The 63842-nt window shown below is 50.2% G+C and overlaps 1 protein-coding gene across 2 annotated transcripts; it reads right to left on the reverse strand.

The window, feature by feature from the left end:
- Window positions 1-18706: 18706 nt before the first annotated feature.
- Window positions 18707-43255, reverse strand: SLC45A3 (solute carrier family 45 member 3). Of its 2 annotated transcripts, none has more exons than XM_033198745.1 (5): window positions 43035-43255; window positions 25333-25734; window positions 23664-24449; window positions 22697-22962; window positions 18707-20521 (listed from the first exon to the last, which is right to left on the reverse strand). In XM_033198745.1, the coding sequence occupies exons 2-5, from the start codon at window positions 25502-25504 to the stop codon at window positions 20084-20086; spliced, it is 1662 nt and encodes a 553-aa protein (XP_033054636.1). In that variant the 5' UTR covers window positions 25505-25734; window positions 43035-43255; the 3' UTR covers window positions 18707-20083. The 2 variants fall into 2 exon arrangements, with proteins under 2 accessions (XP_033054636.1, XP_033054637.1); XM_033198746.1 differs by lacking the exon at window positions 43035-43255 and adding an exon at window positions 31765-31856 and having other exon boundaries at window positions 20084-20521.
- Window positions 43256-63842: the final 20587 nt, after the last annotated feature.

Consider the following 63842-nt stretch of genomic DNA (forward strand, 5'->3'; position numbering starts at 1 on the left):
CAGTCATCTCTGTATATCCAGTGGGTCCTTGCCCAATGCCTGGCATAAAATAGGGACTTAGTAAATATTGAATGATTAATTCCCACTTCAAGGAAGACTCAGCTCTCAAATGTTATTTCTTCCCTGCTTCCCCTGACCACTGCCCACCTCTACCCTATGAGATGTGATTGTTCCTCCTGTGTGAATGTTCCTATTTATTTAACAAATATTTCATGAGTTCCTGCCATACACCAGGCACTGTGCTAAGAAAGGGCAATATAAGATGCTTTCAGGGCCAGGCACAATGGCTCACACAGGTAATCCCAGCACTTTGGGAGGCCGAGGTGGGCAGATCAGTTGAGCCCAGGAGTTCAAGACCAGCCTGGGCAACATGGCAAAACCCCATTTCTATAAAAAAATACAAAACTTAGTTGGGCATGGTGGCACGTGACTGTAGTCCCAGGTACTTGGGAGGCTGAGGTAAGAGTATGAAGATCACCTGAGCCCAGGAGGTGGAGGCTGCAGTGAGCTATGATAGCACCACTGCACTCCAGCTTTGGTGACAGAGCGAGACCCTGACTCAAAAAAAAAAAAAAAAAAAAAAGAACAAGACATTTTCAGTTAAGGGTAATAGACTGATAAGTAACCAATGATAGCACTGTATGAATTTGACTTCTCTAGGAACCTCATATAAGTGGAATCATTAGTATTTGTCTTTTTGTGACTAGTTCATTTCACTTGGCATAAATGTCCTCAAGGTCCATCCATGTTATAGCAGGTATCAGAATTTCCTGAATAATACTAGAGACTCACTTTTATAGCATACCCGTTTGTTCTAATTTTTTTTTTTAATGGAGTCTCACTCTGTCGTCCCAGCTGGTGTGCAGTGGCACGATCTCGGCTCACTGCAACCTCTGCCTCCTGGGCTCAAGCAATTCTTCTACCTCAGCCTCCCAAGTAGCTGGAATTACAGGTGCCCACCACCGTGCCCGGTTAATTTTTGTATTTTTAGTAGAGACGGGGTTTCACCATGTTGGCCAAGCTGGTCTTGAACTCCTGACCTCAGGTGATCCACCCTCCTCGGCCTCCCAAAGTGCTAGGATTACAGGCGTGAGCCACTGCACCCAGCCTGTTCTGCCTAAATTTTTTTAAACCGTGCATTAATGATGAAATAGTCACCTCTTACATGACAGCTTTCCTTGCTCTCCAAACTGTGTATTATTACCATCTCTTCTGTATCTAACAGAGGAGGAGGAGAGGTGTATATGCCTCTTTATAGCTTGTGTAACATTCTGTTTTGTATTATAGCCATGTGTGTACTAGAGATGGGGACCTTAGTGTCTCTTGCTGAACAGAGTGCTTTATACACAACAGACCAACCCGTTTGGTTGGATGAATGGTCATATTCAACCTCTTCAGATGCCACTATTCATAGCAATTTACCATTGTCCACAGCCTCAAATCAGAGAATCTCAAGGTTAGAAGGTAATTAAAAATACTGTAGCCCAAGCATCCCTTAATGCTTCAATCTCCTTCACAGCCCTGCACCAAGCACTTATCCAGCCCATGTTCCAAAACCTCCAAGGCAGTGCCCTTGACCCTTTGCCTACCAAAACCTGTATTCCTGTAACCTCTCCTGGCCCCATTCTGATCTCTGGAGAACAGAGAACAACTCCATCCCTTCCTCCTCAGAGCAGCCTTTTCAATAGCTGAAGACTGCTCTTGAGTCTCCTGAGGAATCTCTTTGCCAGGCTAAATATATCTCCATCCTCTAGTGGATTTCAAGAACCTTTACTATCTTGCCCATTGCCCTTGCTGTAAATAAGAGGTAAAATGACAATAATGGCCAGATTGGGCACAGCATGGGTTTTCTGTTGCAAGCTATTGACCCCAAATGAATAGTCATAAGCTTTATATAAGCAAAAAGAAAAACAAGTTTTACATCAGGTTTGAAAACAGGCTGCCGGCTGCCTCACTGCTCCAAACACCCTGCTGCCCACTTTGCCAGCAGCTACCAGGTGAGATTAGTGGGTTGTGCAGTGGGAAGAGCCTTCCTCGTTGGGCCTCAGTTTCCTCATCTGTAAACTGAGGGAGTGGTTTGATCCCCACTTCCATAACACAACCAAGAAAGGGGTGGCATGCCTAAAAATGCCATTGTAAAGAAGATGCGATGCAGTGCTACTGCTAGACTGTTTGCCGAAATCTTCTACCAGCTCACTGAAATTAAGCATTGGGTCAGCTCCAGGCATTCATCCCTCTGGATATGTACTGTTGATTTAGTTTCCCAGCGTAACATAGACTACGGTGGTCTGGGACAGCTCTCAACAGAGTAACAAGGAGGCAAGGTCTTTGGGCCTGGCCTGCCCATCCTGTACCCCGTCTCACTGTCCTGAATGCTCACTTCCAAGAACCAAACTATGCTCACTGTGGATAGTTTGCTTCTGTGCATCTTTGAAACTCATTGATCAGGGATCTCTGAGAGGATAGGGACTGTGTCTTTTCACCCTGTGCCCCTGCCTTCCCCCATTGCACCTTGCTCTTCCGAAAACAAAATTCATCCAATTGTTTATATTTTCATATGAATTTATTTCATATGAAAATTTTCCCATTTTAAGTCTTATTTCTTTTTTCTTTTTTTTTTTTTTTTTGAGGCGGAGTCTCGCTCTGTCGCCCGGACTGGAGTGCAGTGGCCAGATCTCAGCTCACTGCAAGCTCCGCCTCTCGGGTTCCCGCCATTCTCCTGCCTCAGCCTCCCGAGTAGCTGGGACTACAGGCGCCCGCCACCTCGCCCGGCTAGTTTTTTTGTATTTTTAGTAGAGACGGGGTTTCACCGTGTTAGCCAGGATGGTCTCGATCTCCTGACCTCGTGATCCGCCCGTCTCGGCCTCCCAAAGTGCTGGGATTACAGGCTTGAGCCACCGCGCCCGGCCTTAAGTCTTATTTCTAATTATGGTCTCCAATTAAGGGGATTCCATCCTCAGCTAACAGGTAAGATTAGTGGATTGTGCAGTGGGAAGAACCTTCCTCATTGGGCCTCAGTTTCCTCATCTGTAAACTCAGAGAGTGCTTTGCTCCCCAGCTCTGCTGTCTATGGATTGATGATTTATTTGATATTAGTAAATAAGCCTAGGGGCCCTCTGTGCATTCCCAAACCCCTGTGCCCCCATCACAACACTGTCACCTTGTATTAGGCAGAGTCTCCAGATAAATAGAACCAATTGTGTGTGTGTGTGTGTGTGTGTGTGTGTGTGTGTAAAGAGATTTATTACAGTGAATTGGCTCATGCTTATTGGAGGCTGACAAGTCCCAAGCCCCAAGATCTGCAGGGTAAATCAGCAAGCTAGAGACCCGGGAAAGCCCACGGTGTAGTTCCAGTCCAAAGGCTAGCAGTTACAGACCCAGGAAGAGACAATATTTTAAGTCCATAGGCAGGAAAAAGTCAATGTCACAGTTTAAATGCAGAGAGGCAAGAGGAATTCTCTCTTACTCGGAGCAAGGATCTGTTTTGTTCTGTTCAGGACTTTCCTGATTAGATGAGGCCCACCCACATTGTGGAAGGCAAACTGCTTTACTCAGTCAGCCGATTTAAATGTTCATCCCATCCAAAAACATCTGGAATAACGTTTGACCAAATATCTAAACATCCTGTGGCCCAGTCAAGTTGACACATAAAATTCATCATCATACCCTTAGAGGTAGGTAACAGCCACTCAAAAGGCCTAGCCCTGTCATGAACAAGAGAGACATCAGACAGGCAAATTCTTTGAACTCCTGAATATAAAGGTAAGGCCCATCCTTGATTTCCGACTCCACCTCTTCCCCCAACACCCCTGCCCACCATTCCTACAATTTCTTTCCACTGCCATTCACACCGTTTTTTTTTTTTTTTTTTTTTTTTGAGACGGAGTTTCACTCTTGTCGCCCAGGCTGGAGTGCAATGGTGCGACCTCGGCTCACTGCAACTTCCACCTCCCAGGTTCAAGCGATTCTCTTGCCTCAGTCTCCTGAGTAGCTGGGATAACAGGCACCTGCCACCACACCCAGCTAATTTTTGTATTTTTAGTAGAGACGGGGTTTCACCATTGTTGGCCAAGCTGGTCTCGAACTCCTGGCCTCAGGTGATCCAGCTGCCTCGGCCTCCCAAAGTACTAGGATTACAGGCATGAGCCACTGCGCCCAGATTTTTTTTTTTTTCTACATTAAGAAAATTTTAAGCGGCCGTGCGCGGTGGCTCAAGCCTGTAATCCCAGCACTTTGGGAGGCCGAGACGGGCGGATCACGAGGTCAGGAGATCGAGACCATCCTGGCTAACACGGTGAAACCTCGTCTCTACTAAAAATACAAAAACTAGCCGGGCGAGGTGGCCGACGCCTGTAGTCCCAGCTACTTGGGAGGCTGAGGCAGGAGAATGGCGTAAACCCGGGAGGCGGAGCTTGCAGTGAGCTGAGATCTGGCCACTGCACTCCAGTCCCGGTGACAGAGCGAGACTCCGCCTCAAAAAAAAAAAAAAAAAAAGAAAATTTTAAGCCAGGCGCGGTGGCTCACGCCTGTAATCCCAGCACTTTGGGAGGCCGAGGCAGGCAGATCACTTCAGGTCGGGAGTTTGAGACAATCCTGAACAACTTGGTGAAACCCCGTCTCTACTAAAAATACAAAAATTAGCTGGGCGTGGTGGTGCATGCCTGTAATCCCAGCTATTCGGGAGGCTGAGGCCGGAGAATGGCTTGAACCCAGGAGGCAGAGATTGCAGTGAGCCCAGATCACACCACTGCATTCCAGCCTGGGTGACAGAGTGAAAACTCTGTCTCAAAAAGAAGAAAAAAAAAAAGAAAATTTTAAAGGATGTTTAGGAAAATATCACTTATAAAATTTCTAGATATTCATAAATTAAATAAAATTATGCTTTTTATAGCACACGGAAACAAAAGCCACAAACTCATCTGACAAACTGTAAAACCACTCATCATTCATAGAGTATTACTAAACTGAATCTAAAGGTCAAAAAAAAGTGCTGCAGTAAACCACATGATATGCAAAAGTAAAACACAACTTTTATCTTAGGCACAGCCACCTGATATTAGAAGCCGGAGCATTAAGCTGAGGTTGTCCACTTGCTCAAAAGTAATACAGTTTTCATTTGCCCATTCATTTTGTTTGCCCAATAATTCATTTAACTAAACAAGCAAATGTAATGAGCACCTACTATGTGTAAATACAGAGCTAGACTGGGGGCAACACAACAATGAATAAGTTGCAGCTTTTCCCTGGAAGATCTTGGTGGAGGACCAGATTGCAAATTCTTGCCTGGGCTTCAGAAATCAATTTAGTATCATGGCTGGGCGTAGTGGCTCACACCTGTAATGCTAGCACTTCGGAAGGCTGAGGTGGGCAGATTACCTGAGGTCAGAAGTTTGAGATGAGTCTGGCCAACATGGTGAAACCCCATCTCTACTAAAAAAAATACAAAAATTAGCTGGGCGTGGCGGCACGTGCCTATAATTCCAGGTATTGGGAAGGCTGAGGCAGGAGAACTGTTTGAACCTGGGGTGGAGAGCTGAGGTTGCAGTGAGCTGACATCGAGTCACTTCACCTCAGCCTGAGTGAAAGAGCAAGACTCTGCCTTAAAAAAAAAAAAGCATCGTTTCTCCTGGGAAGCCCTCTTTGATCCCCCAGGGCCCCTCTGAGACTGGGCCCCTGCAGCCACTCCCCCAGGCCTGCACCCCCATCACAACACTGTCACACATTCTATAATTGCCTCTGCATATCTCCAACCCCCTCACTGCTTGGGGACATCCAAGAGACAGGGACTGCATCTGTCTCTTTACCCTGTTGCAGCCCTAGCATGTGGTAGTTGCTTAATAAATGTTTGTGGAAAGACTTAGCAGATGATGAAGTCAAATAAATTTCTGCCCAGTGAACGTGAGGACCACAGTAGCAGTATGCTATGGGGAGACTGAGGCGGGAGTGATTAACTTCAGAGGCTATAGAAGGAAATGTTTAAGCTGAGGGTTGGAGAATAAATACAAATTCAGTAGGCAGAGACCTCTCCATGAAGAGAATGCAGCCAACAGCAAAGGCACCGAGGCTCAAAAGAGCAAAGTTTGCTTGAATGGAGGGAAGCAGGTCATCATGGCTGAAGCAGACTTTGAGGGGCTGGGAGAGCTGGGGTGGTGGGCAAAGGAGATAAAGAGGTGTACAAAGCCACACGTGAAGGGGCTTGTTTGCCACATGCAGAAACGTGAGTTTCCTGAGGGTCCTCCGCCAGCCCAAGCATGATGTAGTCAGCTCAGTGCTCCGGCCAGATAACCCAGGCTGTAGTACAGGTGTGGACCCAGCGGAGGGACAGGTGGGACTGGAGAAAGGAAAAGGGATGGGTTCATATGTGAGCCCAGAAAGAGATGCTAAGGGCCCAACCATGACAGTAGCAGTGAGGATGGCAATGAGACAATCAATGTGAGGGATATGTAGGAGATAAAATAAATAAGACTTGGTGAGGTGTTTTTTTTTTAATGACTAATGCATGAAGACTAAGAAAATATAAGTACAATCAATTGAAGTGCTTATGTCTTTCAAAAGAGTTCATTATGTCAAAAACATTCTGCAGCTGTTTCATACAAGGAAATCTTTTTTTTTTTGAGATGGAGCCTTGCTCTGTCACCCAGGTTGAAGTGCAGTGGTGCCATCATAGCTCACTGCAACCTCCGCCTTCCGGGTTCAAGCCATTCTCCTGCCTCAGCCTCCTGAGTAGCTGGGATTACAGGTGCCCGCCACCACACCCAGCTAATTTTTTTTTTTTTTTTTTTTGTATTTTTAATAGAGACAGGGTTTCACCATGTTGGCCAGGCTGGTCTTGAACTCCTGACCCCAGGTGATCCACCTGCCTCAGCCTCCCAAAGTGCTGGGATTACAGGCATGAGCCACCACACCTGGCCAGGAAATCATGTTTATCCCTATTTTAAAAACAACCTTCTAGTGGTCATTTCTCTCCACTTCCCCCAACTTTGTACCTCAGTGTACTATTGGCACGTATCAGTCTTGTGCTGTTAGAAATAACTTTTCTGGCCAGGCTCGGTGGCTCATGCCTGTAATCCTAAAACCCTGGCAGGCCGAGGCCGGAGGATGACTTGAGGCCAGGAGTTTGAGACCAGCCTGGGCAACATAGTGAGACCACAGCTCTAATAAATAAAAGAAGAATAATCAGAAAATAAAAATTATAAAAAAAGAAAGGACTTTTCACTTGAACATGTGTTATTTTCCCACAGGGAAAACTGAGAACTCAAAGAGAGCAAGGCCAGCGTTTTAGACATCTTCATACCCACCCCATAGTTGTACGAACCGTGGTGCTTTATACCTACGAGGTATAAAGGGAGGTTCCCAGGGAGAAAGGATCAACCAGTAAGCAGCAGTGGCCGGTTGACTGGTTGGCTGGTGTGTATCAGAAGGTGATGAGATGGGTCAGAAGTCCTCCATTTAAAAAAAAATAACTGGCTGGGCGCGGTGGCTCAAGCCTGTAATCCCAGCACTTTGGGAGGCCGAGACGGGCGGATCACGAGGTCAGGAGATCGAGACCATCCTGGCTAACACGGTGAAACTCCGTCTCTACTAAAAATACAAAAAAAAAAAAAAAAAACTAGCCGGTGAGGTGGCGGGCGCCTGTAGTCCCAGCTACTCGGGAGGCTGAGGCAGGAGAATGGCGTAAACCCGGGAGGCGGAGCTTGCAGTGAGCTGAGATCCAGCCACTGCACTCCAGTCTGGGCGACAGAGCGAGACTCCGTCTCAAAAAAAAAAAAAAAAATAACCTGGGCCAGGCGTGGTGGCTCACACCTGTAATCCCAGCACTTTGGGAGGCTGAGGCGGGCGGATCACCTGAGGTCAGGAGTTCGAGACCAGCCTCAACATGGAGAAACCCCATCTCTACTAAAAATATAAAATTAGGCATGGTGGTGGCGCATGTCTGTAATCCCAGCTACTCAGGAAGCTGAGGCAGGAGAATTGCTTGAACCTGGGAGGCGGAGATTGCGGTGAGTCGAGATCGCGCCATTGCACTCCAGCCTGGGCAACAAGAGCAGAACTCCATCTCAAAAAAAAAAAAAAAAAATGAAACAACAACAACAAAAAAACACCTTTTTATTTTGGAATATTAGAGTTACAAGACAGCTGCAAAGATAATGCAAAGGCTTCCTATACAGCCTTACCTCCACCTTTGAAAACTGGTGATGGTAGAGGAAAACTAACCCTGAACCAGTGTGCCCTTGGGCAAGTCACATCACCTTAGCAGGCCCCAGTTTTGTCACTGAAAGCAAGATAGCAGGCCTGTCTTAGTCAACTTGAACTGCTATAACAAAATACCATAGCCGGGCATGGTGGCTCACACCTGTAATCCCAGCACTTTGGGAGGCTGAGGCAGGTGGATCACAAGGTTTGGAGATTGAGACCATCCTGGCTAACATGGTGAAACCCCGTCACTACTAAAAAAAAAAATACACACAAAAAATTAGCCGGGCGTGGTGGTGGGTGCCTGTAGTCGCAGCTACTTGGGAGGCTGAGGCAGGAGAACGGAGTGAACCCGGGAGGCGGAGCTTACAGTGAGCTGAGATAGAACCACTGTACTCCAGCCTGGGCGAGAGCGAGACTCCATCTCGGAAAAAAAAAAAAAAATTCCATAGACTAGGTGGCTTGTAAACAATGGGTATTTATTCCTTACAGTCCTGGGGCCTGGGAAGTCCAAGGTCAAGGCTCTGGCAGATTGAGTGTCTGGTGAGGGCCTGCTTCCTGGCTCATAGAGGCCATCTTCTCACTGTGTCTTCATATGGCAGAAGGGGTAAGGGAACTCTTTTAAAAGGGCACCAATCCTATTGATGAGGGCTTCTACCCTCATGACCTAATCGCCTCCCAAAGGCTCCACCTCCAATGCCATCACACTGCGGGTTAGGTTTCAGCATAATCTGGGGAGGAGCACACTCTGTAGCAGCCACCTGCAGACTATTCACCCATCACTGTAATAAAATCACTGAGAAGAGGCCAGCCAGTGCCGTGTTCTCTGGGTCTAGAGCCTCTCCAGGATCAGGTCTCTTGGCAGGCAGGCAGCTGCTTGCTCCCTGTCTGCCTCCTCAGAGCCGAATCTGGGCTGCCAGTGTGTCTTTCATTGCCACAGCCCCAGAACTAACATGAGGCTCAGCATACAGGAAGGTAGACAGATATTACTGGATGGAAAGAAGGACAGTGCATTAACTAGGGACTGTAAAATGCTAAACAGTCAATTGGGGGAGGGGAGTACAGAGTGAGGTCCTGGAATTCTAGAGTTGGGTCTCTAATCCCAGCACTTTGGGAGGCCGAGGTGGGCGGATCACGAGGTCAGGAGATAGAGACCATCCTGACTAACACAGTGAAACCCCGTCTCTATGAAAAATACAAAAAATTAACTGGGCATGGTGGCAGGCGCCTGTAGTCCCAGCTACTCGGGAGGCAGGAGAATGGCGTGAACCCAGGAGGTGGAGCTTGCAGTGAGCCAAGATTGTGCCACTGCACTCCAGCCTGGGTGACAGAACGAGACTCTGTCTCAAAAAATAAATAAATTAATTAAATACATAAAATAAAATAAAATGATCTGCTAACACCCTCACTTGTTCACACAGTAGTAGAGTAACTAACTGTCCAAGGTCATATGCTAGTCAGGGGCAGAACGGGGCCAAGTGCTTTTGTCACAGGGCAACAAGCTGCCTCTAATGTGCATGGAGATCTAGTGACAGTGTTGGGTGCCAGAAAGTCCCAGCTCTAAACAGCCCTTCTGCCAAGGGTGATAAAACCGTCAGGCTGCTGTAATCAAATCTGACCCTGGAAACCAAGGGCTTTTTCCCCAGCAACACCAGGAGTAACCTTAGATCCAAGCTCCCCAAGAGATGTTTCCCACCCCTACACTGGCTGCCCACTGCCCCATCTCTCTGTAACTGGTTCTGCAGGGAGGGATACCCCAGGCCAGAAGGGAAGACCCATGAAATGTGCAAAGGATGGGGCATTGCCCATCCAGTACCCCTCCAGCCCCGCTCTCTCCAATTCCCAGCCTCAAATGCAGGCCAGAACCCAGGGCTCCACCCCTCTGTGGGAGATGGGCAGGACCCAGCATGATGGGGCAGTGAGGGCTGCTCCCTCCTCCTCCCCACCAGGAGTAATCATGCACCTCCCTCCTCTAAAGTCTATTTGTGGCTCATGTTCTGCATTTTCTGCTTTCATCCTCCCTGACACATCTATGCACGTTTGACTCACACATGCTTTTTCCTTTGCACCTAAATTAAGTGGTCCTTAAGGGCCAGATTGCACTTGTCTTAGACCCCAGGTGGAGAGACCTCAGTAAATGTGACATTTCTGAGGCTACTTGCAGTTTCTAAAGTCTCTCTTCTTCCTGATTCTCTCCTCGCTTCTGTACTTCTTAGCAAGTTGATGTTTCTGTGAGGAATGTGATTTAAAATCAAGAAACTACCAACACAAGGCCCCAATTGCCTGTGAACTGGTTTAGCGGTCCCGGATATTTATTTCTTTTTTTGAGACAAGTTTCGCTCTGTCATCCAGGATGGAGTGTAGTGGCGTGATCCCGGCTCACTGCAACCCCCGCCTCCTGGGTTCAAGTGATTCTCCTGCCTCAGCCTCCCAAGTGGCTGGGACCACAGGTGCACACAACCAAGCCTGGATAATTTTTTTGTGGAGATGGGGTTTCGCCATGTTGCCCAGGCTGGTCTTGAACTCCTGAGCTCAAGCAATCTGCCCACCTTGGCCTCCGAAAAGTGCCGGGATTACAGGTGTGAACCACTGTGCTTGGCTTTGGTCTCAGTAGTTTAAAACGTGTGCTAGAAACGCTCCTCTGTGCCCCTGAGCTTCCTGTTCCTTAAGGACTTCCAGGCTCCTTTTGTGTGCCCTGTTGAGTGTCAGGACTGAAACCGTTCACACGTGAGGAGGACAGCTCCTGTTCCCAGGGAGAAAGGATGAACGCGTCTGTGGGCCAGGTTCTAGGTGTTGGTACCACAGAAAGGCTGACGCTGATGATTGACTGGTGGTTCTTCTTACTTCTCACATCACCCTTAACACCCACCTCCACACCAAAAGCCTCTGGGCCAGGCCTTTAACTCTGTTTCAATGGGGGAGAGATTAGAGAAGTTGCATGTATATAGAAGATACACAGTTCTGAACTTAGATTGGAAGTATCAATATAAACTCACAATGTAGTTACATTTTTCAGCCTTGCACTGTAGCTGGAGCCTGTAATCCCAGCACTTTGGGAGGCTGAAGTAGGAGGATCGCTTAAGCCCAAGATTTCGAGACCAGCCTGGGCAATATAGTGAGACCCCAACTCTATTTAAAAAAAAAAAAAAAAAAAGGCTGGGCTCGGTGGCTCAAGCCTGTAATCCCAGCACTTTGGGAGGCCGAGACGGGCGGATCACGAGGTCAGGAGATCGAGACCATCCTGGCTAACACGGTGAAACCCCGTCTCTACTAAAAAATATAAAAAACTAGCCAGGCAAGGTGGCGGGCGCCTGTAGTCCCAGCTACTCGGGAGGCTGAGGCAGGAGAATGGCGTAAACCCGGGAGGCGGAGCTTGCAGTGAGCCGAGATCCGGCCACTGCACTCCAGCCTGGGCGACAGAGCGAGACTCCGTCTCAAAAAAAAAAAAAAAAAACAGGAAAGAAAAAAGAAAATAAAAAACATTTCCTGGGCACATGTTCTCAGGGCCTCCTGAGCCTGTGTCACAGGCCATGATCCTTACACATAAAATCACACATTTCCTAGCTTTGTCAACAGAAAAAGCCTAAAACCAATGACCAACTCAGTAACAACAAACACTTCTGATGGTCATGATATTTATGGTCTCTAAATCCCATTTCCACAAGAAGCAACTAAAGACCCTTAAAAGAAATAGCTCATTCCAGGTCTGTGGCAGCAAAAATACAAGCTAATCCTGCACGTCCAGTCATGCTAGAAAGCAAAGAAGCTTTCAAAGACTACTTAGTCAAGACTGCAGTGAGCCATGAACGCACCACTGCACTCCAGTCTGGGCAACAGAGCAAGACTGACTTCAAAACACAACAAAACAAAGACCATTTAGGATTGTGTCAAAAGGACTCAAATCAACTTGAAGAGGCTCCCACCTGCCAGAGATGGGGACAATTTGAACATGAATAGGGATAACAACTGCAAAGGATTTAAACACAACAAATATGTTTAAATCCATGAATACATCATAAACTAAGGAAGAAAACTCTCCTATCATCAGGGGATGCTAGGGAATCAATTCATTATTTTGAAAACTGGTGAGTACAAGGAAGAAGGTAAGCACTTGTTGAAGAAATCATAGAATATCCTGTGGTAGATAGAAATGATAGAATATCCTATGATAGATGGAAATGATAGAATATCCTATGATAGAAATGATAGAGGCCGGGCGCGGTGGCTCAAGCCTGTAATCCCAGCACTTTGGGAGGCCGAGACGGGCGGATCACGAGGTCAGGAGATCGAGACCATCCTGGCTAATACGGTGAAACCCCGTCTCTACTAAAAATACAAAAACTAGCCGGGCGAGGTGGCGGGCGCCTGTAGTCCCAGCTACTCGGGAGGCTGAGGCAGGAGAATGGCGTAAACCCGGAGGCGGAGCTTGCAGTGAGCTGAGATCCGGCCACTGCACTCCAGTCCGGGCGACAGAGCGAGACTCCGCCTCAAAAAAAAAAAAAAAAAAAAAAAAAAAAAAAAGAAATGATAGAATATCCTACGATAGAAATGATAGAATATCCTATGATACATAGGAATGATAGAATATCCTGATAGAAATGACAGAATATCCTATGATAGATAGAAATGATAGAATATCCTATGATAGATAGAAATGATAGAATATCCTATGATTGATAGATAGAAATGATAGAATATCCTATGATAGATAGATAGAAATGATAGAAGGCGGAGGTTGCACTGAGCTGAGATCATGCCATTGCACTCCACCCTGGGCAACAAGAGCGAAACTCTGTTGCCAAGTGTGGTGGTGCACACCTGCAGTCCCACCTACTCAGAAGGGTGAAATGGGAGAATCACCTGAGCCCAGGAGGTCAGGCTGCAGTAAGCCATTACTCCAACCTAGGTGACAGAGCGAGACCCTGTCTCAATAAAAGAAAAAAAAAAAGCCAGACAGTATATGCTCCCTTATATAGAAGTACAAATATATTAAGTATTCTTGCAAAAACAAGCAAACCAAATCTGTTGTCTCTGACTTTAATTACTAGTTTACAGAAAATACAGGGGCAGTAAAAAAAAAAAAATTACCATGGCAATGCAGATGGTCTAACAGAAACTCCAAGTTTAACAAATACAGAAAAAATAATCAAAGACATACCTTTGGATTACAAGGTTACAAGAGAAACAGGCACTGTGGCTCACGTCTATAATCCCAGCACTTTGGGAGGCCGAGGTGGTCAGATCATGAGGTCAAGACCATCCTGGCCAACATAGTGAAACCCCGCCTCTACTAAAAATACAAAAAAATTAGCTGGGCATGCTGGCAGGCACCTGTAATCCCAGCTACTCGGGAGGCTGAGACAGGAGAATCGCTTGAACCCAGGAGACAGAGGTTGCAGTGACCGAGATCACGTCACTTCATTCCAGCCTGGGTGACAGAGTGAGACTCTTTCTCAAAACAAACAAACAAAGATTACAAGAGAATTTTAGAGACATATCAGCCCATTGCAATGTATGGAATTTATTTAGATTCCAATTTGAAAAAAACTATACCCCCAAACATTTATGAGGCCGGGAAATGTAAACAGTGACTGGATATTCACTTACCTTAAAGAATTACTACTCTTAGGTATGATAATGGTAGTGTGACTACTTAAAAAAGCAGTCCTGGCCCGGCACGGTGGCTCACGCCTGTAATTCCAGCACTTTGGGAGGCTGAGGTGGGCAGATCACCTGAGGTTAGGAATTCCAGACCAGCCTGGCCAACATGGTGAAACCCTATCTTTACTAAAAGTACAAAAATTAGTCAGGCATGGTTGCTCATGCCTGTAATCCCAGCTACTTGGGAGGCTGAGACAGGAAAATTGCTTGAACCCAGGAGGTATAGGTTGCAGTGAGCCAAGATCGTGCCATTGCACTCCAGCCTGGGTGACAAGAGCGAAACTATGTCTCAAAAAAAAAAAAAAAAAGAAAGAAAGAAAGAAAGAAAAAGCAAAAGCAAAAAAGTCCTTATCTTTTAGAGATATATTCTGAAATATTTCCTAATGAAATATGATAGCTGAGATTTGCTTCAGTGTTATGTAAGAGGAATGTATGCAAGTATTGATGGAACAATGTTGACCATGAACTGGTAATTGCTGAAGCTGAATGATGGGTACATTGGCATTCTTTATACTCTTCTCTCTGCTTTTGTAGGTATTTAACATCTTTAACATCTTCCATGATAAAAAGTTTAAAAAAGGCCGGGCATGGTGGCTCATGCCTGTAATCCCAGCACTTTGGGAGGCCAAGGCAGGCAGCTCACTTGAGGTCGGGAGTTCGAGACCAGCCTGGCCAACGTGGAAAAACCCCGTCTTTACTAAACCTCTACACCAGGTGTGGTGGCATGTGCCTGTAGTCCCAGCTACTCAAGAGGCTTAGGTGGGAAAATCGCTGGAACTCGGGAGGTGGAGGTTGCAGTGAGCTGAGATGGTGCCACTGCACTCCAGCCTGGGCAACAGAGCGAGACTCCATCTAGTGTTATTGTCAGCAATATATTCCTATTGTCACTTTGGAAACTTATGTAGACTGAATAATAAAGCATATAAGTAATTATGTTAATATGACTAGGAACCTAAAATTTCAAGACAATTGATACAAATGAAATAAATACAAACCCTGCAAAAAATATATATATGCATTTTTTTGAGATGGAGTCTCCCACTGTCACCAGGCTGGAGTGCAGTGGCACAATCTTGGCTCACTGCAACCTCCGCCTCCCAGGTTCAAGCGATTCTCCTGCCTCAGCCCCCCGAGTAGCTGGGACTAGAGGTGCACGCCACCATGCCCGGCTAATTTTTGTATTTTTAATAGAGACGGGGTTTCTCCATGTTGGCCAGGATGGTCTTGACCTCGTGATCTGTCCGCCTCGGCCTCCCAAAGTGCTGGGATTATAGACGTGAGCCACAGCGCCTGGCCCCTGCAAAATATATATATTTTTGAGATGCAGTTTAGCTCTTGTCGCCCAGGCTGGAGTCCATTGACACGATCTCGGCTCACTGCAACCTCTGCCTCCGGGTTCAAGCAATTCTCCTGCCTCAGCCTCCCAAGTAGCCTGGATTACAGGCATGTGCCGCCACACCCAGCTAATTTTGTATTTTTAGTAGAGATGGGGTTTCTCCGTGTTGGTCAGTCTGGTCTTGAACTCCAGACCTCAGGTGATCCACCTGCCTCAGCCTCCCAAAGTGCTGGGATCACAGGTGTGAGCCACCATGCCCAGCCACCCTGCAATATTTAATTTGACTTGGAACATCAGTATTAACTTACTTTTTGTTGTTTCTGAAAGATAAACATCTCCTGACTATGCCCACTGAAAAAGACCTTAAAAAAAAAAAAAAAAAAAAAAAAACTAGTAGCAATCCTAGGACTCAGAATGTGGTCTCTGACATGCACCAGAGACTGAGAAATGGCCGAGTCCATGTCTAGGGCAGGAAATGGACAAGTTGAACTTGAGCTATCTTGTGCCTAAAATCAAGGAAACATCAAAGGCTACTGGAGTGGTCGAAAGAACACAGGAAACATCCACAAGGAGGTCCCAGATGGACAGCTTGAGCCTCAACAATACCAACTGCAATGGATTGAAACACAAATGCGTGAAATCCACAAGTTTGTAATGATAATTAATTTAAAACAATAACCTCATTGATCACCTTTGGTAGCTGTTAGAGCATCATCTGATTATTCCAAAAATTGGTAAGTGATGGGAAAGTATCAAGCGTTTATCATACTTTTCCCATACAAACCATATTTTAGCATAATCAAATAATGAATAAGGAAAACATTTTATTTATGGAAGACTCATACCCAATTAAGTAATTAAGGAGTGATAGAACTAGAAAATCATAACTTTGCAATATCTAATGCAATAGAATCTAGGCAATGATCATCAATGGTTTAGGAGAAAGATTAATGAGAAACTTTATAATGGCCAACGTGGGCAACATCTCTACAAAGATAAAAACTAGCTGGTGTGGTGGTACGCACTGTAGTCCTAGCTACTTGGGAGGCTAAGGCAGGAGTATTGCTTGAGCTCAGGAGGTGGAGGCTGCCGTGAACTATGATTGCACCACTGCACTCAGCCTGGGTGACAGAGTGAGACCCTGTCTCCAAATAAACCAACAAACTGTATAATAGATAGATCAGTCTGATATCACCTGAACCCACTGAAAGTGGAACAGCAAGGCATTATGTGCCACATGAGATGATGCCGGCTCCACTTATGAAATAGTCCTGTCAAAAAATAAATAAACATCTGGCTGGGTGCGGTGGCTCATGACTGTAATCCCAGCAGTTTGGGAGGCCAAGGCAGGTGATCACCTAAGGTCAGGAATTTGAGACCAACATGGTGGAACCCTGTCTGCACCAAAAAATACAAAAAAATTAGTCGGGCATAGTGGTGCATGCCTATAGTCCCAGCTATTTGGGAGGATGAGGCACAAGAATTTGCTTGAACCTGGGAGGCAGAGGTTACAGTGAGCTGACATCACGCCACCACACTCCAGCCTGGGCAACAGAGCAAGACTCCGTCTCAAAAATAAATAAATAAATAAATCTAAATTTATTCAACCTCCTAGCTCTTATTATCTTACAGAAAAAAAAAAAAAAGAGGACAAAGAGGAGTATCTTTTTATTTTTTGCACAGATGGGGTTTCACCATGTTGCCCAGGCTGGTCTCAAACCCTTGGGCTCGAGTTATCTGCCTGCCTCGGCCTCCCACAGTGCTGGGACCACAGACGTGAGGAATCAGTGCCTGGCTCAAGAGGAGCATCTTAGACACCACTCTGAGGATACAGTTAGCCAAATACAGAATGGGGGCCATTCTGTAGGAAAAATTATTGTTCATCAATAAGTAGCATTGAAAGAATAAAAGAGCTGTTAGAGATTAAGAGAAACCTGAAAGACACAGCAACTAAATACAATTTGTTTATCTCAGTTGATTCCTGATTCAAACCAACCAAAGAATTTTTGAGGCAATTGGAGAAAACTGTCCATGGACTGGATAATTGATAAGGAATTACTGCATACTTTGTGGGATACCATGGTATTGTGATAAAGTTGTTAAAAATTTAGTCCTATTTCTTAGAGACACATACAAAGTATATACAGGTGAAACTAAATTGTCTGGCACACGCTTTAAAAATACCCTAGGGGGCCGGGCGCGGTGGCTCAAGCCTGTAATCCCAGCACTTTGGGAGGCCGAGGCGGGCGGATCACGAGGTCAGGAGATTGGGACCATCCTGGCTAACATGGTGAAACCCCGTCTCTACTAAAAAATACAAAAAAAAAAAAAACTAGCCGGGCGAGGTGGCGGGCGCCTGTAGTCCCAGCTACCCGGGAGGCTGAGGCAGGAGAACGGTGTGAACCCGGGAGGCGGAGCTTGCAGTGAGCTGAGATCCGGCCACTGCACTCCAACCTGGGCGACAGAGCGAGACTCCGTCTCAAAAAAAAAAAAAAATACCCTAGGGGATGGGGGAAAGGCAGATAGATGAAACAAAGGGGCAGAATGTTAGTAACTGTTGCGGCTTGGTTCTTTATATTCGGGCTCCCTACTTGTGTACGCTTGAAATTCGCCATAACAAAAAAGTTAAATGTAGAACCTTTTAAAAAAATAAGCAAAACAAGCCCTTGCACAGGTGTTCACGGAATTGAACTCTTGGGAATTTAAGGAACTGGAAAGCCAGTCAAGGGTGGAGGTGTTGGGGAGATGGCAGGGCAGGGAAGACTCTGAGTTTGACCTGGGCCCGGCATGACAGTGGAGGAGAGGGGAACGGGCATGAACCAAGGCACAGAAGGGTCAAAAGCCTCATCGTGCACATGCCAAGTGCATTCCCTATTCCCATGCTGTGGGTGATGGGCGCTTGTTCCATCTCCTGGCCACACTATGGAGCCTTTTTTTTTTTTCTTTTCTTTTTTTGAGACAGAGTTTCGCTCTTGTTTCCGAGGCTGGAGTGCAATGGCACGATCTAGGCTCACTGCAACCTCCACCTCCTGGGTTCAAGCGATTCTCGTGTCTCAGCCGCCCGAGTAGCTGGGATCACAGGCACACACCACCACACCTGGCTAATTTTTTATATTTTCAGTAGAGACGGGGTTTCATCATGTTGGCCAGGCTGGTCTCGAACTCCTGACCTCAAGTGATCCACCTGCCTCAGCCTCCCAAAGTGCTGGGATTACAGGCGTGAGTGAGTCATCATACCCAGCCCTACTCTGGGGTCTTTTAGATGGAAAATGCCACCATTGTCCCACACTTCAGACTCTTCCAGACCCCCTCTCCCCAACTCCTAAACCCCCCAGTCCAAGGTGCAGCACAGCCCCACCCAATTGGCAATTGACACAAAGAATGCTGGTCTATGCCTCCACCTGCTGGTGGCTACTGGGAAGTGAACCTGCCAAAAGCCAAAGGGCCCCCTGAACAGGGAGTTAAGAATGTTGTAGAAAGATCTGGTCTTCCCCTCATAAAAGAAACACATGCCAATAAACATATAAGAAAGCCTTTAATTTCATCACCATAAACATTATACTCTGATTGCTCACTTACAGTATAAAATATTTGCCCCGCTAAATAAATAAGACATTATTGCAAACGGCACTTAAACCCCCCTGAGAGATAAGACCTCCTTAGCTCAGGCAGGGGGTGCTCCTGAGTTTCTGTGTGAGATTCCCCAAGCACAGATACACTCTGGGGGACTGAGATGGACAAAGGCCTGGGAAACCACACTTTGTGCTTCTGGTCCTGCAACAGCTCCAAACGGGGTTGTGGAGCCAGTGGGGAAAGTTGGGGGTGAGGGAAATTTCAGGCAGTGCCTTCATCAGCCCAGTCCTAGAGACAGTAGAGGGGAGTAGAAGTGGGGGGAACCAGGCTGGGCCGAGAGAAAAGGGGTGGTTGGGGAAGCTGTTGAGACCTGAAGCCCCACCCTCCACCTTCCTTCAACCCCCTAACCTTGGGTAACAGCATTTGGAATTATCAGTCGGGATGAGTAAAATTTCCAAGGTCCTGGGTTAGGCATTTTGAGGAGCCAGACCCCAGGAGAAGAAGATTCTGGCAATGATCAGCCCAATGACCAGCGATCTCAGTGGACATGATTGTTGGGGATCCCACCCTACCCAAATCTTAGACATCAACACAGAAAAGCTAGCAATGGATTCCCTTCTACTTTGTTAAATAAATAAGTTAAATATTTAAATGCCTGTGTCCCTATGATGGCAACAAAGGGACCAATAGACCACGTCCTGATAAAAGGTAAGAGTCGGGGGATCAGCAAAAAGGCAGTGCTGTGGGCCGAGGGGACCTGGTTCTTGTGTGTTGCCCCTCAGGACTCTTCCCCTACAAATAACTTTCATACGTTCAAATCCCACGGAGGAGTGTTTCATCCTAGAAACTCCCATGCAAGAGCTACATTAAACGAAGCTGCAGGTTAAGGGGGCTTAGAGGTGGGAAACCAGGTGACTGAGTTTATTCAGCTCCCAAAACCCCTTCTCTAGGTATGTCTCAGCCAGGAGGCTAGCTGTTAACCCTGAGCCTGGGTAATCCACCTGCAGAGTCCCCACATTCCAGTGCATGCAGCGAATCAAATGCCCTGCCCTTCTGGCTTCCCTGTAGGAGTCCAGACTGAAACCACCTTGGAAGGCTTCCAGTCAGGCAGCCCTAGAGACTAGGGAGAAGGGAGAGGGATGCCCCAGCCCCCAGCTGTGCAGCTACGCACCTCAGCAGCACAGGGTGGCAGCAGAGAGCCACATTACTTTGGCAGCAACAGAAACTGGCGGCCAGCCCGGCAGCCCCATGGGGCTAACAAAGAATGGGGAGCTGGGACCCAGTGAGGCAGGCCCTCCACCCCAATGTGCTGGAAGTTTTCTACACCGAGTACTTGGCCAAGTCGCTCTTGTCAAATACTACCTGTGTAGCAAAGTAAATGGCAACCAGACCCAGGCCTGCAGCAGACACCATATAGGCAGTGACAGACTGGCTGAGCTGGACAATGGAGCCCATCAACAGGGACGGGGCCACCTGGGACAGCAGGAAGGCACTATCCAGGATGGCGAGGTCCAGGCAGATGCCCCGGCCCGGAACCACCCTGGCCTCGGTGGGCTCACCCACCACCACACGTACGGAGACATCGCAGGCAGAGGCCCCGCAGAGCGCGGGTGGAGGCGGAAGCAGGCCACTGCCTCCAGCACCCACGTGTCCATTAGGGAAGGGAGCTCCAGGCTTAGGGCCTGGCAGGAAGCTGGTCATCAGGCTGTCCTCACTGCTAGTGCCTCCAGCGTCCCCTCGGTATTTGGGCAGGAACACCTAAGGCGGAGGGGTGAAGAAAAGGGGAAGAGGACAGGTGTGTACCCAGCACTGGGACCCCACGCCCCCTAGCTGTGAGAACAGGCCCTCACCTCCACCCCAGGGGCCGGAAAAACACAGGCAATGGGGCTTCATGAGAATCAGGAGCAGGAGAGAAGATGAAGACCCTACTTGGTGCAGGTCTAACCAGGACCCTTCCTCAGGAGTTGGAGAAGGGTAATGGGTGGGGCGGGGACAAAATGTGAACCCCAAAGTCTAGGTCTCCTCTAGCCTCTTAGAACAGGTAAGAGGCAGACAAACTCAATACCACAAGTCAGAGAGAGAACAGAGCTCCAAGGTAAGGGAAAGACACAGGGGGAATGAAGATGGAGGAGACGCACAGAATAGAAGAACAAAAGCCAAGGCAGGGCCCCTGATAGCCCAAACCCCACGCGGCTCGCCTAACCTTCCTGCCTGCCTGCCCTCCGCTTTGACATCTGGAAATCCTCATTGCCCTGTGCATAGAAGCTCTGCCTCTCTGGCGTCCCAGATGCCACTAGGGTAGCTGCCCTGCCATGAGCTCCCTTGTCCCCAGCCTTGGGGCAGGGAGAATCCAGTAGACCTTGAGCAGGAGGAGTGCCCTTCTTCCCACCTCCTCCAGCCCCAGCTGTGCTAATGTTGAAGGCTTCCCACTTCCTTCCTGTCTGACTTAGATCAGAGTGACTGGTCGACCAGCATCCCCCCAACCCCTGCCCTTGATGACCCAGAGCCTCCTATTTAAGGACAAGGCCAGGTCTTATCCAACATTGTCCCCATGCCAGAAGAGTTGAGTTGGCTGCATTTGCGAGCTAGGAGCCATGGCAAAGCTCAAACCTAACACCAGGGAAGCCCACGGCTCACCATGCAGCTCAACAAGTGGGTAAAGGAACAGGCAGACAGCGTGCAGTGCCAAGTCTGCCATCAGCTGCTGTTAGGAAGGGGCCTCCCAGGACTTCTCCTCCCTGCCTGCCACCCCAGGAATGTCTGCTAAGGCTGGAGTCTGGAGTGGTCCGAGGATAGACATGCTGCTGCATCTGGAAAAGGTGGCTAGCCCCAGAATGTTCCCTGGCACGATGGCACACACTCAGGCCTGGATGCTGATGCCAGCCCCCTGCCCCCAGCCCAGGCAAGCAGAAGAGTGAAGGCTGAAGGTTATCAGTGGGCTAACAGGGGTCTCGGGGACCAGGCTCCCCCAACCAAAACCTTAGTCCCTCCCCTCCATACCTCTCACCCCTGCAGCTACCTACTCAGTTAACCAGCCTCTCAGCTACAAACTTACCTACTCCTCAAGTGCTGTGAGAGGCAAGGACAGGTCTTCCCTACAGTCTGAGAGCTCTCTGAGAGCAGGCCTGCATCTCCTCCTCCCTTGGGACACCCCAACTTCATGCCCCTCAAGGCAGAGTCCAGCACCCAAGGTTGTAGCTCAGTGAGGTCAGTGGAAGGGACAGGGTGACCACACTGCCTGGGTTAGGTGGCTTCCCAAGGAAGGGGGCCCCTGGAGGGCTGGTTAGTGTAGGGCTGACCAAGCAGGAGGTCCCCACAACTCACACAGTGCCCAAGTGAGTGGGTCAGGTGTCAAGCTCAGATATCTGCCACGGGGGAAGGGGAAGGCGAAAGGGAAGGAGGCAAAGGAGGGAGGCAGGAAAAGAAAAGGGAATTAGAAAAGCCAGAAAGGAAGTGGGTAGGAAGGAGCCTGCCCTATCTTGAGACCACAGTAGGACACAGGCTAGGTCAGGTTGCTGCTCCCTGAAGAAAGAGGTGTTGCTAAGGCAGGACCATTCCCACTCCCATCTGCTGAGGCTGACTGGCCCAGGGGTCATCTGATCTAGCAGCCTGCCTCTTCATAGAACAACCAGCCTAGAAACCTAGGGCTCCTGCTGGCCTGACTCTTCGGGATTCCCACTAATGGTTTTACATTTCCTGCAATCATCCATTCAAGTGCTACACAGTCCTGACCCCAGGAAGTCATTCCCAGAATCTAATCTACACTCTTCTGTAGACCAAGCCTCTGGCCCTGAGGCTAGGATGAGCTTCCTCTCTGATTCAAAGAAGCCTTCTCCAAAGTTCCTTGCCAGATATCAGGTTCTGGGCTAGTGGGCCTCCCAAAAACCCAGACCACCCCTCCCACCCTGACTCCACCCACCAGCCAATGAGTACCTGCCTCTCCCGGTGGTAGAGGGAGGCCAGTGTGTAGGGCAGGATCTGCAGGGCTGAGAAGGTGAACCCGGTGAGGGCGGCTGAAGCCGTCACCACGGCCACGCTGTGGGACAGGCACGTGGCACCGGCAGCCACAGGGAAAGCTGCCACACTGGCCAGATAGACTGCTCGAGTGCCGAATCGCTGCACCAGCCGGTCCATGACCAGAGAGAAGACCAGGGAGATGGCGCACTGCAGGAACAGCCCCAGACTGCCCATCCGAACGCCTGCAGAGGGAGAGAGGCCATCAGACAGGGCCTGGGAGGGAAGGGTACGCGCAGTCTTGAGGAGATGAGAAGGCGGGACCACAGGCACCTGCTGCACAAGACCTGCTGTGGACCAGCCCTGCTCCCCAGCACCCTTCCCCTTTCTACCTGTAGCAGTGGGAGTCCAGGTTCTTCCCCTGACCCTCAGAGAATGTGGGCAAAGCCCCTCGCTGAAGGCAGAGGAAGGTGGTCTGAAGGTTTCCTGGGAGTCTCAGCTGTGGGGACAGGAGGGTGAGAGGCAACACAAAGACAGCTGGCCATAGGCTTCAAGACGCTTCTAGGACGCCTGAGCTGGAAGGCACTGGTGAGATTATTTGGAAAGTCGTCGGGGGAGCAGAGGCAACACTGCGGCTGGAACCAGGCAGGTCTAAAATCCAGCCTTGACTCTTCCACTCCCTCAAGACTTTGAATAAGCTCCACCTTTCCTTCTGTCAAACTGGGGCAATGACTCTGATCAAACTCCTAGAGCAGCCAGAGGCCCTCCTGAAACTGCAGGCAGAGATGTTCCACACCCATGAGGAGCTGTGTGTGCAGACTGGGTCCATCCCCACTTTCCTGACAGAGAAGGGCCAGGATGGAGAGGCACCAGCCCAGACACAGCCCCAAGTGTCATCTCTGGTGGGCGGCTCCCACACCAGCCTCTGCTGGCTGCCGAGCCTTACCTTCATCATAGTGTCTCCGGGCCTCGGTGCCCAGCTCAGCTCTGGGCACGCCCTGGTACAGCCCCTCACCCACGAAATCCGTGTAAAACAGCGTGAAGGTCATGAGTGCCATCCAGCTGCACAGCTCAGCCACGAAGAGCCGGCGCAGGGTGCGGGGCATGCGGCAGCACAGCTGGTGTAGCCGGGGAAGCAGGGCGCCCAGGTTCCGGAAAGCCAGGCGGGCCCAGCATGGACAGCAGTGGGACGGCAGGGAGGGGGCAGACAGCCCTTCCGCTGGCTCGGCGGGGCCCAGTGCTGCCTCCTCAGCCACCAGCAGTGTGGCTGCTACGCAGGTGAGGAAGATGAGGGTGAGCAGGCCAAAGAGGCACTCCTCCTGGGTGCCCAGGTAGGGGGCCAGGGCACTGGTGTCCCAGTCAATGGCAGGCAGGAGGTAGCCCAGGCAGCCCCCAAGACTGATCATGAAGGCATAGACGGAGTAGGCCTGGCGACAGTGGTCCGGGTCCCGGAAGAGGTCAGAGAGCAGGGCCTCCAGTGGAGTGAAGCACACCTGGCCACAGAAGTCCAGCAGCCCCACGCCCAGGATGAGCAGTGCCAGCTCCAGGGGCCTGGGATCCGGGCACAGCAGCCCTGCCAGCCAGCCGGCCCTTGGGATGAGAAAGAGGCTCAGCAGGATGCCCAAGGACAGCGCCCAGATGAAGGGCCGCCGGCGGCCATAGCGTCCGCGCCAGTGGTCACTGGCTGAGCCTAGGAGCGGGACAGAGACCAGGCCCAGCACTGGACCGATGCCTGCAAGAAGGGAAGTAGTATGAGTCCACGGCTGGGACAAGTAAAGGGCAAAGGGAAGGGGACCCAAGCTCTGTGAGAAGGATGGAGATAACATTCCGTACTCGACACTGTGCTACGTCTTCACAGGGATGCTGTAATTTACTCCTCATAACACAGGCATTACAGATGCCCCCATTTTCAGATGGACAAACTGAGGTGTGGAGCAACTAAGAAGTGATACTTATTCAAAGGTGCAGACCTAGGGAGGGTAAGAGGCAGTGTTTCAACAAGCAGTGTGACTCCAGAGCCTGCAATCCTCAGAGGGACACCTCTCCCTGGGGGTGAGGGGTTGTCACACAATGGTGACTACTTGCCTTCTGTGGCTTTTGCAGAATTTATCTGCAGAGTCAGAAGTTTGCCCCTTGTCCTAGGGGTAGGAGCAAGCCCCAGCTGGGAGACCTTGATGGAGTCCCAGCTCTACTGTTCAGCTGCTATTTGGCTTCGGCTATGGCTTACCTAACCTCTTAAAAGCCTCTGCTTCCTTCTCTGCAAAATGGATCACCTCAAATGGTAGTTGTAAACATTGAATGATTGTAAACATTGAATGAGATAATCGCTGTAAATTATAAACGGGCTAGCCAAAGGTTAGGAGCCTTTCTCCAGTGTCTCCTATGAGCCAGGCACTGTGCAGGACCAGGGATCCAGAGGTGACTAGGCTATGTCCTTGATATTCTCTTCTTTCTCTTGGTGTGCCCCCTCAGCCCAGGGTCACCCTCCTGCCCAGCAGTGCCTTCCCAGCAGATCACCTCTCCCTCCAAGCAGCTCCCAGGGCAGAGGTACTCCTGCCCCACATCCCAGGTGGCACATATCTGGAACAGGAAGGAAGGAGGATGTTGTGACTCACCCAGCACCATGGTCATGAACTTCTCTTCTACCCCGACTTCCAGCAGCAGAGGCGGCACATAGGTGATGCCTGCAGCCAAACACACCTCCAGGCCAAAGGTTAGCAGGTTGATCAGCAAGAGCTGGGCTTTCCGGTGCCGCAGCAGGCGGCTCATCCACAGCCTCTGGACCATAGTGGGCCAGGCGGGTAGGGCTCAGGGGGCCGTTTAAGCACTCCAGAACTGCTTCGTCTCTGCTCTGCTCCAGAAGCCACGGCCTCTCCTCCTTGCTGCTGCCAACTGCCTAGGAATCAGCCAGGCGCCCATTTCCGCCAGCCTTTTGGTGCCGGTCCAGCTTCTCAGCCCATGCTCAACACCTGCTGCTGTGGGGCACCTCAGTGGGGACACATCTCATCACTCAGATCCTAAAAGCGCGGGGCAATCACAAGCACACGGAGTGTTAAGTTCTGAGAGCCAGGTCTCCAGGATTTGCTCTAAATCGTCTGGATCCTGATCATTCACAGGCTGGCGATTGGCCCAGCCACCAAGGTGCCACCCCCTGCTGCCCAGTCAGGAAATGCATGTTAATATTAGCCTAAGGCTGACATAATTAATAAGGTAAATATGATTTTTTAAACCTCGCACTCTCCAGAGCCAAACAGATGTTGGTTGTTCCCTGTTTTGAAAAATCTACAATTGCCCTTCCCTGTTAGTACTGGGGAGGGGAAGGGGAAGCAATCAAACCAGCTAGCAAGGTGCCCCCAGAGACCCTCTGCCAGGCCTGGTTTGTTTGCTTTTCCCTTTCTACTCCCCAAACCTGGGGTGTTCAATTCCCATTTGTTAAGAGTAACACTTCCTATTCCACATTGCTTGGCCATGAGCCACACTGCACCACAACCCCTAACCAAAGACCAGGATGAAGGGGAAAGGGAGGAGAGGCTGTTTTGTTAGGTTGGGTTTTAACTTAGAGAAGGCTCCCTGGGATGAGCCTAGGCCTGAAAATCTCTACCTTGAGTTCCTCCCTGAGGTCAGTGTTTAAGGGGAAGAAACAATCCCACACGTGGCTGTCCAACTGTCATGGGAGAATGGAACCGTCCCCAGGTTCTAGCTCACAGGGGCATGAAACCACACCACCTGGCAACACCTGTAATGATACCAGGGACTCCCCCAAGCTGGCATGATGCCCAGCCACTTCCAGGGCAGCCCTTCTGTGCTCCTTAAATGGCAGAGAAAGGAATTTTTCTGTGCTCCTTTCAATTTTCAGCAGAGAAGTCCCACACCCCTTCCTGCTGTACCTGCCTCCTGTGCAAAGAGAACCATCCTGTATCTCCCCCGTCAAGCAAGTGGCCTCCAAGTCTTGCTCCCTGACAATACACCCATTGCAGTCACCTCTGCTTAGAAGTGACTATGAAAAGCCAGGTGTGGTGGCACACGCCTGTAATCCTAGCACTTTGGGAGGCCGAAGCAGGCGGATCATTTGAGGTCAGGAGTTAAGACCAGCCTTGCCAACATGGTGAAACCCTGTCTCTGCTAAAAATACAAAAATTAGCCGGGCCTGGTGGCAGGTGCCTGTAATCTCAGCTAATCGGGAAGCAGAGGCAGAACTGCTTGAACCCGGGGGGTGGAGGTTGCAATGAGCCACTGCACTATAGTCTGGGCAACAGAGCAAGACTCCCGTCTCAAAAAAAATAAACTTTGGGAGGCCAAGGTGGGCAGATCACTTGAGGTCGAGAGTTTGCGACCAGCCTGACCAACATGGTGAAACCCCGTCTCTACTAAAAATACAAAATCAGCCAGGCGTGGTGGCTCATGCCTGTAATCCCAGCTACTTGGGAGGTTGAGGCAGGAGAATCGCTTGAACCTGGGAGGCAGAGGTTGCGGTGAGCCGAGATCACGCATTTGCACTCCAGCCTGGGCAACGAGAGCAAAACTCCATCTCAAAAAAAAAGAAAAAGTGACTACAAAAGAGGGAACCAAGTCACGCATCAAGAGTAGATACTACAGAGGGTGAGCCTTGGTGAGGAAAGGCAGGAGGCTCCTTATCTGTCATCCATCCCAAAACAGAGGAAGGGGACAGAGCTTCCTGGTACTCATGGCTGGAGCACCTTCCTTCTGCTCCCTAATTCAATCCCATAAATGCTACTGAAGGGCACCTACTCTGGTGCAAGGACCACAGTGGCTGAGGGCTTGGCTCCAGTCTCTTCCACCAGAGACCACCCCCAGACCCCACTCATGCCCTCTGCCAATCTCAGCACTTCATAATAAAAGGCACTTCAACTTCTCCTCTTTTCACATAATACTAAGCCCCATGGGGCCTTGCATGTTACAAAGTGTGTTTTGGGTGCTCTGACCTGTGCCACAGAGAAATCAGGACCAAGTGTGGTGGCTCACGCCTGTAATCTCAGAACTTCAAGAGGCCAAGGCAGGAGGATCACTTGAGCCCAGGAGTTTAAGACCAGCCTGGGCAACACAGCGAGATCCTCCTTTCTACAAAAAATTTTAAAATTAGCCAGGCGTGGTAGTATGCACCTGTGGTCCCAGCTACTTAAGAGGCTGAGATGGGAGGATTGCTTGAGTCTGGGAGGTCAAGGGTGTAGTGTGCAGTGTGCAGTGATCAGAACACTGCCTCCAGTCTGGGAGACAGAGGGAGACACTGCCTAAAAAAAAAAAAAAAAAAAAAAAGATGGCTATCAGTCCTGGGTACGGTCTGTTCACTCCACCACCACCTTCAAGGGCTTTGCAGCTGGCAGATCATGAAGGAAGGGAATTGAGATAAGGCTGGGCAACCAGCAGCCTCCTCCCCTAAATCCTGGTCAGACTCACCCTTTGGGATGGGGCACAGGGCCTCCTACGGAGGTGGCATGAGAAGGTGTGTAAAATACTGACCCATACTGTCTTCAAAAAGAAGGTGAAGGCCAGACGTCAGTCTTAGCTGAGCTGTCATAGGTTCAACTTGAGCCCCTCATTGCTGCATTTCCACAGTGCCCCCAAGAAGGAAAGCAGGAGACAGCACAGAGACCAAGAGGCAGTGCCATCCAGCCTAAGAGGAGGGATTCCGCGGCCAAAGGCTTCCAGCCCACTCCACTCCCCACCCTTGTTCTGGGAGGGCCCTGAATGCTAACCTGCTCTGGGTTTTCAGGAGACCAGGTCCTCCCTGAGCAAACAGAGACTTTGTTAGACCCAGCCTCGCCCATAACCTGCACCCATTCTCTAAGTCCTGGTTGCTCCCTATTGTTAAAATAATTTGCAGGCCAGACACAGTGGCTCACATGTGTAATCTCAGCACTTTGGGAGGCTGGAGTGGGAGGATGGCTTGAGGACAGGAGCTTAAGAACAGCCGGGGCAACATAGCAAGACCCTGTTTCTACAAAAATGAAAATAAAATAGGCAGGGCACAGTGGCTCATGCCTATAATCCCAGCACTTTGAGAGGCCAAAGCAGGCAAATTACCTGAGGTCAGGAGGTTCAAGACCAGCCTGGCCAACATAGTAAAACCCCATCTCTACTAAAAATACAAAAATTAGCTGGGCATGGTGGCGTGCGCCTACAATCCCAGCTACTTGGGAGGCTGAAGGAGGAGAATCACTTAACCTGGGAGGTGGAGGTTGCAGTGAGCCAATATCATGCCACTGTACTCCACTCTGGGTGACACAGCAAGATTCTGTCTCGAAAAATAAATACAATAGCTGGGCATGGTGGTTCACGCCTATAATCCCAGCACTTTGGGAGGCGGAGGCAGGCGGATCACCAGGTCAGGAGTTCCAGACCAGCCTGGCCAACATAGCGAAACTCCATCTCTACTAAAAATACAAAAATAGCTGGGGGTGGTGGCGGGCACCTGTAATCCTAGCTACTCAAGAGGCTCTGGCAGGAGAATCGCTTGAACCCGGGAGGCAGAGGTTGCAGTGAGCCAGGACTGTGCCACTGCACCCCAGCCCCTACAACAGTGCAAGACTCCATCTCAAATAAAACAAAAAATAGGCTGGGCACGGTGGCTCACGTCTGTAATCCCAGCACTTTGGGAGGCCGAGGCGGGTGGATCACGAGGTCAGGAGATCGAAACCATCCTGGCGAACACGGTGAAACCCCATCTCGACTAAAAATACAAAAAAATTAGCCGGGTGTGGTGGCAGGCGCCTGTAGTCCCAGCTTCTCGGGAGGCTGAGGCAGGAGAATGGCGTGAACCCAGGAAGCAGCAGAGCTTGCAGTGAGCCGAGATCGCGCCACTGCACTCCAGCCTGCGTTTGAGACAGCGAGACTCCGTCTCAAAGATAAATAATAATAATAAAATAAAATAAATAATAAATAAAATAAAAAATAAAAATTAGCTGGGCATGGTGGCATGCACCTATAATCCCAGCTACTCAGGAGGCTGAGGTGGGAGGATCTCCTGAGTCCAGGAGTTCGAGGCTGCAAGTGAGCTATGATCGTGTCACTGTTCTCCAGCCTGGGCAACAGAGTGAGACTTGATCTCTAAAAAACAAATAAATAAAAATAAACCACAGCTGTCCAGCAACCATTAATCACCCCACCTGCTTTGCCCCTCCCTTAATCCAGTTCCCAGGCCCCCCAGGAATTAGCAGGATCCTTCTTAGCCCACATGGGAAAAAGACAAAAAGAAAGGGATAAAGAGAAGAGTGCCCCCCACCATCCTCCTACAGCCCAGATAGCTCATTAGTAGCTTCCCACTTCCTGGGTTGCCTTTCTCCAATGCCCCCAACCCCATCCAGAGATTTTTTACCTGATAACTAGGGGTTGGGCCAGGTGGGGAAAGGATTTGACTAGGAAGGGGGCAGGCTTCAAGCACCCCTGTATTTGGTCGCAGAGTCCGTCCTCCCTTGTTTGAGTTCTACTCTGCCCAGGGGTCCAGAGTCCTCTCGACACCCCCAGACTTTACTCTTCCCAGCTCAGAACTGCCTGAGGAGTTTCAAGCCCATAAGCACACTCTGCCCTCCAAAGCCCCCTTTTCTTATCCTTGCATCCTTTCCAGTGCCTCGGTCCCTGTCATTTCATCCCTACTCCAGGGTCCTCAGGCTAAGGAGACCACAGAGGACTCCTGAGCACTAAGTAGAGCGGCTCGCCATCCCCCTTCCAGGGCCGCCTTCCCTGAAGCACAAATGGAAGAGCCCAGCCTTTCTCAGTTCTCAGGCTCAGGGAGGTCAGAGAACAAGAAGTCTTTCAGTACCACTTTCCTGGCCACCACTCCCATCAGCAGCCCCAGGGCAAGCTTCTTGCCAAAGCTTGCAAGTGACAGATCAGTGTTGGAACCCCGCCTCCTGCCCCAAGTCTGCAGAACTCCCCCGTCCTCCTGGGGACAGGGTCCAATTCTCCCCTACACCCTCCAGTCTTGGAGATGCTTCTAAAATCCTCCTGCCCCACTACTCCTGGAACACTTTGTCTGGCAAAGACAAGATCAATCAGAAGAGCCAGCCTCACAGTGTTCACCTGGCAAGGAGTGGGCAGGAAGAGGAAGGAAGTGGAGGGGCTGACCTCTCAGAAAGGCAAGGAACAGGCAGCCTTCTAGGACAAGTCCCTCTCGAGTTCCAACCATCTCCCCTCCTCTCTGGGCCCAGCAATGGCAAGACAGCAAGAAAGCTGGAGGAAACCCAGGGCCTCTGGGAACGTTTCTGGAGCTCTGCCCCAGGTCATCCTTCCTCATCCTTGGGGGAACAGAATCAAAACCCAGAGAGACTGAGGGCCCTGGGCAAGGTCAGTGAACCTGGATCCTCACTGCTCCCCTCCAGGTACTGGGAGATACATGCCCCTATGCACCCCAATATGTGACACCCCCAGGGCTGGCTCCTGCCCCAGCAAGAAAAGGGACCTAATGAATGAATGGCTAAGAGCAAGGGGTGGCAGTAGAAGCAAGGGTGAGGGCTTAAGTCCTCCTCCTCCCACATGCTCCCCACACACTGAGGACTTTCCAGGCCCAACTCCAGAGGGAGCAACTCCTATGGGCTCAAAGGTGGTGAGAGGTTCAGATAAACCCTCCTGGATTGGAAAGCCCCCACTTCAGACCAGACCCTGAGCAGGGAGTTTTGGGGGAAATGAAACTGAGCAACAGGAACAAACTTGGCCTGAACTTTGTCCAAAATACAGAAGACATAGTGGCAGAGGAGGAGGAAAGCCGACCCGAGCCCACTCCCTGGTAGCTCCCTAAGGGAAGGGAGGGTCAGAGGGGGATGTATAAAGAGGCCTTTGAGGGCTTTCAAAGGGGATCCTGCCACCCCGCACGGCTGAGGTGGAGCCGGGGGAGCAGATTCCCTCTGCTGACAGACAGAGGCCAGTGGAAGCCCAGGCTGGGGGCAGCCCCCGCCCCGGGCCTGTGTCAGGCAGCAATTCTAAGGCTTCTTTATGTAGGCCAGCATCAAACCCCACCCAGGCACATCAAACGGCTGCAGCCCCCACCCTGACCCCGCAGGCTCGGCGACCCTGCGTGTTCCCTGCGCACTCACAAAGACTCGCTGCTTTCTCCCAGGCTCCTCAGAAGCGGCTCCTCTCCCCTTCACAGCCACCCCGCAGCCCTCCCCACAGAAGGGGAAACCGGGGGCTGGCGAGGCACGAGGAATAATGACTCAGCTGAGGAAAGCGGGTGGGGTCACCCTGGGCCAACCTCCTGGACACACACCCCACCAAGGCTGCCCTGCCCCAAGTCGGTGAGATGGCAGAAAAGGGAGACCCCAGCACCTTGCTCCAAACTGAGCTCTCCAGGGTCCTCTAGGTTGGGGACAGGGAGCGGACCTCTCAGGTCTGGGGGTTCCCCAGCCCTCATCCCCATTACCCACCCCCAACTCGCCCCAGTCCCAGGGCACCAATGCTGTCAGTTTACCTAATGAAACCTGGTACACTGCACTCCCCACATGAGCCCCACCCTCACTGCAGCTCCACAGGAGCCTTGGGGACACCCGAGAAACAGCCTGTACCAGCCAGACCTGGAAATGAGCATTCTTGTGAGACAATGAGCTCCCCATGACGGATCCCTTGTGAGGGGTGCTGTGTGCTTGGGCTGCCAGGGAAATGGAGGGAGGGACACGGCATGAGACAACCACGGCTTTAGTGACTCCCAACCCACTCAGTCTTTCCTTCTCTGGGGCCAAACATTTCCAAAGCAGTGAGGGTCTCTGCTTTCCCCAGGCCTGCCCTAGAGAAAACAGTGATTTGCAGAAAGAGCGGAGGCTCACAACCTCACAGGGCTTCCGGGGTACCTAAGGACCCCACTCAGAATGAAGCCCCCCAACCTCAGGGACTCCTAAGAAAGAATAAGGGCCAGCAGTGGGACGGGGGAGCCCAGCCCCACCCAGGACTTGCTCCCTGGTGCCTGCCTCCCCCAGGGCCCGGAGGCCAGGGATTTAGAGTTCGCCCTGCTGAGCTGCCTTTTCTTCACCGGGACTGGAAGCCTTCTGCTTAGCAGCTTGTCAGAGAGGGTGAGGGGGCTGCAGGCCGGGACACAAAGGGGGATTAGGGAGAAACCTCTCGGCCTGCAGAGTAATCCATCAAACTCTCTCCGGCTGCCAGCGCCAGCCCCTTCCCACTCAATTCCCCTTCCAGCTGCTGCTGGCCCCCACCCCCTCCGGCTCCTGAGCCCATCACATCGGGCAGCAAAGAGAATCCCAGGCCCTAGGGGGGCAGAGGGGGCACACCACAGACACTGGGAAAAGGGCAACGGCTCCCTCCCCCCACTCACCCCCAATGTGTGAAAACCCAACAGGTGGCAGTGGCGTGGTGGAGAGTGGCTTTTGTTGCCCTGTCTGAGAGCCCCAGTCCAGCTTTGGAAAGGAAACAAATGCCAGAGGAGATTGGGGGAAGGGGAGGGGAAGGGACAGGGGGCAGTCCCTAGAGCCAGCACTGCCCTCCCCTCCCCTCTCCTACCCAGTGACAGGGATTCTGGGGCTGGCCTGACCCTCACCTTGGCCAGAGTCAGTCCTGGACAGACTAAGCTGGGGCTGAAGCATGGGTACTCTCCCAAGGGTCACCTGGCAATCCCGTGGTGACAGTCAATATAGACACAGTCTGACTCCAGGCACCTGGGCCTCCCAATCACACTTCGTTTCTGAGAACAGCTGCAGCCCAAGGTCACACTGGACATGCCCTCCAAACCAGGACCAGCAGGGCTCTTCAACCTGGAGCTCTCTTCCACCCGAGGGACGACAACCCTCTGAATCCTGACATCCCCAAACCCTGGCAGACTCTGCAGGTTGACCTGGGTTTGCGAGTCTGCCCGACCTGGGTTTGCATGCCAGCTCCACCACTTATTAGAATTGCATGAGCCTGTAACTTCATCTCCGGTGCCTCAGTTTCCTCATCCACAATGAATAATAGCAGGCCGGGCACAGTGGCTCATGCCTGTAATCCCAGCACTCCAGGAGGCCGAGGCAGGCGGATTACCTGAGGTCAAGAAGTTCTAAATCAGCCTGGCCAAAATGGTGAAACCTCGTCTCTACTAAAAATACATAAATTGGCCGGGCTGGTGGCTCAAGCCTGTAATCCCAGCACTTTGGGAGGCCGAGACGGGCGGATCACGAGGTCAGGAGATCGAGACCATCCTGGCTAACACGGTGAAACCCCGTCTCTACTAAAAAAAAATACAAAAAATTAGCCGGGCGAGATGGCGGGCGCCTGTAGTCCCAGCTACTCGGGAGGCTGAGGCGAGAGAATGGCGTAAACCCGGGAGGCAGAGCTTGCAGTGAGCTGAGATCCGGCCACTGCACTCCCGCCTGGGCGACAGAGCGAGACTCCGTCTCAAAAAAAAAAAAAAAAAAAAAAAAACATAAATTAGCCAGGCCCAGGCATAGTGGCACACACCTGTAATCCCAGCTACTCAGGAGGCTGAGGCATGAGAATTGCTTGAAACCTGGAGGTCAAGGTTGCAGTGAACCAAGATTGTGCCACACTGCACTCCAGCCTGGGTAACAGGGTGACTCTGTCTCAAACAAACAAACCACAAACACACAAAACAGAAAAGAAAACGCACAATAGCAGCCAACATTGAGGTTGTAATACATGCCAGGCACTCTGCCATGCGTCTTTGTCTTCCAACCATCTGATGAGGTGGGTATAATTAGTATACCCATTTTACAGGCACGGAAACTTAGATTAACACCACCAACTTTATAGATGTGGAGTGTGTTTGAGATACAGGATATGAAAGTTCCTGGCAGCCACTTCTTCGGTTGCCTCCTCAATGGAGGAAGGGCTTTCTCATTCCCAAACAGGAGCAGCCGTGGTTAGGGGAAACCAACTACATTTTCTTCTCGGTTTCCATTCCCCTCTCACCCATGTGCCTCCCTCACCACACCAGTGCCTCTTCCAGCCCCTAGCAGCAAGAGGAATGCCAAGAATGCAACTGCCTCCCCAGGTGCTGGCCCCAACAGGTGAGGAGAGGTCACTGCAGCAGACCTGCCTGCTGGAGGAAGGCTGAGAAGGGAGGTGGAAGGTGGGACAAAGATCCCGTAGTTATGAGACAGCACGATTTCCATCCACAGGGAAAATGAATACAGTGGCCGACCCCTACTAACTGCCTCAGAGGCGTCTAGTGTGTGCTAGGTACTTGATATATTGCACCTTCTCTCCAATAACATATAATTCATACACTCCAAATCCAAGGTATTTAATATTCATATTCAAGGATGAACAGCTCAGTCTCAGAACGTAACATGCCTAAGGTTGCACAAATAAACAGTGGTTGAGCAGAAAATTCGAACCATTTGAAAATGCTGGAAGGTGCTCTGAACTGGTAGCCAGGAGACAGCAGTCCTGTTTCAGTCACTTTTTTTTTTTAAGAGTTGTGTACCTTAGACAGGCCATCTCACCTCTCTGGGACTCAGTTTCTACACCCGTAAAATGAGAGCTAATCTGGATAATGCCGAAGGTTCTTTACATCTGTGCAGCCAGCTGATCTCCCACGCACCCCCTACCCCCCGTAGGTGATTTTTCACCAGCAGGTACCCCCTAAGGGCTCACTGACGAGGCTACATGGCATTCAGGAAGGCATTCATGTTCATCCTTGTGAAATAGGAATATAAAATCCCTACTTTGTATTTGGACTTTCATGACCTCCTACCAATGAGTCAAGGGGAATGAGGTGGAGAAGGATGCCCAGCTGCACTTACCCCTCCTTTACCTGCCCACATACTCTCAGGCACCAACAGAGTGCCAAGGGTCAGCGGTCACCTGAAAGTAAGCCGAGTAACCAGGACATCTGGGGGCAGAACTGGCCTCTTCCCTAGTCCTTCCCAGAGTTGGACTCTGTTCCTGGCAGAAATTAGTAACTGAATTCTCTCCTTGGGCCACAATAAATGCTTCCCTACAAGGCGGGGCAGCAGTACCAAGAAATTCCTTGGTCCAAGGTAGGGGAATAGGAACATGGGAGGGGATGAGGGAGCTTGGCACAGCGTCCAAGCCACTTTGAAGTTCCTTCCCCGCAATCCTGCCTTTTCATACAGCCCCTGAAAAGAGAAGCCTGAAAGGCCTTCCTCCTACTGAACTTGACCCCTGCCAGTCAGCCAGGCTAGACAGCTCTCCCTATCCATGTACAGCCAATCCTACTCTTCTCTTTAGCCTGGCCTCCCTTAGGAGGTGAGGTATACAGGAAAGAGGCCAGAAGACTAAGGATCTGTGCAAACCTACAGATGGGCAGCGCCCTGGACCAAGAGTCAGACCACGGTGCTGGTTCCACTTCTGCCATGTCCCACCTCTAGGGTTTCAAACGCAGTGGCCTGTAAGGCTTTATTAGATCTGAGTCCTAGAGTCTGTGATCAGTCCCATTTATAAACAGAGGGCTCCAAGTCAGACTCAGTACTCAGAAAGCGTGTTCTCAAAAATAGTCACTCAGTGGTGAGCAAGGAAAGAGTGGGCCCCCAAAGAAACTCATTTTCTGATTTCAAGATCCCAAGCTTACTGACCCTTGGAAGTATACCTCAGTGCACGCAACCTAACCTCCCCTACAGGAATGTCAAACAGCACTGAAACCCACCCACGCACCCACCATCACAGAGCCTCAGTTGTGCGTAAGCTCGCTGTGAAGGTGCTGGGGACACAGAAACAACTGATCACAGCTCCCTTTGGCAAAAGGGATAAAATGCAATCGGTGTGCAATGAGGTGGCACAAGTGTGAAGACACAAATCCATGGGGGGGACCCAATGTTGGGGGCACATGCAGTTCTTCCAGGGCTTCCTAGTGGGAATGGCCATGTTGCTTAGCCTTGGGGATAAGCAGGTAGGTACTATGCAATATAGGGGTGGGGGTGGGGGAGATCCCTTTTTCCTCCCCATCATAAAGGTCAGAACTGACACTTCTATAACGAAAGATATGGTAACAAGAGAAAAGCATTAACAGGCTGGGCACAGTGGCTCACGCTTGTAATCCCAGCACTTTGGGAGGCCAAGGCAGGAGAATGACTTGAGGTCAGGAGTTTGGGACCAGCCTGGGCAACATGGTAAAACCTTGTCTCTACTAAAAATACAAAAATTAGCTGGGTGTGATGGCACATGCCTATAATCCCAGCTACTCAGGAGGTTGAGGCATGAGAATCACTTGAACCCGGGAGGCGGAGGTTGCAGTGAGCCGAGATCGCGCAGGGTAACAGAGTGAGAGATGCCATCTCAAAATCGACACTGTTTACAAAAAAAAAAAAGAGAGAGAGAGAGAAAAGCATACAAATGTATTTGATCATAGTTTTACATGACACAAGAGCCTTTAGAAATGAAAACCCAAGGCTGGGTGCGGTGGCTCAAGCCTATAATCCCAGCACTCTGGGAGGCTGAGACGGGCGGATCACGAGGTCAGGAGATCAAGACCATCCTGGCTAACATGGTGAAACCCCGTCTCTACGAAAAAATACAAAAAACTAGCCGGGCGAGGTGGCGGGTGCCTGTAGTCCCAGCTACTCCGGAGGCTGAGGCAGGAGAATGGCATAAACCTGGGAGGCGGAGCTTGCAGTGAGCTGAGATCCGGCCACTGCACTCCAGCCTAGGCGACAGAGTGAGACTCTGTCTCAAAAAAAAGAAAAAGAAATGAAAACCCAAAAACCCAGGGTGAAGTATCTTTTTTTTTTTTTTTTGAGACTAGCTCTCATTCTGTTGCCCAGGCTGGTGTGCAGTGGCACGATCTCAGCTCACTGCAACCTTCACCTCCTGGATTTGAGCAATTGTCCTGCCTCCGCCTCCCGAGTAGCTGGGACTACAGGCGTGCGTCACGCCCGGCTAATTTTTGTATTTTTAGTAGAGGTGGGGTTTCACCCTGTTGGGCAGGCTGGTCTCGAACTCCTGACCTCAGGTGATCCACCCAACTCAGCCTCCCAAAGTGCTGGGATTACAGGCATGAGCCACCGCGCCCGGCCCAAGTATCCACTTTTATGCTTAGGTTTGAGGAAGCACACATAGGATGCAGAAATGTGATCGGACAAAAATGGTATGAGCTAATGCTAATAGACTGAATGGTGAAGCCCAGCAAGACCTGTCCAGATTGCTCTCGGCCTCTCTGTTGCAGGATCTCTTCCTCCCAGGAATGGGGTGGGACCCCTCTGCAATGAGGGCCTTACTACCTACTATCAAACAAGGTAGCTCAGATCATTTCTTTATCGCCGGTTCTTACCCAGAAAGTCAGGAGAAAGAGTAATATTTTTAAGTCATATGGCTGGCTTTGGGGAGAAGGGTTCTAGTTTCTATGACCTGCCTTGGAAAAGAGGGATTCACTTTGGCCTGCCTCAGGAGAGAATGAGGGGTGAGAGACAGGAGGTCAGAAAGAAATTTTGCCCCTGAGGCCTTCACTTTGGGGTATTGTTTTCTGAGCCCCAACAGCAGAAAAGGGTGTATGTCTGTAAACCAAGGCCCTTGGAGCCTGGGACTTCTAATCACTCCCACCCCTCCTTTTAGCCTTTCTCCAGTGAGGTGTGCTGGAAACAATACCGGACTCAAAATCATGAGACTGGGTTTTGATCTCAGATCTGGGCTGGCTATCTGTGTGTCACTAGATGATTCAGCATACCTCCATGGGCCCCCAAATAAGAGAATTCATTAGCACTGGGCTTGTTTTTGCTTCCAATGTGGTCACCAGGCTCTGGTTTCTTCCCCTTCCTGGACCGCCTCTCTCTTCCACCTGAGCCCTGCCCAGCTCAAATCTCACACCTCCTCCACAGCCCCTTGGAAACCAAGCAGTCAAGTATCCCCTCTCCCCGCTAAATCTCAACTGCTCTAACCAGGCAGTCTCCAGGGTTGGAGGCTGCCCACAGTCCTCAGGGTCTTGGATTTGCAGTCCTTCCCCCACTGCCGTCCTCCCGACTAGTGCTTCAGCTCCTGGAAAGTAGGAAGCACAGGCCCTGAGAAAAGTAGGTGCCCAACAGAAGGCCTATGGGTAAGGCTGAATCAGGATTCCCGTCGGATGTGATTTTACCAGTGTGCCTGGGATCCAGGCAGGGCCACGTTCAAGCTACCTGGGTGCTCCGCTCACTAAGGACAGGAGCCAGGAGTGGGAACTAAATTGCCACATCCCTAGGGATGGGCCAGGCACTCCTAGCTTGAACGCTATTTGCCAACTCAAAGTACACTTGAGATTAGCAAGGCCAGGGGGCAGGGGGGCACACAGCGACCACAGGGGAAAGACAAGAACTGCTGTTGTGGGCTGGCTACTCCTGAGGGTATCCTCTCTGGCTGGGCATCCTGTCTATCCTGGATATGGTGACTGGGGATTGTAGACTACAGCGCCAGGAGGTGGCCTCCAAACCCCTTCTTGCTGGCTGGTCCCCGCTCCCCAAAAAGTGATCTCCAGAAGCAACAAAGAAGAGGAAAGGAACAAACATCTATGGAACACCTGGCATGTGCAGGCGCTTGGCTGAATATGCACATCACATTTAATCCTCACCGTAACCATGCAAGGTGAATCTTATCTCCATTTTACAGGCAATGAAGTCAAGGCTAATAGGGGAAGCAGGCCCATGTCCAGCATCAGAAGCAAGAGATTCCACAAGTCAGTCAGGGCCGGTGGCAAAACTGTGGATTTCTTCCCGTGGAGGGGAAAACACAGACCATGTAGTAGAAAAAAGGATTCAACAGGAAGTTCTGGCCAGGGATCAGGAGCATCCCATGACGGCTCTGTCACCAGCTGCCCCCCTCCCTAGCCCAAGCAGGGACACTTAATACACTGGACAAAGCTCAACACTCCAGCTCTACTGCTGGGAGTCGAGTGGCATCAGTGTTCAAGACACTGGGCCTGGTACCAGCTGGTCCAGTCTCCACCCCTGCTGCCCAGCAAACAGGGCCACTAACTGTTCAGAGAAAGCTAGGCTGGGTTTTTTTTTCTGGACACCAAAGAACAGTGCAAAAGATCCTAAGGGTTGGGGAGGGAGGACAGAGCAGAATCCCAATTTCAGGGCACCCTCCCTATGCAGTTTTCCTAAAAATAACAACAAATAACTGTTTGCATAGAAGGTTCTTAACTTCTCATGATATACATTCATGTTCATGGTACCCTTTTCCAGCCTGAGGGGTATACTCTGGGAAGGTAGGCTGGGTAGGGGTTTCTGCACTAATTAAATACAAGTCACACAGTAGCAGAGTAGTAGACGAGAGACATGGACATCCAATCTTGGTGTGATCTTTGCACAGGACCACAAGTTCAACTGCAGATGTGTCCTTCGTAGCTTACATACAGTTATCTATGGGCTAATTCCCTTGCTAAGAAACTCTGGTTTCTAAGTGTAAACCACAATGATTGGCTCCATTGTCACCAAATAACAGCAGCTGACATTTATCAAGCTCTTTTTACAAGCAGCTGCTGTGCTCAGAGCTTTACCTACATCAGCTTATTTAATCCTGGAAATACTGTGAGGTAGGTACTATTATCCTCATTTTACAGAGGAGGAAGTTGAAACAGTTTAAATAACTTGCACAAGAGGAAATCAGATTCAAATCATTTTGCCAAAGCTCAGTCTCTCAACGGACTCCCCAAAGTCCAGGAGACCTTGCTACCCAAGAAATAAGGTCTAGAGCAGAGTTTCGTTTTGTTTTTTAAGAGCAAGGCCCAAGAAGAGAGTCCCAGGCTAGGCACTGCTGTCCATTCAGTCCCAAATGACCGATATAATATATAGTTGGTACTAACATTTATTGAGCACTTATTATGTGTCAGACACACAGTTTAGTACTCTATATATAACAGTGAATAAAGCTGTAATTTTTAGACTTTATATATTACGTAATTATATGTTTATAAATTTTATGTCTGTTATAATCTACTTTACAAAGCTATACAGTAAGTATTATCCCCATTTTGCAGCCAGGGATACTGAGGCTTGGACGAGGTTAAGTAACTTGCCAAGCTGGTGGCGCTCACCTAGCGAAGCAGCCAATATAGTAACTGTCTTTCAGGCGGGGCACGGTGGCTCATGCCTGTAATCCCAGCACTTTGGGAGGCTGAGGCGGGCGGATCACGAGGTCAGGAGATTGAGACCATCCTGGTTAACACGGTGAAACCCTGTCTCTGCTAAAAACACAAAAAATGAGCCAGGCGTGGTGGTGGTGGGTGCCTGTAATCCCAGCTACTTGGGAGGCTAAGGGATGAGAATCGCTTGAACCCAGGAGGGGAGGCTGCAGGGAGCTGAGATCGTGCCATTGCACTCCAGCCTGGGCAACAAGAGTGAAACTCCATCTCAAAAAAAAAAAAAAAAAGACAAGAGAGAAACTATCTGATAGTCTGGGTTTTTATCCATAATGTTGACTTATCAGGCTGTGACGTCCAGATGACAGTGCTTAAACTCTTCAAGTTAACTTTACTTTGAGTCTTCAGACCAGCCCTGCCCAGGCTGAGAGCTCCAGTTTGGGTAAGGGGAGAGCGGGAGGGAGGCCTCCATTATCCCTCCACCACCCAGTGGCCTGGAAGGCGCTCAGGAGACCACCAGGGATCACTGTCTACTCCTCCTCCTCCTTCAAGGTTATTCAGGGAGCCAGGAGGGACGGGGAAGTTCACCACACACTCCATGAATAATAGGAAAACTCCCCCTAACACACACCCACTAAATTGGGGCCTATCTGTCCACAGCTGTACATTCATCCACAGCTGTATTTTTATCTTCAAACTCATTCTGCTGACTCAAGCTCCATTTTCTGAGCACTTTCAGAATAACAGAGTCCTGGCTCCACGACAGGCCTGGTGGGAGGAGATAAGGGAGGAATGAGGGAATGGGACTGATTCAACAGAATGGCCTGCGACCTCAAATTACGTCCCACTTACCCCTACAATATGCTGCTCTATGGGTTTCCTCAGGCTTCCAGTCTAGCCTCCCGGGCCCTTCCCACTCCCAGCCCATAGGCCAGCCTGTTCCCCAGCCCTCGGGCATGTGAGTCCACACCAAGGTGGTCTCTGCTCTGAAAGGAGATCTGCTAAGTGCATCAGGAAAGGTAGTCCGAAGCCCCTAAGACCTCAACCCCACCCCTGAGCAAAGTTCCAGGACCCCAGCAAGGGTCACTCTGGGCCCTGGTCAACTGGCAATGCCCGGCTGCAGACTCCAGGGCAGCAAGACAGCAGCTGGGCTATTCTTAGTCTCTGCTCCACTGGGATGGGGTCTGTGTAACAGCTGAAGGGCGAGTCCTCACCAGGTACCCACCATGCCAAACCCCTCCCTACCCCCAACTCTGGCCCCTTGGAAAAAGAGGAAGCATAGGGAACACGCCCTGGGGTGGGGAAAAGCTGAACAGGTCAAGAGTGTCAGGAAGATGGAGGCTGATTCAGAGGTCAAGGGCAAGAGCAACTCACAGGACTGCAGTGCCTAGGGGGAGCGAAAGACTACAGGAAGGCCTGACCCGCACTCCGGAGAAAACCTGCAGGTCCCTGGGGCTTTTCCAGCAAGCCTGCTTAGGCCCACAGCTCTGAGAAGCTGCACGGGATGCCCAGGTACCACCACATCACACCTGTTTGCCGTTTGCAGAACTCTCTCCTTCCCCACCTGAGACCAGGGAGGCGAGGAAAAAACAGCGGCCTTTCTCTCCCCACAGAGGGGGCAACTGAGGCTGAAAAAGGGACACAGTAACACACACACACACACACACACACACACACACACAGACACACACGGTCCAGCCCCAACTCTGTACCCAGAGCTCTCCCCAGGTCTAAAGTCCAAGAGGGCTCCGTCCCCTTTCCCTCTCTTAATAACTCTCACTCTTCCTCAAGAAAGCCGAACCCGGCCTGAGCACCCCGAGCGCCGCGGCAGTCGGGCCCCGTCCCGAATCCCCCAAGTCCCGGACTGTGCGCGCCACAGTGACTCATCCTGCCCCTTTCCGGTGAAGCCCAGACAAGAGAAGAAAATAAACGCAACTTTCCAAAGAAAAGTCTGACGCGGGAGGCTGCAACAGGAGCGAGCGGCCGGTCAGCCAGCCGTCGGCCCGGCCCGACCCGGCAGGGGCTCCGGGGAGGGGCCGCTCCCCGCCCACACCGCCCCCCGGCCTGGGACAGCGCGGGCACCTCCTGCCTGCCCGCCCTCCGCGGAAGAAAGCACAGCTCAGCGGGGACCAGTGCAGGCGCCGGGCACTCGGCACCCGCCCCGGCAGAGCGCGTGGGACGCGCCCTTCTCTGGGATTCGCGCGGGGCTCGGCGCGCAGCGCCCCGGACGGCCACGGCGCGGCCCCATCCCGCGGGGCGCAAAACACGCGACACCGCGGAGCTCGGCTGCGCACTGCTGCTCCCTTTCCCGCGCCGGGACCCTCACCCCTGGGAGAGGAGGGGCCGCGCTCCTACCTGGCCTAGGCGCGCGGCTGTCACCCGGAGCCAGCGCGCGCACACTGGTTTCCCCCCTCTTTTCCTTCCCCCCCACGCGCGCCAGCCGGCTGCTTTTAAATCTCCAGGTTACTCCGCGGGGGGAGAGAGCATGCGCGCTGGGACTGCCAGGAGGGGGGCGGGGCGAGGCGGGACGGAGGTGGGGGGTGCGGCGAGAGGGGATAGAGGGGTGGGGCTGGTACCCAGGGGAAGAAAGCGAGAGGTCTCTAAGCTGGCTTTGTAGCCGCGCCGCGACGGGCAGCCCCCGCGTGGCTCCCAGACTGCCCTATCATTACCTAGGGCAGGGCACCGCCCCCTCTGTCGCTTGCCACCAAACATTTAGGTGAAAGCTACCCGGCTTCGCGGGGCACCTCTTCTCCCCTCCTGGGAGCCAGTCTGCTGCGGCCATTACCCAGGCGTGCCATTCTGGCCACCCGATCTCCAGGCAGAGCTGCACCCTGTCTGTCCAGGACCATCCCTTCAAAGGAGAGGTCACGTTCTCCCCGAATTACCCTTCTGCTCTTTGCTATTCTCCAACGCAGATAGAGCTAACTCAATCCCTGTTTTCTGCGCTAAAAACCAAATTCCATTTTTTTTCTCCTTAAGAGTGTGTATGGGGAAGAATGGATGATAAATTGCCAATGAAATGTTCTCTTTGTCAGCTGTTGAGCAAGGTCCTAACAGATACCTGTTCCAGAATGCCTTTGATAGAAACGTGCAGGTAAAGGCAGAGAAGTGGAGTCCCAGGCTGGCCCTGGGGGTGGGGGTGGGGGGCAGTTTTGTCTTTTTTCCTCCATGGAGTTTTATTGGGTGGAGAGAAATACAATTTAGATGGATCGTTGACTTGAATACTACAAAGTTCCAGGAAGATGCCTTTGAAGGGGAAGACCTGGTTGGCCTTAGCCCTGGACTGGGCATTGTGGCACTGGGTTCCAATGCTGGCCCTGTGTCAACAGCTGTGTGATGTGGGCCAAGTCCCTTCCATGTTCTGGGCCTCTGTAAGCGGGAGTTAGCCTAATGATCTAAGGGCACCTTCCAGTTGAGAGGTAGAGGGAGGCAGAGAAGAAAGGGAGATAGAGAAGGGAGAGGAAAACAGTGGCACCCTGGTGGTAGTGGGGAACAGAGAGCAGGTGCCAGAGAGAGTTGAGAAGAGAAAAATCAAGAATTTACCTTCTGAGTCACTAAACAAGTTTAACTTGAAAACTCTCAGCGTTGCCTCCCTGGAGCACACACACCTCTACCTGGGGACCCTCCTCGCGATGGCTTTCCAAAGTCTTTGGCATACCCTCTTGTGGCCAGCAGAGAGACTAGGGTGGAGTCCAGGGTCTCTGAGTTGGTGTCCCCTCTCCTCCAGGAAAGAGGTCAGGAGTGAGGGGAAATTTCAGGTCAGCTGGAAAATAACAGAGCCAGGAGAGAGTGGACGGTGTTATTTTGCAGGCTTGGGAAAGAACACTGGGAACATGAGAGAGTTGTCCCACCACAGACAAGTAACAGCCCCCCTCTTCCTCCTGCCTCCCACCACTTCTTTCCGGGGGCCCTTGTGCATAATTATGCCTTGTGACAAGGGGATGAGGAAGGAGAGCTCAGGGGAGTGAGCACACAGCCTGGATCCCATGGTGATCCTGGGCCCTACCCAATCACTCCCCCAACCAAACCAGGTGGATGCACTGGCCAGGCCCCACCCAATACAGGGTGCAGTAGGGCTCTCTGCTTTGAAAATCCCCCTCTTTCTGCTGATGTAGCCTCATGTTATAATAATAATAGTTAACCATTACTGATTGTGCCAGGCACTGTTTCTAAATACTTTGTGTGTATTAACTCATTGAATCCTTAGGATAACCCAAGAGATGGGTACCATTTTCAGATAAAATGGAGGCATTTGGCCAGGTGTGGTGGCTCACACCTGTAATCTCAGCACTTTGGGAGGCCAAGGTGGGCAGATCATGAGGTCAGGAGTTTGAGACCAGCCTGGCCAACATGGTGAAACCCTGTCTCTACTAAAAATACAAACTTTGGTGGGTGTGGTGGTGCACACCTGTAATCCCAGCTACTGGGGAGGCTGAGGCAGGGGAATGGCTTGAACTTAGGAGGCAGAGGTTGCAGTGAGCTGAGATCATGCCACTGCACACCAGCCTGAGTGGCAGAGCAATACTCTGTCTAAAAAAAAAAACGAGGCAATTCCTCAGGCCAGTTACTTCTTTGACAGCCCCTGATTACACAGAAAAAACAGTCTCTGGGCCCCAGAAACAAGGCAGAGGCAGCAGTCCCTCAGCAAGCCTGGCCAGTGACTTCAGAGCCTCAGAGAAAACCCATACTACTCTTTAGGATGCTGTGGCATTCTGGGCAAATAACAACTTCTCTGGGCCTCACTTCTCCATGAGGTCAGCTGGAGGAAAACCACCACGGCCCCTTGCCTTCCTCTCTCTTCCCCGCCCCCCCCACCCCCCACACACTACTCCCCAGCCACTTCCCATTTATAGGAAATGGGGGATGACGTGAGGAGCAAGGCCATCCTTGGGGAACTGCTAATAGTCTAGCTGGATATTGGAGAAACCAAAGATGCTGGCAAAATGCATTAGCAGTCTCTGCCCCACCCCCACACACAGCCCCTCCTCATTGTCCTTGGGCTAAGAGCAAGCATCCTTCTCATTCCACAGAGACAAGATAGCCAGCTCCATCTGGTTGGCTTCATGGAAGCCTGAGAGGTCATGAAGGACCTGGAGTTCCCTTGCTGTTCCGGTCTCTTGCCATCTCCATCATCCAGAGCCGGTGGTCCACTTTGAGCTCTCTGTGCTCCTTCCTCTGTCTGCCGCAGGATGAGGGTGAGCAGTCTCTTCAGGCATAAGGGCCAGCAGCAGGGCCAAATCCTGGCTGCGGACTTGGAAGGAGGAGGCATAAGCCCCCCGGGACACAGCAATTCCATTTCTGGAATTTCTCTGGTGGCAGAATAATCAGAGATGTGTATATCAGAAGTATGTAAGAGTTTTTCATCTCATCATTCCTTATAATAGTGAAAAATTAGAATCAATTTAAATGTAGAATAATAAGCCATTGGCTAAGCAACTTATGGCAAATCCACTCAATGGAACACTATGCTGCCATTAAAAATGATGGCATAGAATAATTTTAATAGGCTAGGCATGGTGCCTCATGCCTGTAATCCCAGCACTTTGGGAGGCAGAGGTGGGTGGATCATTTGAGGTCAGGAGTTCGAGACCAGTCTGACCAACATGGCGAAACCCCACCTCTACTAAAAATACAAAAATTAGCCAGGCGTGGTGGCGGGAGCCTGTAATCCCAGCTGTTTGGGAGGCTGAGGCAGGAGAATTGCTTGAACCCGGGAGACGGAGGTTGAAGTGAGCAAAGAATGTGCCACTACACTCCAGCCTGCACTCAATTTTTCTTGAGATGGAGACCGAGACTCCATCTCAAGAAAAATAATAGTTTTTTGTTTTTTGTTTTTTTTTTTTTGAGATGGAGTCTCGCTCTGTCGCCCAGGCTGGAGTGCAGTGGCACGATCTCGGCTCACTGCCACCTCCGCCTCCCGGGTTCATGCCATTCTCTTGCCTCAGCCTCCCGAGTAGCTGGGACTAGAGGCGCCTGCCACCATGCCCAGCTAACTTTTTTTTTGTATTTTTAGTAGAAACGGGGTTTTAGCTGTTAGCCAGGATGGTCTCGATCTCCTGACCTCATGATCCGCCCGCCCTGGCTTCCCAAAGTGCTGGGATTACAGGTGTGAGCCACCACGCCTGGCCTAATAATAATAATTTTAACAGCCTGGGGAAATGTTTATGGTTTTTTTTTGTTTTGAGAGAGAGTCTCACTCTCGGCACAATTGTGACCTATCTCAGCTGACAGCAACCTCCGCTTCCCGGGTTCAAGTGAGCATGTCCAGCTAGGTTTTGTATTTTTAGTAGAGATGGAGTTTCTCTATGTTGGCCAGGCTGGTCTTGAACTCCTGACCTCAAATGATCTGCCCACCTTGGCCTCCGAAAGTGCTGAGATTACAGGGATCTCATCCCTCCAAAAGTGCTGGGATTACACGCCCGGCCTTATGGTATACTACTAAGTGGAAAAAGCCAGCAACAAAATGGTATACAATGGGATATACGTTTTATTTTAAATTGTATATATACTAATGCATCAAGATTGGATCTTGGAACAGAAAAGGGATATTAGTGGAAAAACTGGTGGAGTCTGAATAAAGTCTGTAGTTTAATAAATAGTGCTGCCAGTATTAATTTCTCAGTATTGTTTTTGTTTTTGTTTTGTTTTTGAGACAGGGTCTTGCTCTGTCACCCAGGCTGGAGTGTAGTGGCGTGGCACAACCATGGCTCACTGCAGCCTCAACCTCCTACGCTCAAGCGATCCTCCCACCTCAAGTCTCCTGAATAGCTGGGACTACAGGTGTGCATTTTTTGTACAAATGGAGCTTCATTATGTTGCCAGGGCTGGTTTCAGACTCCTGGGCTCAAGTGATCCTCCTGCCTTGGCCTCCCAAAGTGCCGGGATTACAGATGTGAGCTATCAGGCCTGGCCAGTTTCTCAGGTTTTTTTGTTGTTGTTGTTGTTTTTTGTTTTTTGAGACAGAGTCTCACTCTGTCATCGCCTAGGCTGTAGTACAGTGGCATATTCTTGGATCACTACAACCTCCACCTTCCAGATTCAAGCAAGTCTCGTGCCTCAGCCTTCTGAGTAGGATTACAGGCGTGCGCCACCATGCCTGGCTAATTTTTGTATTTTTAGTAGAGATGGTTTTGTCAAGTTGGCCAGGCTGGTCTTGAAATCGTGGCCTCAAGCGATCCACCTGCCTCAGCCTCCCAAAGTGCTAGGATTACAGGAGTGAGCCACCACACCTGGCCAATTTTGCAGTTTTGATCATTGTAATATGGTATCGTAAGATGTTAACATTAGGGGAAACTGGTTGAAGGGCATATGGGACCTTAGTATTATCTGTGCAGTTTTCCCATAAATCTAAAATGATTCCAAGATAAAAAGTTGTTTAGGTTTATCTCTAAAGAGAGGATATTATAAGAAAAGACAGACATAACCACAATGTGGATACTGTTTTTTTGTTTGTTTGTTTTTTGAGATGACGTTTTTGCTCTTGTTGCCCAGGCTGGAGTACAGTGGTGCAATCTCCTCTCACCACAACCTTCACCTCCCGTATTGAAGCGATTCTCCAGCGTCAGCCTCCCGAGCAGCTGGGATTACATGCATGCACCACCACGCCTGGCTAATTTTGTATTTTTAGTAGAGATGGGGTTTCTCCATGTTGGTCAGGCTGGAATGCAGTGGCGCCATTTCGGCTCACTGCAACTTCTGCCTCCCGGGTTCAAGTGATTCTCCTGCCTCAGCCTCAGCCTCTTGAGTAGCTAGGATTAGAGACGCCCACCACCACGCCCAGATAATTTTTGTATTTTTAGTAAGAGATGGGGTTTCACCTTGTTGGTCAGGCTGGTCTTGAACTCCTGACCTTGTGATCCACCCACCTCTGCCTCCTAAAGTGCTGGGATTATCGGCATGAGTCACCACGCCCGGCTTGGATACTGTTTTTTTTTATGAGTGGAAGAATGACTTTAATTTTGAGGGAGTGCTAAGAGAACTTTTTCGAGTCTTTAAGTCTTCTATGTGCCTCAAAAATTGCTTTTGTAAATATAAAATAATCAATAAAAAATATTTTTAAAGGGCAGGAATAAAATAACATGAAGGAAGGAGGAAGAAAGAGGAATGAGAGATCACCATGGCAGGTGTTCCCCTGTGTGGACTGCTAAACTCCACTTCCATCCAAAGGACTGGAGTCATGGAGAGATCAGGAACCTGAACAGGAGAACCAGCCCCAGGAGCCTCCTTAACTGAAACGCTTAGGAGGGTCTGGTGAAAAGAAGTAAGATGGAACAGAGTTTGGAAAGGGTGAAGAAAGAACCAGTACCCAGCACTCTGAGTTTTTGGATACTTTGTGAGGACAGGACTTTTTTTTTTTTTCTTTTTTAAAGAGATGGGGTCTCCCTATGTTACCCAGGCTGGCCTCAAACTCCCGGACTCGAGGGATCTTCCCACCTTTGTCTCCCAAAGTGCTGGGATTTCAGGCATGAGCCACTGCACCTAACCGGAGGACAAAATTAAAACCACTGAAAGGAGAGTCGGACAGCTGCTTCTTCCCTCTCAAATCCCAAGCTTAGGAATGACCGTGACCTCTAGTTCTGGAGGTCACCCGTGCCCCACCTTGACTGTCATCACAAGCTGGCAGAGCCTTGGAGCTGCTGACAGATGAGCCCCTCACTACACAGCTGGTGATGCTCAGGTTCGAGTGTTGCCCCTGCAGGGAAGATTTTGAAACAACAAACATGGCCTTCAAGGGCGTTTCTTCAGGAAACATCCCCCTGACAAATGAACATCAGAAACACTTCTGTAAAGGGATCTTTCCTCCCAATTTGAACCTCCTTCTGCATCTTCCCCTTCCCCACCCAGACCTACGGGAAGTCAGAGAAGAGACCAGAAGTGCTTCCAAAGCAGAAAGATTTAACTGAGCAGAAAGCAGAGGTGGGGAAATGCCGAACCCATTCTTGCCATGGAAACATATTGGCTCTTCTGCAGGCAAAGTCCACGCTGAAAAGAAATGGCTCCGGAGGGCAAACCTCCATCAGACGAGACAGTTCGGAAGCCAGATCAGAGCTCAAGTTAGGGAAGAAGAGGTCTAAGGGAGTTTCCCAAAGGGGCAAGTCCCAAGTGGCTTTAAGCAGAGATTAAGCATGATGGAGACATTGTGAGACTTTCAGGCACCAGGTAAGAGGTGAGGCCGAATGAACACAATGGTCCTTTTCAGTTCTGAAATCCAATGAAGCCCGTCACAATCTCCTCTCAAAGACCCAAGTAGCTGGGTCTCTCAGCCTCCCATGTTTTAGAGGCAGCAGCAAAATGCTATGATGGCTCATATTTTAGAAACGGAAATTACAGGACAGATTGGGATTGGGGTTAGGCTGCTTGGTGGAGCTCAGTCAAGGCTGAGAGGCAGAGGCATAAAAGGTAATGCTATCTCCTTCCCCCTGAGGGTTTCAGGATAGAACCAGACAACCTCCCAATAAATCTCTAAATAGCAAAAACACCAAGGTAACTGGACTGGCTTCTGAAAAGCCTGGAGCGAGGAGGTGATTATGTCACTGTGAATACCAGGGATTCTACTCCCAAGCTCAGATGCCTGAGGTGCTAACTACAGGGTGGAGTTTGAGACTGGGGAGGGACAGCCAGAGGCGACAGAGCTCTGCCAGCTCCACATCTCCCATGGAGATCTTTCCCCAGCTAATATCACGGAGAGGCTGTGTGCTACAGTGGAGAAACTGTGTGCTCTGGAACCAGACAGACCCAGTGCCATGTACCATGCATGCAGTCATTCATTTCTCATTCGATGACCATTTAAGGAAATAACAATTACAAATCAGGCTCAGTGCTAGGACCTAGTAACCTTATGCCTGTGAGTAAGTCATTTAACTTTTTTTTTTTAATGCAGAAAGCTTTTTTTTCTTCTTTGAAACAGGGTCTTGCTTTGTTGCCCGGGCTGGAGTGCAATGGCGCAATCACAGCTCAAGTGATTCTCCTGCCTCAGGCTCCCAAGTAGCTGGGACCACAAGTGTGTGCCACTATGCCTGACAAATTTTTAAAAATTTTTTGTGGAGACAAGGACTCACTATGTCTCCCAGGCTGTCTTGAACTCCTGACCTTAAGCGATCCTCTTCAGCTTCCCAAAGTGCTGGGATTACAGGCATGGGAGCCACCTTACTTGGTCACAGTGAATGTTTGTTCATTCTTCTGTCTGTATAGAATCCTAAATGTGATGCTGTGTGGCAATGGAGAAGATCATATAAGATACAGTTTCTCTCCTTGTGGAGATGACAGTCTTCTCTGGAAAATAGAAAGTTGTACACAAACGTGACCCAGCAACATGGCAGCAAATGCAAAAATCTCAAGGCTGCAAGCCAACTCCAGAGGGTAAAAATGATTCGAGTTAAGTGGGATAAATCCAAGGAAGCAGGGTGGAGTGGGGGAAGTTCTGAGCTGAGTTTCTGAGGCCAGTTGGCTGGTGATGGTGAAAGATAATTACTTATTTCTGTGCTATACTTAAGGGCTTTACTAAGCACTTTAATAAACATCGTCAGGTTTGATTCTCACAAGTACCTCTAAGGTGGGCAGGTGCCACCTCCTTTTACAGATGGGGAAACTGAGGTCAAGTGACTTGCCTAAGGTGGCATCTCTGAAGAATGAGAGCTGAGGCCCCATCAGCTGGGTGTGCTCTGAGAGCCCTGAGTTCTCTGTCGGGCAGCAGAGGAGAGGGCTTGGTTGTCACTAAATTAGATCTGCACCTCAGCAGTGTGTTACGGCAGCAGCAGCAGCAGCAGCAGGCTCAGACAGAGCCCAGATCAGGAGGCTGAGGAGCTCAAAAGGGATTTGGTTGCCAGCTGTGACTCGACAGTCTTCAGAGTGGGGAATATAAAAGGGTCAAACAAGGGGCAGGAGGGCGCAAGGGGAGAGGCCGAGAGGTCTCATTCCCATTCTCCCCTGTAGGGCTGACTCTCTGACTTCAAGATAGGAATAAAAGGAGGAGGAGTCTGCTACACCCACCATTAAGTGTGCTCACAGTATTTATTCAACCAGTGACAAGGAGGGCCAAACAAGGGGAAAAATACTAGAACTGCAGCAAGACGGATGGGAATCACACTAGAGGAGGGACTTCCCAGGGCATCTGAGGCAAGGTGTAAAATCTCTACCTTCTCCTCTCTAAATGTCCCCACAACTGAATCCAGTGCAATACAGCCTGAATATGATAGATGGGTGAGATGGCATATGGAGGCCCCACTGCAGGGCTCTGATGATGGGGGTCCTCCTGGCTGAGTAGCTTTTCCCATTCTGGAAGGGATGTCCTGAATGTGCTAGGAGTTGTGAGAGATGGCTGGGATTCCAGTAAGTTTTGGCAGGATTTACTACTGTATCTGGACCTTTGGGGTTGAGGGAGGAGCAAGAAGCTGATACTGCCTACTTCAAGTGGCTGTAAAGTCATTCTCACGGTCCTGATGCAATGCTCAAGATAAAAAGCAAGTGAGTAATTAATAACTAGGTTGTGAACTAACCTCTCGCTCCAAGGCATAGTACCGTTTTGCACAATCCATCCCCAGGCCTGCGGGAAGGAGAGACACTGGCCTGAGTCCAGGTGTCTGAGCAGGAACACCAGCCCCAGACTCCAAAAGAAGCTCCAGAATAACAGAAGGAGTTGGTGGGAAGGGTCCCTCTGCTGGGCTTCAGGACCAGGAAAGGGAGAAGGAACAGACACAAGTAGTGGCAGAGCACCATCCAGTCATGTTGGTCAGATAATGCATCCTTTGTTCAGTAAGAAGTGAAGAGATAGAATGCTAGAACATTCAGCTGGGCGCGGTGGCTTACGCCTGTTATCACAGCACTTTGGGAGGCCAGGCGGTGAGTGACTCTGTCTCAAAAAAAAAAAAAAAAAAAAGAATGCTAGAACATCCATTTGTTCCCTGGCTGTCCAGAGCTGATGGTGCCCCAGATGAAGCAGCACTTGCAAGCAGTCACACCGAGGTGTGCTTACCATGGGTACTGAGTCTAGAGGACCTGCAGAAGGCACCTGGTCTGCATTTGGAGCAAAGAGCGCCCTCCCTCTACCTCCCTTCTTTACAACACCCCGCCCCCCGTGACACTCCTCCCTGCCGTGACACTCCTCCCCCAGCGACACTCCTTCCCCCGTGACACTCCTCCCTGCCGTGACTCTCCTCCCCCAGCGACACTCCTTCCCCCGCGACACTCCTCCCATTTATATATCCCTTTTTTTTTGAGATGGAGCCTCGCTCTGTTCCCATGCTGGAGCGCAGTGGCACGATCTCTGCTCACTGCAATTTCTGCCTCCCGGGTTCAAGCAATTCTTCTGCCTTAGCCTCCCAAGTAGCTTGGATTACAGACATGCGCCACCACGGCCAGCTAATTTTTGTATTTTTATTAATAGTAGAGACGCGGTTTTACCATGTTGGCCAGGCCAGTCTCGAACACCTGACCTCGTGATCCTCCCACCTCGGCCTCCCCAAGTGCTGGGATTACAGGCATGAGCCACCGCGCCTGGCCTCCATTTATATATTCTTTCCCATGTTTTTTTCTTCTTCTTTCCCATTCCCAGTTATTCTTTATTGTTTAACTCCCCCTTTTTCTAGACTTTTTTCTTTTTCCTTTAATATTAGTTAATTAATAAATGAATTAATTTCAGAGTGTCTCCCAGGCCTTCCATGTACAGTTGTACATGTGATTCACTTCCCAAGCACAAATAGGCATGCCTCATGGTTGTATCTACCTTGTTCTAAGTTGCATAAAAGCACTATATGGACCAGCAGTAGCCCTGGCACTTTCTTTGGGCCAGGTACCGTGCCAGGCATGTAGAAATACTTCCTGTCTCTCACTTCCTGTATTCCAGTGGATTCTTCTCCTTCTATCTCCATTTTACTCTTATGCCTACCCCCAGAATAGGTTTTCTGGAAACTTGGTGGAGTGCAAAGGACACAGACTCTGGAGTCAGATAGATTTGGGCTTGCTGGTCAACTCTGCCCTTACTAGCCATAAACTTTGGGCAAATTGCTGAACTTCACTGAGCCTAGGTTGCTCCTCTGTAAAAAGTGTCCATATCATGGGCTGTGAGAGGATCAGAGAATGTTTGGTTTAGTGTCTGACATAGAGCACTAAATAATCACTTCCCCCTGCCCCCCAGGCCCTCCACACCTTTCCCCCTCTGTCCCCTAGCCCCTGGCTCGGGCCAGCTGCCTGTTTCTGTCCCCATTATCCCGCCAGTCTGTGTCTGCTTCCCCATTTCCCATTCCACGAAAATCACCATCCCTTGCATGGAAATGGAGCCATTTTCAAAGCACTTCCATAAGCGCCTCACATTTGCTCCTCGGCACTCTGAGAGTGGACAGGAAGGGAATCGATTCTGCAGTTTATGGGAGGAGGTTCAAGCAGTGAAGATTAAGTGACTTCCAAGAGCTCCATGGCTACTGAGTGGCAGGCCTGGACTAGAGGTTGGGGCCCACTCCCCTTCACACCGAGCTCCCCTTCCAAGGATAAAAGAGGAGAAAGGGAGTGGCACCTGAAGTCCACCACATTCAGAACCTCACCTCCGCCCTTCCTGCCTTGAACAGCTGAGCAGCAGAGGAGGGCCAAGACCCTGGAGAAGCTGCAGCACCAGAGTGGGGGCAGCAGACCACTATCACGGTCCAACTGCCAGGGTCGAACAGGAAGGCTGGGACCTGTCAGAGATGCTGAGATCAGACCACAGGCCTGATAGCATCTCCAAGGCCTCCTAGCTGTTGGAAGGGCCTTCCTCTTCTCACTCACTTCTCCTAGATTGGATACAACATCTTGGTGATAGGAGCCTCATCCCCGTGGCCAGTCACAGTGGTTCATGCCTGTAATCCCAACACTGTGAGGCCAGAAGTTCGAGATCAGCCTGAGCAATAACATAGCAAGACCCCAGTTCTACAAACATTTTTTGAAAATTAGCTGGGCGTGGTGGCATGCCTATAGTCTCACCTACTCGGGAGGCTGAAATGGGAGGATCCCTTGAGCCCAGGAGTTAGAGGCTGCAGTGATCTATGATCGTGCCACTGCACTCCAGCCTGGATGACCATGCTTAGGTGTACGCACGTAGATCGTAGCTTGTTCACATGAATATTCCTTCCTGGGCTTTACAGTTTTCAAAGTGGTTTCATGTGCAGCATGTCATTTTGTCCTCACAATGACCTTGGGAGACAGGTGTTATTATATGAGGGAAATGTAAACTTAGAGAAGTAGTGACTCGCCCACGAAACCTCTCAGTGTTGGAGCACGGCCTCAACTTCTTCTTCATCCAGATCTACTCCTAAGGAAGGTGACCCAAGGGGGCAGAGGCTGCCGGATGCTTGGAACTGGGGATGCTGAGAAAGGACAATGTTCTACCTTTGTTACCTGAGAAGTCTGGTAAAACAGGACTTTTCTTCCCTGGAGGGAGCAGGGCAGTGGTGGGGGCTTGGCCCAGCTCTCCAGACTTCCCAGAGATGGTGGAGGAAGGACAAGGGGAAAGAAGGAGGCATTCAAGAGGTGGGCTGGCTGCACGGCCACACTCCTGCACTGCACTGTGCCCTCGCCCCTGCACTTAGGAGGGCAGCCAGTGTTTCCTCCTACTGTCAATTTCCTGTTCATCTCCAGTACCCTGGCGTTTGCAAGGACAGAGCCTTTGCGTTTGCATTTAAATTCCTGTCCCTTCTCTGCACAGCCCTGTGAATATGCACACATACCCCCACCCCCAAGGCCACACAGCAGCCTTCTTCAATGTCGTTGGCTCCATCAGCCCTGGTGTCTCTGCCACACGAAGGGGGAGCCTCCCACGGTGATTATAAGCTCCCTAGAGAGAGAGGCCTGTCATTAGGAGCAGACTTTCCACCTCCCTGAAGCGGCTCGTTCTCCTGCTTTTCCTAAGAATAATCTACCAGGGCTCTCGCAGACTGCCCGCCTACATAAGGCCTGCAGTGCGGATGTGCAGCAGCCTCTGGGAGGAGAGAGGGTGCCCAGGGCTGCCACTTGGGGTGGGTCACCTCTGTCTTGGAGAGCTGGTATCCGGAAGTCCAGCCACTTTAACCGTGCCACCCTCCCTACCTTCTGGAGAAAACTAAGCCCAGGAAAAAGGGAGGTCAGAGGAGCTGCCACAGGGCAAGTGGCTCGGGGAGGTGGGGGTTCTCCCTGGGGGGGCTTCCCTCTGGTGCTCCTTCCCTAAAACACTTAGGAGGTGGACAGCTCCCTCAAGCTCTCTCTGGGCTCCAGGAGGCTGGCAGTGCCTCTGCAGCCAGAGGTAAAACAGAATCTTCTGAAGCATGCAGCAGAGAGCCCCAAGAGAAACAGCCCCCTGAGATTGGCCTGTCCTCTCCTTGTTACCACGCAGTCTCTTAGACAAGCTCCTTATTAGAATCTGTAAAGAGTCAGATGGGAAATATTGCAGGGACTATATAGTCTCCGTCACAACTATTCACCTTTGTGCTTGTAGCACAGAGCAGCCATAGATAACACAGAAATGAATGGGTGTTGCTGTGTTCTAATGAAATTTTATTTATGCACACTGAAATTTGAATTTCATACAATTTTCATGTGTCATGAAATATTCTTCTTCTTTTGATTTTTTTCAACTACTTAAAAATGTAAAACCATTGATCGCTCAGGAATCATACAAAACCCGGTGGTGTGGCCGGGTACGGTGGCTTACGCCTATAATCCCGGCACTTTGGGAGGCCAAGGCGGGCGGATCATGAGGTCAGGAGATCGAGACCATACTGGCTAACACGGTGAAACCCCGTCTACTAAAAATACAAAAAAATTAGCCAGGCGTGGTGGCGAGTGCTTGTAGTCCCAGCTACTCAGGAGGCTGAGGCAGGAGAATCGCTGGAATCCAGGAGGCAGAGGTCACAATGAGCCAAGATCATGCCACTGCACTCCAGCAAGACTCCATCTAAAACAAAACAAACAAACAAAAAACAAACAAAACAAAACCCGGCGGTGGTCTGTTTATCCCTCCATCAGGGTTGCCTCGTATTGCAGCCTCCTTAAATGAAGAGCATGATACAGTTAATTAAAGGAGTGGAGGTGAGATTAGTGTGTAACGGCAGCCAGACTCTATTTTACTATCTCTGGATAACCACGTGGATTATTTTTAATCCATATCTATTTTGCACTTTCGTGTAATTCTCTCATCCTCACTGCAATCTTAGAAGCCAAGCGATAGCATTTCTGTTTTACAGATGGGGAAAATTAAATTCAAAGAAGTAAAGTAACTTGTCTGGGATTACACAGCTAATATATGGCAAACCTAGGATGCAAACCTACACTTGTTTGGTTTTTTTTGTCCCTATACTTGGTTTTCTAGTCTCTGAGGTCAGCGTTCTGCCCACAAATGGGCCTTCTCCAGTCTCACTGCAACATCAGAGGGATTCATTTATCACCCAACGAAGTATTTGGCTGGGCGCAGTGGCTCACGCCTGTAATCCCAGCACTTTGGGAGGCTGAGGCGGGCAGATCACAAGGTCAGGAGTTCAAGACAAGCCTGACCAACGTAAAAAAACCCCGTCTCTTACTAAAATACAAAACAAATTAGCTGGGCATGGTGGTGTGCGCCTGTAATCCCAGCTACTCGGGAGGCTGAGGCAGAAGAGTTGCTTGAATCCGGGAGGTGGAGATTATAGTGAGCTGAGATTGCGCCACTGCACTCCAGCCTGGGCGACAGAGTGAGACTGTGTCTCAAAAAAAATAAGTAAAGAAGTAAAGAAAGAAAGAAAGAAAGAAAAAAGAAAGCCAGAGTAAGAGAGGCAGAAATGGGGTGAGATAAGTGGGCAGAAACCAGACCACATGAATTTCATTCTCACGCAACAGGAAGACATTAAAAGGAGTCAAGCAGAGGAGTGACATGATGTAATTGACTTAAAAAATTTTGTTTTTTGAGACAGTGGCTTGCTCTGTTGTCCAGGCTGGAGTGCAGTGGCGCCATCATGGCTCACTGCAGCCTCAACCTCCTGGCTCAAGTAAGTCTCCTGCCTTAGCCTCCCTAAGTGCTGGGACTTATAGGTGGGAGCCACTGCCCCTGGCCATAATGTACATTTTTATTTTTATGTTTTATTTATTTATTTTTTTGGGACAGAGTCTCTCTCTGTTGCCCAGGCAACAGAGAGAGACTCTGTTGTGCAAGGGCATGATCTCGGCTCACTGCAACCTCTGCCTCCTGGGTTCAAGCAATTCTCCTGCCTCAGCCTCCCGAGTAGCTGGGACTACAGACGCATGCCAACATGCCCAGCTAATCTTTTGTATTTTTAGTAGAGGCAGGGTTTCACCATGCTGGCCAGGCTGGTCTCGAACTCCTGACATCATGACCTGCCTGCCTCAGCCTCCCAAAGTGCTGGATTACAGGCATGAGCCACCGTGCCCAGTCTACCCATAATGTACTTTTTTTTTTTTTTTGAGAGGGAGTCTCGCTTTGTTGCCCATCGCCCAGGCTGGAGTGCAGTGGCACGATCTAGGCTCACTGCAGCCTCTGCCTCCTGGGTTCAAGAGATTATCCTGCCTCAGCCTCTCGAGCAGCTGGGATTACAGGCATGCATCACCATACCCAGCTAATTTTTTTTGTTGTATTTTGTTGTTGAGATGTGGTTTTGTCCTGTTGGCCAGGCTGGTCTCGAACTCCTGACCTCAGGGGGATCTGCCCGCCTTGGCCTCCCAAAGTGCAAGGATTACAAGCATGAGCCACCATGCCCAGCCCCATAATGTACATTTTTAAAGGTCATTTTGGGAGGTATAAATTTGGCAGGGATCAATAAAACCAGTGAAAAAAATAATGATTGCCACAAAGAAGTTTGGAATAGAACAGAAAATGTGCTGTGACCACTAGAGTGGCAGGGAGGGTCTTGAATGAGGTGGGAGGGCTCTTTTAACCTGGCCATATACAAAGCAAACTCTGTCTCTATCCTCCTCCTTCTATCTCCCCTACCCCATGCCCACTTTGGAGGAGGCAAGACCAGAGGCCTAAAGGATGATGGGAGAGAGAATTGGCAGACCATGCATTCAGGAGTATAGTGGCCTGTTGTCCCTGGTCACCACCACCATTGGCTTCAAAGGCCAGGGGCTCTTCCCACCCACATCTCTGGCTCCAGGGGAAAGCAGGAGGAAGTCAGGAGCTGGGAGGTGCCAGAGGCGGGAAGAGTAGATGAGAGCAGGAAACAGAGACTCGAGAGCCTGTGATCCCCTTCTCTTCCAAAAGACCTGAAGGGAGGTAACCCATGTTCAAAAGAAACAAGAGTGGGAACAAGGAAAGCAGGGTTCTATTTCCTCCCCATTCCAGTGGCCTAGGGCTGGGGAACAGTCCCACGATGGGATCAAAAGGTCAAGTGTCTTCATGAGATCAAAGGTAGCCCTGGGAGGAGGGCTGGCAGGGCCAGGCACTTTCTGGAAGGTGTTGGAGGGACCAAGGACTTTGGCTGCTTGGGGTTTGGAATTTGAAGAAGGGGTGGTTTAGTGGATGGTTTGCATGTGCCAGGCTGGAGGAGAGGGGCAGGCGAGCATCTTGTCCAACACACCCTAGTAGCTGCTCCAAAGAGGGATGCCCACTGTCTGTGTCAGGCCTTTAATAAAGCAAGGAGGGCCGGGCGCGGTGGCTCAAGCCTGTAATCCCAGCACTTTGGGAGGCTGAGACGGGCGGATCACGAGGTCAGGAGATCGAGACCATCCTGGCGAACACGGTGAAACCCCGTCTCTACTAAAAATACAAAAACTAGCCGGGCGAGGCGGCGGGCGCCTGTAGTCCCAGCTACTCGGGAGGCTGAGGCAGGAGAATGGCGGGAACCCGGGAGGCGGAGCTTGCAGTGAGCTGAGATCCGGCCACTGCACTCCAGTCCAGGCGACAGAGCGAGACTCCGCCTCAAAAAAAAAAAAAAAAAAAAAAAGCAAGGAGAAGCTCACCTTGAAAGCAGAAAAAACAGAATGTGGAGTACTCAGCGAAGCAGTAACTGAACTAATGACTCCTTGGGCCAAACCCTATTTGCAAATTCCTGCTCTGCTTTGAGGCAAACCCTATGCTCCAGAGAGGGGGCCTGTATCTAATTCAGTCCACTGCTGAGTCCGGTCCCCCTACCTGAGTTCAATCTGTCCTCTGTCTTACTCATATGCCCCCTACAAGCTTTCTTTAAACCAAACTCCTTTTCAGAGGTCTTTCCTGACTAGCCAGCCCCAGTATCTTTTTCTTTTTCTTATTTTTTTTGAGATGGAGTCTTGCTCTGTTGCCCAGGCAGGAGTGCAGTGGTGCAATCTTGGCTCACTGCAACCTCTGCCTCCTAGGTTCAAGTGATTCTCCTGCCTCAGCCTCCCCAGTAGCTGGACTATAGGCGCCTGCCACCATGTCTGGCTAATTTTTGTATTTTTAGTAGAAACAGGGTTTCACCATGTTGGCCAGGCTGGTCTCGAACTCCTGACCTCAGGTGGTCTGCCCGCCTCAGCCTCCCAAAGTGCTAGGATTGCAGGCATGAGACACCAAGCCTTACTTTTTTTGTTTGTTTGTTTGAGACAGCGTCTTGCTCTGTCACCCAGGCTGGAGTGCAGTGGCACAATCAACTCACTGCAGCCTTGAACTCCCAGGCTCAAGTGATCCTCCTGCCTCAGCCTCCTAAACTGCTGGGACTACAGGCATGAGTCACTGCACCCCTAATATCTATCACTTCTTTACTTCCCATTAGGGAGGGAAGGCAGAAAGGAAACTAATATTCATTCAGGGACTACTGTGAGTCAAGAACTTTATGTATCCTATTTTACTCATTCCTCAGGACTCTTAGGAGAAAAATACTATTATATCTTCATTTTACAGATTAGAAAATGTAGTCTCAGAGAGATTAAGTACCTTGCCCAGAACACACAGCTAAAAAGTAGGGGAGGCAGGGTTTGAATAAGGTGTTCCGAAAGCCCCTGCTGTCATCACTGTTAGAGCTACTTTAGGATTCCTGTGATCTGCATGTATATCATTTCACTCACTGTCCCATGCCATGTCCACTGTCACTCTCACCCATATATCACCATTTGTTCCCTATATGTAATTTGGCCTCCTGTAGTCCCAACTGCTTAATACTAATGATGACCATGCATCCTTTGATCAATCCTTTCATCAGACTGAGCCTTGATATTTGGCTCATTGTTCGTGGAAACGACCACCCCCCACCATCATTCTTGCTTTCTTCCCTACTCCCACCTGGACTGCAGTGCTAGAGCAGATTGTCCTGAGTCATGTCCAAGGAACGCTCACTGAGGATCTGATGTGTGCCCAGCATGATACTGTCACTGGATAGACAAACACCTAAAAACTTGATGCTCACATAAAAATGAACTGTCACATGAATGTCCATAGCAGCCTTATTTGTATAGCCCCAAATGGAAAACAACTCAAATGTCCTTCGACAGGTGAATGTTCAAACAAACTCTGGTACTAACATACCACAGATTACTGCTAAGCAATAAAAAGGAATGAACTATCTTTTTTTTTTTTTTTTTTTTTTGGGACAGAGTCTCGCTCTGTTGCCTAGGCTGGAGTGCAGTGGTGCGATCTCGGCTCACTGCAACCTTTGCCTTCTGGGTTTAAGCAATTCTCATGCCTCAGCCTCCTGAGTGGCTGGGACTACAGGCACGCACCACCACGTCCGGCTAATTTTTGTATATTTTGTAGAGATGAGGTTTTGCCATGTTGCCCAGGCTGGTCTTGAACCCCTGAGCTCAAGCAATCTGCCCACCTGGCCTCCCAAAGTGCTGGGATTACAGGCGTGAACCACCGTGCCCGGCCAGGAATAAACTTTTGATGTATGCAGTGACTTGGATGGATCTGCAGGGAATTATACCAGAGAAAAGCCAATCCCTAAAAGTCACATGCCATATGATTCCCTTTACACAACGTTTTCAAAAGAAAATGTAGAAACGGAGGACAGAATAGTCGTTGCCAGGAATTAGGTACAGAAAGGAGAATGGGAAGGGAGGAAGTGTGGTTACAAGAGGGCAACATGAGGGACCCCTTCGTGTAGTAACTGTTCAGAATCTGGACTGAGGTGGTGGATACTCACATGTGGGTGATGAAATTGTATAAAACTCAACACACACACACACACACACACACATACAGGTACAAATAAAAGGAAATCTGAATAAGGTTGTTGGATTGTATCAGTGTCAATATCCTGGTTGTGATATTTTACCGTAGTTTTGCAAAGTATCATCAATGGAGGAAACTGGGCAAGTATACAAGGGATTTCTCAGTATTGTTTCTTATAACTGCATGTGAATCTACAATGATCTCAATAAAATGTTTAATTCAAAAAAAGACTTGAGGCCAGGCACAGTGGCTCATGTCTGTAATCCTAGCACTTTGGGAGGCCGAGGTGGACGGATCACTTAAAGTCAAGAGTTTGAGATCAGCCTGGCCAACATGGTGAAACCCTGTCTCTACTAAAGATAAAAAAATTAGTCTGGTGTGGTGGTGCACACTTGTAATCCCACCTACTCAGGAGGCTGAGGCAGAATTGCTTGAACCTGGGAGGCAGAGGTTGCAGTGAGCAGAGATCACACCACTGCACTCCAGCCTGGGCGACAGAGCGAGGCTCCATCTCAAAAACAAAACAAAACAAAACAAAAAACAACCAAACACAAAAGACGAAAGGTCTCCTGCCCTCAAAGGGCTTGTACTCTCAACTGTGTTCCTGGTTTCTTTCCTCTGCCTGTTTCTCTTATCTAGCTGAATGCCATCAATGCACAACAAGTGACTGTCCTGATTTTCTTCCGGGAAGACATTGCTAAATGATCGGTGAAGGACCATATATTCAGGTTACTCCTCTTCCCAATTTCCCCAATTCCAGCCTCTTCAACTTTGACATTTTATTTTTTTAAAGGAGAATTGGGAGGTGGGAAGCTCTTAGAAACTTCAGGATAGCCCTGTGTTTCTTGTTTGTGTTTGGCCTGTGTATGTTTGTGTTTGGCCTGTGTATGTGTTTGGTATGTGTATGATAGAGAAATAGAGGCAGAGTATGAGATTTTTGTGTATTTGGGAGGGTTGGGGGCTGAAAGAGAAGAGGCCAGAGATTTTCTCTTGTGTAATCCCACATTGCCAGGCTCCCAGCTGACCAGCTTCCATCTCACTGTAGGTATTGAAGAGACCATGGAACTGCTGTAGGTCTCTCTCTCTCTCTCTCTTTCTCTCCAGTAGTGGAAAGAGGAAAGGTGCCCAGAATCCTCACATCCTGGAATCTGCTCCATGAGTAACCTCTCTAGGGAAACAGCAGCCCAGCTGTTTCCTGGACTGGTAACTTCTCTCCCCAGCCCTCCTCACCTATAGTCTCCAAGTGACTGTTTTCTGAAACCACCTCCCAGAGACTGTGCTGACTGAGGGAGGCTCTGGAGGGAGAGGAAGATCTCTCAGCCTCGTCCTGGGACTTCAGCCAATCTCCCCTGCCTCCCCACTGTGTCCCTGCCCCCAACCCCAGCCAAGCTTGGAGCAGCCGGCTCTGTCCCCAGCAGCTGTACACAGCAGGGGTGGGGTACAGTCACACTCCCTCACTCCTAGGCTGCAGCTAAGGGGCTGTGAATAATGAATAAAAAACTTGACTTCCTCAGGGGTCTGGTTGACATCCAGCCTGTATCCACCACCTAATCCCATCCTTTGCTTGGGTTTTCTCAACGTATCCATGTCCTGGCCATGCCCAGTGGCAGGTCTGGAGGCTCCTGCTGGCAGAAGGAAATGGTTCCTGTCTCCAGGTGGGGCCGGGCACCCCTCGAGAGGGTGGGGAACGCAAGGAGTAGGAGCAGCTGCTTCCTTTCTTGTCCTTCCCAGATACCCATGACGAGGGGGCACCAGGGACTTGGGTTTCCCAGCTCAGCTAAGAAACTATTTCCTTTCATTAAAGAGGCATGTAATTAGCCCAGGGAAATGGGAGGGCCCTGGAGAGTGAACACATCCTTTGCTGCATTGACAAGACAGGGGCTCCAGAGAGATGAGAAGCCCCTGTTCCAGCCCCCCACCCTCCCAAACACACAAAAATTCCACACTCTGCCCCTCTATTTCTCTATCATACACATGAAGAGGCTAAACACAAACAAGAAACACTAAGTGTGCCCTAGGGTACATAGAAGCCCCTTAAAATCTTGCTGCATTAGGAGCACTGTGCACAGGAGGCAGGCAGACACAAGCCCGGCCCCAGCTATAAGTCCTAG

This window comes from Trachypithecus francoisi, unplaced genomic scaffold (assembly GCF_009764315.1).
Source record: "Trachypithecus francoisi isolate TF-2019V2 unplaced genomic scaffold, Tfra_2.0 Lachesis_group5, whole genome shotgun sequence".
Lineage (NCBI taxonomy): Eukaryota > Metazoa > Chordata > Mammalia > Primates > Cercopithecidae > Trachypithecus > Trachypithecus francoisi.

What these genes read in the sequence shown, in the direction of transcription:
- SLC45A3 (XM_033198745.1), bottom strand. Translation starts at nt 25,504, where the DNA reads ATGGTCCAGAGGCTGTGGATGAGCCGCCTGCTGCGGCACCGGAAAGCC. An exon ending in GTTCATGACCATGGTGCTGG is followed by an intron (nt 24,450 to 25,332) that starts GTGAGTCACAAC and finishes CCCTTCTTGCAG; the next exon opens with GCATCGGTCCAGTGCTGGGC. An exon ending in CCGGAGACACTATGATGAAG is followed by an intron (nt 22,963 to 23,663) that starts GTAAGGCTCGGC and finishes CTCCCTCTGCAG; the next exon opens with GCGTTCGGATGGGCAGTCTG.